The following is a 72,089-nucleotide window of genomic DNA, read 5'->3' as shown; positions in this document are numbered from 1 at the left end:
AAGGTTTATTGAGCACTTAGTACATACTGTGCAGTTTCCATGTGCTTCACTCTGGACCTCATTTTTGGTCTCATCATCAAGGTCCATAAGTAACATGAGAGGGTGTGACAACAACTTAAAAAATATATCGAATACAAGAAATTTTATATGATTGTATTACTGAATTTGCATATATTTAAAGGATTAAAAATAAAATTTAAAAGAGCATTGGATAACTCCTAGATTTTTCTCTAAATATAAATGAAAGTTGTTTTACTAGCTCTACTTGTTGCTCCTATTGAGTAATCAATTCACCAACTATTAAGATTTAGTATTTATTATTATTAGAACCATGTTAAACTTTTTCTCACATAAATTTTATGGATACAAACAATATAATTCTATCCAGATATTTGTTATTCTAATCCTACTTTTTGATGGCAAACAAAAGATTCAGTTAAGCCAGAGAACCCTCTCAAGGTTGGCTTCCTATTATTTCCTGTGTTGAAATTCTTCTCAATGTTTAGCCATCCAAATTAAAGGAGATATGAGCAGCTAGGATAGGACACAAAGGAGGAAAATAGAAAAAATGTAAACGTGAAGAAAGATTGAGAGGAATAACTATTCATTCTATTAAACAGAAGTTTCGGGCAGGGGGAGAATAACATGGAGAGTAAATACTTGTAGCTGGAGAACCAAACTAAGCTTTCCCCTTGTTCCTGGGCTCAGAGCTGGACCATATTTCCCAGCCTTCCTTGAAGTCAGATGTGGCCATATGACTGAGGTCATTCCAGTGGAATGTGAGCAGAAGTAATATGTACTATCATGCTCCTTCTGCCTCCTGAAGACTGTAATGGAGAAGACCATGGCAATCTTGGAAGCCATACTTTGAAAATGGCAGTGTCAGACTTAGTCTATTTCCCTGAATGACTGTGCATGGAGAGAGACATTGCTGTATTAAAGCCACTGCCTAGGCCAGTTTCATAAGAAACAAGTAAACTTCTACTTTGTTACCTTTCTGATTCTTGAGGATTTAATGGTCTCAGGAGTTTAGCCTACTCTAATACACATAGTTTATGTCATTAGTCCAGTGCAAATGAGCATAAAAGGCAAAGGATAAAGATATGGTATTAGAAAGCAGAATATGGAAACACAATTCATAATAAAGCACAGAAAAATATTAGATGCTTTTAAATTCTTTAGGCATGTTTGAAGAAAAAGAAAACTAATGATGATGAATCTGAATTAAAATATACGGTGCAATGATGACACTTACATTCTAGATCTTCTCTTCTGACTAATGTAGATATAAGTCAAATGGTTACACTACTATCTTGGAAACTTCCAATGACTGCATAAAAATATGATAGAAATGTTTGGAAGGGAAATGTAGAGACAATACATTTTTCTAACTCTACATATTGGTGAATCTTTAACTTGCCAAACATCTCCAATTCTAATTTATTGAGAAAGATTCTACTTTGCGCCACTGCCTCCATCTAGGATGATAAACTACCTTTTCTTCCAAGCTATGGAATTCTTCTAGATTCTATCTGATAGCCTTTATATTCCTTCAAATTTTCAATAATTACTTTTTAAACTATCTTGTTTAGGGCTTGATATTGTAGACTGGTATTCTTTACATGTGGATATTCAAGATTCATTTTTGATAATCTTAGAGATAGTTCTCTCCACTTTAATTTTATACATATTTATATTTGATTGTTACTGATTCTTTGGTTTTACAAACGTGGCTTCACTACTTAATCCATGTAAATGACTTATGCTGAATTGGCACCTAGAAAATTCAGTCCTAGTCATGCATATAAACATAAATCCATCCTTAAGAAAAGGGTCACTCTAATGTTAGTCAGACTTCTGTGGCGTGTTTCACATCAGTTCACCCAATCTGGTATCTTATATGTGTTTAAAAGCTGATGAATGTAAGGAAGAAATATGGTTTCTTCACTGATGGATCGAAACAAGTGCAGTGTTAAAGGGCCAAAAGTATTGTCTTTCTTCTGGGAATTATTCTACTAAAGAAAACATGTTTGGACACTTCTAAACATAGAATAAAAACAGCCCCTAATTCACTGGAGGGAAGAGAAATCCCAATCTAGTGATATAGGTACCAAAACGCAAGGATCCACTACTTGCCAACCGAAGCCGTGGAAGCAGTTGATAGGAAATGTACACAATCGACATTAAGTTCTGCCACTCAGATGTGGTAAATCATCCACCATGAATAACAGAACAGATTCCCACTGGATGTGTCTTCCCTTGTTAAAAAATGATGAAAGCTAATCATTTCTACCCTCTGTGAACACACACGAGACAAAACATTAGAAAAACACACATGCTTGGAGAAAAAGAATCAAATTCCATAAAACTGACGCATACGAAGTCTGCAAAAACTTCAGAACGACTTGCTACCTCATTCCCCAATCTTTTCAAGGGACCAAGTAAGATCTGGAGAAGAGTGGAGGTGCTGACTTTTCCACACAGAATGTCAGTGAAGCTACTGAATTAAAATCAGATTGTAAAAGCCAGTGTGAAGACAGGAAGGGGTAGTAAGGAACTTTAGAATAATGCCACCAGTACAAACAAAATATCTGAACGAAACTACTAATGGGATGCCTTATTGAATATAGTAGTAATGGTGACTAATATCAAAGGCTCAACCTGATTGACCTTTACTTCTACCTGTGTCAGTAACTAATATTGACTAAGCACAATCAAATTCCAAAAATGGGATATAGGAGGAATTGTATTCATATATCCATTTTAGCTCTAGCTGTATTGAAATCTTTGAAACATTGATAACAGAGCTTAAAGGGATATTAGACAACAGATCTAACCTGTTTATGATTAAGGATAAATAATATGAAGCTCAAATAAGGAAACTGATTGGTCCAAGGTTACCACACCAAGTTCCAGAAAATTGACTGACTGAACATTCACCCCTAGTCCAGTGTTCTTTCCTCCATGTCTCATCTGCATCTCTTGAGTCCACCTCTAATAGTAGATCAAGGGATTTAAGAATATTTGGATTTTTCTTTTTGTTCATGGTATTGTCATTTTTAATAAGAATAAAGGAATAAAGGCTACTATTAGTTTTTGAGCATATACCATATAATCTGATAGTCATATAACAACTCCAACCTGTTGTATAATCTTATGATAACTCCATTTTGCAGATAGCAAAACTATGGCTCAGAAGATCAAATAGCTTGTGCAATGTCACAGGGCAGAGCTAGGGTTCAGATGCAAGTTTATCTTAATTCAAAGTCCATATTCTTTCTACTATACATCATTACTTCTTTTAATTTCTCGGTGTTTTTTGAGGCATGTCAAGAAATCCAAAGCAGAGCTGATAATTGAAAGCTTGGCTAATCAGTCTAAAATCTACTGTTTAGCCATTTGAATATTATCAAAAACTGATTCTTCCGATCAAGATTATTAGAGACCCTGCTTCTAAAATAGCCATCACAACAAGAACCATTAGCAACTTCATATATAAAGAAGTGATTAATTGATTTGATTTTTAAAATAATGACAAAACAGTAGTCACTGAGAGACAGGCTGGTGAGAATCTTTTGATCTGGTAAAAGTCTCTGCAGGCTGGTGATTGTGCTATCCTAGCTGACATAGATTATGTCAGCCTTGCAGATGGTGTTAAAAAAAATAACCCTATGTCTATATAAGATCAAAACACCAAGACAGAATTTAACCCAGATGCTTGGCACTGTGTAGACACAACCTATGTCAGATCTTCCATTTTCTGTTGGAGGCAGCAGAGGAAGGGTGTGACTACACACAGTTGTTAAACGAATAATATTCCAGGCAAGCTTGCATTAATGCTATAGGTGTTTTTTTCTCCCTCCTCTGTTTAAATTCCTAAAATGCATCAGACCTTATGAGTTTCAGGCAGACATACTCTGTTAGGAGTTGAAGGAAGATTTGCACATTTCTTCTCTGACATGTGGACAAGCAGACGCTCAATTGCAGGGCTTTGACTGCTCACTGGCTTTCTTTGTCTTCATTCACACATAAGCCCTTGCCAATTTCCCACTGAAAATGCCACTGCAGATCCTGAAAAGTTTTTGGAAAGAGTCTCATGGCTTTCAACCTCCTCGACAGAAAGCGAAAACTTAGACAGTCTTACTTAAAAAAAAAAAAAAGATTGAAGGCAGGGTTCGTCATCAGTACAAGCATCATGAAAGCACTTAGGGATAATGGGTTAAGTGTAACTGAATCAGAAACATACCTATTTGGCAGTCATCTCATTCACAAAATGTTGGAATGGTTGTAGGTGATGCCAAGTTAAACAGGATGATGGACTCAACACAATACATGTTTGTAACATTAATGGGTTGTCAGTTCAAGGCCACCCACTTCCAGGTGACGGGAAGCAGGGGCAGCTGCCCCATCTCTGAAGAGTCAGAGGGTCTTCCTGCTCACATGGTCAGGTATCTGAGGCCATGAAAAAGAGAAAGAGGATTTGCTTATCCTTGGTGTTTCACGATCCATGAGCAAAGTAACATTTACCCCTGCACTGGAGAGCTGACATATCTCTCTCATGACCTGTAATTCATTTGTGATTCTTGGTGTAAGCCAAGGGATAGACATATAGTAGAAGTATCTTGAACTTCTAATTAGCATGGTAACTAATAGCTGTGGTCTTAAATGGCAGAATGTTGGGAGGAATATTAAAGAGGGAGCCAGACATTTCAAAGCCATTTGACATGTATGGTGGCTTCGTCCAGAACCCAGATATTTTCTAGCTCCTTTCACCCTACAACTTCGTACACTATACAAATCAGCACATTTGCTGCTTTATCCCAAGATCAGACAGCACCCAGTGTGACTTGAAGACTTTTCAACTCACGGTGTCTTCACACTGATGGTCCCCTTGCTTTAGGATGCTAGGGCAGACCTAGTGGCACAGGTAGTAAGCAACAGCCCCATGGAGACAGAATTATTTGAATGTCCTCCACTATTTCAGTTGAAAAAGATCACATTTGTAGAAAGTGACCTTTTAAAATGTGATTTCAATTTGGAGGTAAAATGGTGGTTATAATTTTAAAAGAATAGTGAAATATAATAATAGTTAATACTAATTAGTTAATTCTAATTGAGTAACCAGTACTGATAGTGAATACTATGTGTCAGACATGCTTCTAAGCACTTCACATGTATTAACTTGTTTTATCTTCACAGAAACCCATACCATTTTAGAGGTGAGCAAATTGAAACACAGAGAGGTTAAGTTACCTGTCCAAGGTCATTCAGTTGGAAAGCCGCAAAGGTGTACTTCAAGCCCGGGCAATTTTCTGTTTATAACCCACTATTTGGCACCGAGCTAGGTACAGATACAGAAGAACTAGGACATGTGTGTATGAAGCAATGAGACCAAATTTTTTTTTAACTGAATGACCAGGAATTATATGCAAAGTTAGAACCATCTCCTTCAAATTAGTCTCCTTCCAAATTTCTTTGGAAGAAATACGCTTAGAATAATGAAGTGTCACTTTTTAAAACATGTGTCACCACACCTCCAGCATTACCATCACAGCTGGTTCATAAATAACGCAAAAAAGTCAGTGCCCATATTTTGGAGTCTTACTTTATTCCTCACTAGAAACTGTAACGCCCTTCTTAATCACCGAGCGATTCATAAGTCCAAGCTCCAGATGACTCTTGGCCATTTCCAAAACCTAAATCCATCTGCAAAAGTCAAAGATTTGTCATCTTAGGGAATATTCCAAAGAATCTGCTGGGCCATAGACTCTTAGGACAGGCTCCCAGATATTTTTGAGGGGTGGCAACTTCCTTGCAATGCGAGTATCTGTAGCACGGTCGCTGCCTGGAAGGTGAGGGTTGTCTCTCACTTGGGTGTCTAAGTTCAGGCTTCTTTATGAGACAAATCATTTCTATAGTTTTATAGTCAAATGTCATCTATAGAAATCTCCCAGGAACTTTAGACTCTCACTGGGGAGGAAATCTTAGACATAAAAAAGTAATCAAGGAACAATATGTGGCAGATTAAAGTCAAAGACCAATGTATATGGCATAAACAAAAAGTGCTATGGAATTTCATGATGGTGAAAAAGAATGTAGAAAGCAACCAATAAGTCAGGAAGGCTTCCTGGAAGAGGCGACTCTTGATGTGAGCCTTAAATGAGAAGGAGAATGTGGACATCATTTTAATCATTGTGCTAAGAACTATTAACATGGTAGATGAATGATAAATATTTGATGACTAACTCAATTCCTGACCCTCCCATGTTTGCTGAAACATTAAAAACCAGGGATGTTTAACTTTCATCCTAACCAGGCTGAAAACTATGTTAAGTTTCTCTTCTCTGAAATAGGCAAAGCAGAATAAAAAGCCAACTGATCCCAAGAAAGAGGGAAAACGAAGTTCTTAGAAAGTGATTAGGGAAAGTTTTGTGTATTTGTTATTTAGAATGTGAGCCATACAAAGGAGAGACAGGACTCACAAGTGTTCTTTACAATCTGTGTTATGCTTGGAAATATTTGGTTGAGTTGTTACTCTAAAAGGTGCTGTGGGCTGCCAAAGACAACTCTTTAAATACCCAATACTGAAAACAGTTAAAATGTGCAAGGAAGAGAATGACTGCTTCCTTCCAGAAACAGACCTTATTTATTCATGTCCTACAAGATACAAGTCAATTCATAGCAATCGTGGCATAATTCTGTTACCTATTAACTTCCAAGTTGACACCAATATCAAAATTCAGAGAAATCTGACAATGATTCAGTCATGCACCAGTAGATTGAATACTGATGACCAAATTGCTCACTCTAATGTGTAAACATCCTTTAGGTTAAGTTGGTCAAATGGTCTGTAGAATTAATTGACTAAGTTTTGAGGACCTTTAAGTTTCTCTTCATTTCTCCAGTTATGCCTGTCTGTATATAATTAGATTTGGTTATAAAATACAACAGGACTATTAATCACAAAGTGTTTCTCTCTCACTCTTTCTTTCCTTCATCTCTTTTTCTTTCTGTTTTTTTCTCTCTCTCTTCTCCCTTTCCCTCCCCCCATCCCTCCTTTCCTTTTTCCTTCCTTCCTTTTTATCAGAACACTTCTAAGACATAAATGATAAAAGATCATCAATTAGGATATGGGATATAACTAATCCACTGGCACTAAAACAAGTTTCGTACTAATACAGTTCTACTGGTTGGATCAAGTTGAAAGTAGTCTCAAGATTTGTAAATAACCATTTAATATGATGAGTTGCCACGAGGTGACCACAAAAATGGGTGGATGAAAGAGCTGCTTGAAGAAACACTGTGTCAGTATGGCATCTTTCATACTGTTGGCACACAAGACCACAGGCACCAGCTCCAATTAAAACAGTCAAGTATAAAACACTCTGAAATAAGGAGAATTTGGGGGAATTAGACTATGACTAGAATTGTAACTAAAAAACCATTCATTAGGTTCCTACTCTGTATAGAGCTAGTGATGAGGGGATATGAGGACTGCAGGGGTGTCCTTCAAGTTGTTTGTAGTGCAGCTGGATGAATAATGTATGAAGTCATCCTTAACGTAAGGCTAGTTAATATACAACAGTTAAAATCTGACTAGACTGAACTAGGACTAGAGTATGCTCGGGGACACTTGTAATGGGAGACGCGGTGCAACCATACATGAAAAAGACTTTTGTTAGCTTTTTGCCAGGAATATATTATTTTCCCCTTCTAATCTCATTGGAGGCACCAACAGCTTCCCTCCAACTGTCACAAAAGGTAATCCAGTATATGTGTGTGTGCGTGTGTGTGTGTGTATATTATGAGGGAGACACACAGGGGACACACATTACCTGCAGATCCTGGACTGCAGCCACATTTTTTGTGTGGAAAGGTATAGGTGATGTTAATTAAAGACAGTCCTCTCAGAATTGAGAGAACTAGGCAAGGATCACTCATTAAATGTCATCCTGAGTGGACACAATAAAGACATAGGAAGAAGCAATTGTGTCAACAAGTGTTTATTGAGCACCGCTTTTACTTTAGGGCACCAGACCAACCACATTGTCAGTGACAGTGTACCTTGTTAGCCTTATACGGAGATAAAAGCTTCCTGCAGGATTGGGGATAAATGCTTAGATGGGCCAGGTGTGTTTTTTTAGCTCATCCTTGCTGCCTTTCCTCAGCTCAGGCATTTTAAAAGCTGCTGAAGGTTGATCGTTTCCCCTCTGTAGTTATTTCTGGGCGGCTTTGCTATCCTCCGGCACAGAAATCAAGAGCGTAGAGTTGATGGAGCAGCTCGACTTGCTTCACACTGATGTCCTTTAGTGTGCTTGTCTCACGCTTTTCCCTAGTGAGGCTTGTCTGCAATCATTTCAAACCACTGTCACTTCCCTGTCAACTCTTGCTGTACTCTGAAGCCTGGGCTAAGAACCAGTGCAGTGGCCAAAGGCCACTGTATGGAAAACATGGATCCTGAATTAGAGTTGGGATGTGTGTACTCTTTGGGTGCCTAACGCAGCTCCCCTTTTATAGGGATAGAATCTCCAGGCCAACATTGGAAACCTGGGTGCCTGGGAGCTGGGTTAGTTCAACATATTAATCTGGCATGAAGACAGTTACCCAGACCAGGACTGGAAGTTTTAGAGAGGCCAAAATGCTGAGATATCCAGATGTAACACCTACCATTTCCCCCCCTCTTACTCCTGTAACGATTGCTGAGAGCAATTGTAGTTAGCACAATGGAAACACTCCAAGTTTAAAAATTGAGAAAGAGGGCGAGCCTCAGTGGCTTAGTGGTTAAATTTGGCATGCTCCACTTCGGCAGCCCGCATTCAGTTCCTGGGCACAGACCTACACCGCTCATCTGTGGCCATGCTGTGGTGACAGCTCACATACAAAAAGAGGAAGATTGGCAGCAGATGTTAGCTCAAAGCAAATCTTTCTCAGCAAAAAAAAAAAAAAAAAAATTTGAGAAAGAGATTGAGAATAGCAAAGTGGGCAATTTGGAAATTCTAATATTGCCTTTGAAACTAAGAAATGCTTGGGAGAGTGCAGATCCCTATGACGTGCACAAGTAAATATTTGAAGTTGGCAATTAAAAAATCAAAGTGATAGATGAAATGAAGAGAGAATTTGAACCCAATGACTTCTGGCTAAAGACTTCACCAGTGCCCAACTTAAATTGTAATTTCAAAGAGCTTGCATGTTGTTATAATTCACTAAACATTTTGTAAGTGTCTATAGGATTGTTAACAGAGAGTAAATGGAAATCATACATTACGTGTAAATCGGATTGCTGATAATCTTGCACAAAGTCTCATTATGTGGTTTACTTTCTTCTCTTTTTTTTTTAATTTTTTTTTTTTGGTGAGGAAGATCAGCCCTGAGCTAACATCCATGCCAATCCTCCTCTTTTTGCTGAGGAAGATTGGCCCTGAGCTAACATCTCTTGCCAATCCTCTTCCTTTTTTTCCCTTTTTCTCCCCAAAGCCCCAGTAGATAGTTGTATGTCATAATTGCACATCCTTCTAGTTGCTGTATGTGGGACGCCGCCTCAGCATGGCTGGACAAGCGGTGCATCAGTGTGCTCCCGGGATCCGAATCCGGGCCGCCAGTAGCGGACTGCGCGCACTTAACGGCTAAGCCACGAGGCCGGCCCCTACTTTCTTCTCAATTGTTCTTTTGGTTATATAAAACTGTAAGTTAAAAACCTCCTTTCAGAGTACATCCAACTAACATTTGCTATTTTTCTCTTAAAGAGAGCCCTGATGGAATTGACTAGACAACACATCCTTGACATTTCGACTGTGCTTGGTTATTGTGGATATTCAATAAATGCTGGTTTAGTAAGATAAATAAGCCATAAACACACATGTCATGGGAGTTAGAGGACGTGCAAATGCTATAGGTGTTGAGAGTAATTAAATTGGATGTCCAAGAAGTCTTCCTGAAGGTAGTGATAGTATTTGACCTGAGCCATGCAGGATAGGTAGCATTTGGACATGCAAAGGCGGAAAAAATTATTCCATATGGTGGTACTGCAGGAGCATGGGTGCAGAGTTGGAGTTGTGAGTAAACCGGGTCAGAGACCTGATCGTGAATGACAGAGAGAATGGAGAATGAAGGGGAAAAGCTCTAAGCCTAAAAGAATGCTCAAGTGTCTGGATTTTAATATGTAGACCATAAGCAGTCAATGAAGATTTCTAAGCAGATAAGGAAGAAGATCAATGTTATGATTGATGAAAACTTATATGGAAGTAAAGTATGATGTATTTCACAGAAAAAAAATAAATCCTAACTTGTCCTGGTAGCTGGCAATCCAAGTTTGGTTTTCATACATGCACATTGTTGAAACATCACATTGCCTTTGCCATATTTTCATATGTTAGTAAAAAATGAATATAAATGATCAATATATGTGTGTGTGTACATGTATGTGCTCCACATAAATTGTTATCCTTCATCTGAATGCTGCTATCATACAAGCATACACACGTCTGTATATACACATCCCTACCAGGAAAAATTAAATGCAAACTAATATTTATTTAACCTAAGTGTCTACTGTGTACTGGTACTATTCTAGAAGCTGGAGACAAAGATGCATAAGGTCTCTGCCTTTTAAATTTACAACCTATCTGGAGAAAGACAAACAAATCTAATAATATGTGAAGAAAGCAATTGTAGTCAAGTAAACAAAGTACAACGAAAACACATAGAAGATAAACAATAAATACTTCTTTGGGGGCAATAAAGCAGGGACTTTTTGCTAATTGGATGTCCTAACTCTTAATTCCTAATCTGGAACTGACAGAAGCATACCGTTCTGAAGAGACCTGTTGGTGAAAATGCCCCACAGGGAGGAAGTTAGCCGAAGGAAATTAATAAGGCCTAGAAGATACGTGTTTTCTCTTGCTTTTATTCATTTTATGTTATACTAATTATTTGATGCACATCGGTGCTTTGGTGTTTTTCTAACAATAACAATGGGGAGTGAGTGAAATGTGGAGCCAGATTAATGACTGTGAAAGGCTGAGTGGAGGTTCTATGATCAAAACAAAGCTTTTACAGGAGGAATGACTGCAATAAATATGTGTGATTGGAAAGGTATTGATAGAAATAGAGATACATGGAGTTGAAACAGTAAAATTTCTTTTCAATAAATTATAATTTCAACTTTAGGAAGCAAAGGACAAAATAACATCTAATTCTCATTTCCTGCTTTCTTTCAATTTTGTTCCTTTCACGGAGCATGAAGCTCGTTATGAAGGTATTTGAAGTGAGAGGAGAGCTAGGATTCATAGAAAGTGAGGGAAAGAGTAGGGGAATATCTCCTAAAATCCAGGTACATCGAGATTATAGAAAACTTGCTTTCACAAGAATGCTTCTCCAGGGGTTTGCATTGTGAAAAACTATACCTAGAGTCACCAAAACAAAGGCAGGTACAATCTGTAGAAGCAAAAAGACCAGTGGAATTCAGGGCTATTTTGAAATTAGTTAATTAAGGAATCCAGCAAACTCATTCTGCTTCTACTTACTAAGCGAATCAAAGACGCAAGGACTCACTGTCGTGCAAGACAGGCTCGAAAGTAGAAAAAATATCCATCGAGTTGACATTTACTCACATCCTTTTGGATTAGCACCCACGCCATATTTGCTTTTTCAGCTTTCTTTTATATTTGCTGGCTCATGGGGTTTTTCTCTGCAAAACAGTTTTGTTATGCTTGCTTTTTTTTTACAGAGCTGTCCAGGTCATGTCTTAAGCAGATGAAGAAGATTTGCAAATCAATTACATTGTAGCACTATTTATATTGCCAAAACACAAAAATCTGCAAACCGTGGAAGAGAGTCTCTATTGAATTTGTGCCACAGAATCAGGCACTAATATGATGATGCAGGAGCTATACTGTCAGTATGTACTTAGACTTGGCTAATATTTTTTAAAACACATGGAAAATGACCTTATTTTAATATTGTCCAAAATGATATTTTTGCTGAGATTTTATTCGTAAACTTTGATTCCTTTCTGCTGAGAGAGATTGGATACTTTCAAACATCTTCTCTTGGGTTAAGGTTGATTTACAGCAATAAGCAATGTCCAAATAATCTGTATTGTTATAAAAATTTAAATTATTACCCCTTTAATCTACAACTTATATTGTGAATATTAATTTTATCAATGAGTGTAAACCTTATAACTTAGCTTTCTCTATGTACCACTTAGTTTTGAAGACATAATCCATGATATATTTTAAAGTGCTCAAATATATTATTAATCTGAATACCGCTGTCATCTTGAATAAGCCTTTAGTCTGGGGTTTGAAGAGCACTATTATAAACAGGAATCTTCGTGTTAGTGGCATTAATGTGAGCAGCAAAGGATTTTTTCCTTTCCTTTCTTTTTGTTTTTTTTAGCATTAACACTCAATATAGCTGACGATCCTCGAGCAAGAACAAATCCCCAGGTGAGAAGACATCAAGAGAGAGAAAAATCCAGAAATCTGTATAGAGTTAATTTCATTTTAAAATTCTCTACTCAGATTGCAGAGTATACGTTTCAGGGTGTAAAATTCTAAGGGGAACTGCGGATGTTTTTTAGAGGGGAGATATTAGGCAGCTATTTGTTTTCATCGACATGCTCTTCAAGGAGGCTGCCGTGGATAATAAGAGCCCTTGGAGTCCAATGATTCCATCAGAGCTAAGTCAACGGAAGAAGAAAAGAAAGGAAAAGTGAAGAAAAGAAAAGAAAGTAAAAGAAGTAAAGAAAGAAAGAGAAAAGAAGAGGAGACGAGTTTTCTTTGTTAAAAGAAAACAAAAGAAAAGAAACTTGAGGGAGTAAGAAAGGACCCTGATTCTGCTCCACGGAGTGAGGCAAAGCATTTCTGTGTCAGGATCTTCAAGCCCCCCTCCAGGCTCCCTCCCAACACCAGTGCCGGGTCAGTGATCTGAGAACATATGGCTTGCTTAGAAACTATGTTTCTATTTTTCTTAAGAAATTTTAAGTCTCCGTCAGCTGAGTAGATTAAGAATGTTGGTGCTCACGTGCACAGAGAAATCCAACTAGGAATCCAACTTGGCAAGCTGGGCTCAGCAAATTTTATGAAATAAGAGAACTCCATGTCACAGGATTATTGGAGATGATGCCAGGATAGATCACTTGACAGTCTTGATTTCAGATAATCAGCAATCTATCTTAGAAAAAGCGGTGTGTAGCTGGTCAGTATCCTCAGAAATGACATTTGAGAAGTAATAGCTTACTCCACGTTCTCTGCTGAGCTGCCCTGATTCATACCTGCCAACTTGATTTCCCTAAAATCATGAAGCATAAGTCCCGACTAGGTGGACCCCGGTCAGTTTGTTCTAATTTGGAACTGTCCTAATTGTCTGCCACGATCCTAGGTGAGCAAATGACTATAGAGTCTTGGCTTGAGCAAAATTCTTCAAGAAGTGCTTCATGGAACCTGAGTTCTGTGGAAAGTTAATAGATGTCTTGTAAACAGAGGTTATGTGTTCAAGTTAATTTGGAAGCACTTGGGTTAATCAACAACAAGCAAAGGTCTTTACTAGTCTTTACTACGGGATTTCTCGGAACCCTTCATGGGCATTGCTGTTTTCTCAGAGGGGGATAAAGGATGGAGTACTTTTTTTGGCGGGGGGAAGGAGGAAGATTAGCCATAAGCTAACATCTGTGCCCATCTTCCTTTATTTTTTATGTAGGACACCGCCACAGTGTGGCTTGATGAGCAGTGTCTATGTCCAGGACCGAGATCCGAACCTGTGAACCGTAGGCCGCCAAAACGGAGCGTGCGAACTCAACAGCTGCGCCACTGGGCCAGCCCCTAGAGAATGGAGTATTTTTTAAAGTGATTTGTTTCTCACGGAGCATCAAGTTTTCCACTTAGTATTAACTGGAGAGCATCATTTCACATGGTTCCACACTGGTGGTGTTCCTTTTATACCTACCCATGAAAATCTGAGAAATTCACAAGCCTTGTGAATATTCTAGAACAGTGCTGTCTGATAGAATTTTCTGTTATGATGGAAATGTTCTGGGTTGTCCAATATGATAGCCAGAGCCACATGTAACTATTGAACACCTGAATGTGGTTAGTGTGTCTGAGGAACTGAATTTTTAATTTATTTACTTTTAATTAATCTAAATTTAAATAGCTATGTGTGGCTGGTGGCTACTGTATTGGACAGCACAGGTGTAGAATATGATACATATCAGCCAGAGAGGTGTTAGCAGCACATGCATGTTTCCATGCATCCCTGAGCCTTGCAGTGATATGTGGGGTGGGGAAGCGGACTTTTGAGTTGGCACAGAGAATGCAAATGCAAACATTTTCAAGCACAGGGTCATTTTCCCATCCAATGTTGCTCTAAATTGTCATTTTTTTTTTTCCCTTCAAGTAGCAGATCCCAGCATGGGTATTTGTTCCTGCCTGCTTTTTTTCTCTCTTTTCCAGTTATTTTGATCCAGAAATTACAGGGAATTACATGGACATTTAAACCTTTCCATGCAAATCCTGAGCCAGGGACAGCCAGCATGTCCCTTGTCTTTTACTACAAAGGGCTCCACCCGAGACAAATGTCCTCTGTGGCTGAGCTCAGCCGCATTCTCTGCATACCTCGCCCATTCATCAAATAGGGCTGTTTCAACATTTATTGCAGCATTCTTCTGTCCCCAAGGCTTCGTACCACTTGGCCCACTACCTTTTCCTGTTGGAGCCTGGGATCACACTGTTTCTGCCGGTTGGCACCAGATGAAGCTGTTACTTGCAATCAAATGAAAGGAAAACTTGAACACTTTGGAGAGCTTTTCCCAGTAAAGAGGACAACACTTCTGTTCCATTTATAAGGGGAAAAAAAGGAGTAGGGGCGGTGTTACACTTGGGTTCCAAGACCCGTAAATGCGGAAGGTGTGAGGAAGAAGACTTTCAAGGAGAATATTTTCCCTCCTCAGCTCAGACTGTGGTCAAACAGCTTAGAAGCTTCACAACTGTTCTTTCTCTTGTTGGCTGATCGGGTTCCAGGACATTGCAAAAGATTTATTATGATCACCCAAAGAGCCAGAATAGCCTCACCTTCATCTAGGAAATAATAGCTGTTTTGTGCTATTTTGTTCAACAACAGTGATTCATTATGTAGCACTAGGCCTTCCCTGACACTTGTAACTGTCAGGCAGATTTCCTATGGCTTGTTCTCACACAATAGACCTATTTTGTCAAATTAAACCTAGAGATGTATAATTATCTGCGTGTGTAGATATGAGTGTACTAGCTTATACATATATAAGGACGCAAATGTATTTGTTAATACGTGCTTCTACAATGACATCATTCTATAGGCATTGTAGGAGTGCTCACCTGAGGATCCATCCCCTTGGTCGTCTACACATGACTGGCAGACAGAGCTCAAAGGGAGTGATGGCTTCTAGTTGAAACGTACAAAATTATTCCTCTTCAGGGCATGGAGGTGAGTTGCACTGCTGTATTGTCAGGGGACAGAGAGACATCTGGGGTTTTTAAATCTCACAGCCAGGTTAACCAAAGGAATGATTTTGCATACAACCCTTATTGTGGAGGTGTTAACAAAAATACATGGAGGGTTGTCGTGTTCAGTTGTGAGAATTCATTCTATGCTCTTTGCTCTGTATGTCTCTTTTTTATCCTCTGGATCCAAATATGTGTCCTGTGAAATGCAGGGGAAGGGGGAATATCAACCCTCCTCCACATATTCAGGGGTCTATAGATTTCTCTTAACTAATTATAGGGATAAGTCTTGGACTTGGTATTTTTAGTCATTTTATTTTAGAATACATTTCACTTAAGCTACAAACGATAAAGTAGACCACATCTTGCTTCCTCAACCTTCTTTTGATCTAAAATAAACAATGTAAGGTACTGATTTCCTCCTCATCATTTATCAAGAAATTTGCTTCGAAGTTCAAGATAAGGAAATATTTTTTTTGAAGCAACACAACTGGTTTTAAAGCAAAAGTCTATCAGAAAATTCCAAATCACTTTTAAACCACTTGCCTTATACTAATTTGATTCAAACTTTATATGACATTCAAGGAAAACAACCAAATTTCTAATGACTCATAGATTCTCAGTGGTGCCTAAAAACTCTTAAAACCATTCCACAAATGGGGAATATACCTTGGAAAGACACATTGTGGTCTGAATAACATCACATTACTAGTTGAAGATAGTGACTTATCTAAAATAATTACCTAAATGAGGTCAGGTATAAATTAAAACTCAGAGCCACTATAGATGCAACAAATAAAATGTGAACCAAATAATTTCTTTGATGAACTTGAAACTCAATATTAGCCTAGACTTATGTTTTCAAAAAATCAGCTTCAACTATAAAAATGATCTTTTATTTTATTCCTGCTTGAATGCCATCTAATAGCTAACCTGCTATCAGTAGGAAAGGCATATATCATTTTCAAGATCTTTGCATTTTTGCTTGTTTTCATTCATTTGTTCACTTGTTAAAGCCGATAGACTAGAGCAACTGTAGTTACCCAGAAAAATATATTAAAAACAATACCCCAAGATTTGGCTTGATTGGAAACCCAGTGAGTTGAGTGTAATGCATAGCCAGAAGAATCAATGGAATCATAAGTTGCATCAAAGACAGTGTCCGGAAGGAAAGTGAATAAAATTCCCTGCATGGATTAGGTTAGGCCTGGAAAATAGAGCTTACTTCTGGGTGGCACATTTTCAGAAGGATGCTGACAAACTGAATATAATCAAAGAGAGTAACCAGAATATTGAGAGACGTGAAAATCATGACACATGGAAACTTGGGTTTTATAATACAGAGAAGAAATGATTCAGAGTTGGGGATTTGTGTTTGTCTAATTGGGTAAATGTCTTCAAATATTTTAAGTATTTGCTTATATAAAAATGTTATTCTTACAGAGCGTAGAACTAGCATCAAAGATGATAAACTCCAGGGAGTCAAATTTCCTTGGATCACAAGAACTTTCTAACAGCACATGGAATGAGGTACAGTGAATTGCCATTTTCCTGGAGGAATTCTAGGGGAAACTGTACATGAATCCCCTCTGAATTGCAATTACAACATTTTGTAAAAGGAAACGAGCTCTTAGATGGGACAAGCAATTGGTTTGGCTGTCTGGAGAGTGTCTTCTTGTCTTACACTCTTTGAAATATTCGCTGAGCATCTATTGCACACTCTCTTCCTTTTTTATTTTTAGAAATTATTTTAGCAAACTGGTTCAAGAAGGGTGAGAAAATACTTTTGTAAATGCTTCTTGTGACTGACACTGTGAACTCATAGTATGCTAAGACCCCTTAAAGTTCAGTGACAAAAATCAAAGATGTGTGATCACTGCTTAAGCAAACAGAGAGAAATTATGCAGAAGAAAATGCATTTTATGTATTCCAAAATTCATTGTGCAAGAGAAAGGAATCGAAGGAAAGAAGGGGGAGATGGACTCGGAAGCCCTACATCGGTCACTTCCATTTCAGATGAGTGGCAGGGTATTACCAGTGTTCTGGGAATTTATAGATAGTTGGAAAAATGTGTATCAATTTGCAAGGAACATGTTAGCCTCTGCTGACTCTAGTTTCACAATAGCTTTCCATTTCCTGGGTCAAAAGCGGCCCAGCGAAGGGAGTTGCCATATTTCAGATGACTTTGAGGCTCCGGGCCCTGTATTATTTCCTCCTTTCGTCAACACGCATGCCTGCTGCAGCAGGAATATCATAAATGGCTTCCTGTCTGATTCAGGTATTAGCTAGTTCAAGGTTGCTATGTTTCAGGAACTGCAAGTCTTCATCTGTTTTCTTGACTGAGCACCTTGCTTTCATTCACTGCATGGCCCCATTTATTTTTTTGAATGGCTTTATTGAGGTATAATTCACATGCAAAAACCTGCACATATTTAATGTATACAATTTGACATGTGATTTTGGTGCCATCCCTGTCTCTGACCAGTTGCCTGCTTTGCTTTTCTTTGCTCTCTTTCAACCTGGGGATCTTGATTTTTCCCTAGTTTTTGGCAGCTTAACTTTTAGCTTTGACTTCCTCAGCCTCTCTCTCCCCTTTATCAATCTTAGCCCTCGTTCTACCCATCTTTTACTACATCCCAGTTTCTCTAATCCACTGCTGTTCTAAGCCTGGTTGTGGCACTTCCTAGAAACGATCAGATGTTGTAAGTTTTAATTTACTGGTTTTAAGTAAACAGCATATCAACCAAAACGCACTGTCGTCTCTTAGTATCTGGAAGAGTTGAGGCTCATCTCTAAGGACAACTTAACAATGAAGATGTGCATTAGGATTTCGGGAAAATATGTACTTATTTATTCAACAAGCATTTCGTGAATGGACAATGCACTAAACTCTATGTTAATCACTAGAATGGCGCATTGGATATGGACAGCTCTCTGTTCTTAAGGAACCGCTCACATTAGGCTCTTTATAGTGTATCAGTGCTTCATTTCCCTCAGTCCGATTTACTAAAATTCTTGTGATATTGTATTACTTTACCTCTACTTGTCCTATACCACCCTCGTTTTCTTTTTCCTTTCATACAAAACTGAGAACTCTGTCACCCCTTCTCATGTATTGAAGAATGCCTCACCTCTGACCTTCCTAGTCATTCCTGAAAATGCATTCGAGATTAAGAAAAGCATCTTAAACTAGGATTTAAATACGGGGGTGTGCGGGTGGTAAATCACACACAAAAAGCATTTGACAAAGCAATTTATCACTTAATTTTTAAAGACATATATATTTCAAGTGAATTTAATTTGCATATTTTCTGACTCATTTCCATCCCATTATCATAAGCTCTTTTTAAAGAGTTGCTACATTTTTACATTTTCAAAGGAGACATTTGTGTCCTCTATGACTTCCTAACCTTTGCTTTCTGGAATTTGACTACCAGAAAATTATTCCTTTGTCTAACCTCAATGCCTCTTAGCTGAGATGGAACTTTCAGCCATCTTCTGGAACCCTAAGGAAGGAGAGAAAGTCAAATCCAGTTGGGTTTCTCATCTGTATGAAAAGCCACACTAGGACCTTTGGTCCTAGAGTTTTCATTAAAATTCTTTCATCATTTCAGCACCATCTCTGTGCACTTCACATTTCTCAAAGTGTGCATATAAAAACTGACCTAGATGGGGGCTGGCTTGGTGCTGTAGTGGTTAAGTTCATGCGCTCTGCTTCAGTGGCCTAGGGTTTGCAGGTTCGAATCCTGGGCGTGGACTGATGCACCACTCATCAAGCCACACTGTGGCAGCATCCCACACACAAAATAGAGGAAGATGGGCACAGATGTTAGCTCAGAGCCAATCTTTCTCAGCAAAAAGAGAAAGATTGGCAACAGATGTTAGCTCAGGGCCAATCTTCCAAACCAAAAACCAAAAAAAACTGACCTAGATGCTTGGTGGTGAGGATATAATAAATGGGTTGTCTACTGGCAACATTGGGGTACCCCTCCTATATCATTTTATAGCATATCTATTGATTCATCCCAACATCATGCTCTTACTGATGAACACTGTTGCTGACTCAGGTTTTGCAAGTGGTCTGTTAAAACTTGTGTCCTATTGCACTTTACATAAACAATGTCCACGTTGAAATATTGAAGTGTCATAAGCTATACTTAATTCCAATATGGCATTTTAAAATAACCCCACTGAGTCTTTTGAGGAAGGATGTCGTGTTGTATTGATGTTTGTCTTTACAAAGCAATTGGTTTTCCAGAGTTATCACAGTGCCTGGCACAGAGATGGTATTTCATTTTTGACCTGAGTCAATGGGCAAATGATAGCAAGTGTTAACTTCATGAAATGTTTACTATGTATTAGATATTGTGCTAAGCTCTGTATATGGACTATCTCATTTAATGCTTCCCAAACTTCCATGGTAAAATTATTATCTTCAGTTTGCCAATGGAGAAACCGAAGTGCAGGGAATGTTGCTCCACATGCAGCTATGAAGTAGTCAAGCCAGGACTCAATTCTAGAAAGTCTGACACCAGAGACTGAGCTCAAAGTTGCTATTGTGGTCTCAGAACCAGTTATATGTATACATGCGTATGTATACATATGTACCAGTTAAATATATGTATGTATATTAGGATAACACGTTTACTGGGATCTGGGAAAAACAAGAGACTAGGAGTCAGGAGGTTTGGGAATTTCATTTCTTCTCTGTCTTTTTAACAACAAACTGTCCTTAAGTAAAATCATCTTACTGCTTCATGCCTCGTTCTTCATCAGCAAACTAAGTATTGAATCAGAAAGAAAAGTCCTTTGGCCTGTAACCTTCCCCGATTCACTGGTTCTATAAATGAGTGCACAGCCGAAGGTGTTTGGGGGCGGGCAGGCCTCTGAGTTGGGTGCTGAGCCATGACTGAGCACGGAACGTGGAGCTGGTGTCTGTTCTTCCTGTTGGTCGTAATGCTGGGTATGGCTTGTCAGCTGCTGCGTGTTTTCCCCGCTCAATCTTTTCTTATCAGAGGCAGAAGGCATAAAGGATGCCATCTGGGATTGCTTGTTTAGATACAGCATGGTGTTAACAAGTTTTTCTCTCTCCTTACTCTTTCTTGTTTATTGCCGCTTGCAAGGAGCGGGGATACACATGTCCAAATGCAGGCATTGCCCAGGCTCTGTTCTTCATCGTGAACTTGGGGGCCAAAGGGAAGTGGGAGGCACAAGCTGTGAGTGAGCCAGAGAGAAGGCGAATAGTATCGGGGCCAGGTGTGGGCACTATATTCTGCAGCACCTAGAAGAACTCTGAGATCAAGTTATTTTGAACAGTGAAAAAAAATGTAGGAGATTTTATTGACACCTTCTCTCGGAGTAACAACAGGAGATTGCATGCTCCTTGGAATCTGGAGCCTGATAAAAACATGGCACTTCCTAACCCTGTTAAGAAATTTTGTGTTTACAATATAGCACAGAATTAAGAGCCTGGGTTTTAGAGTCACGCAGGATTTGACGTCAAGTTCCTACTTGTTAACTGGCAGAGGATGTTGTGACCACCCCACCAAGATTCCCTTTACCTAGCCTTTGCACCCACCCTACGTGCCGTGAATATTGGCTGCAAACTGTGGTCCCAACTGTCCCATGCTTCAGAGAATTACCCTCGGCAAAAATGCAGAGACCTCTCCTGGAAGCCAAGGAGTGACTGTCAGCCTGGAACAAAACCCCTCCCCTTGCCTCAAGGGGGGACCACATCTAGGGTGTACTTTGTGCTTCAATGTGGGATCAGAGTGATGGTGGACATCAACAGAGGCCCCGGTCTTTCCCTAAGTGACTACTTCTGGCTCTGCTTCTAGGGAAACTGACCTGAGATGTTAGGTGAATTTGGGGAGTAACCGCCTCGCTCTGCTTCTGGCCTCTCATCTATTAAAATGAGATTGATATTATTACCTACCTTATAATTTTGCTACAGTATTAAGCATCCACAAAGTGGTTAGCACAATACTTGGCACATAGTGTAGCTATATGATCAGCTACCTTATTTGCTATATTATTTGCTGTATGAATTGGGGATTCTGATAAAGTGATGCCTCCTCAAACATGTGGAAACACGAGAAAGAAGTTCACTCCCCCACTCCAGAATAAGAATAATCACTATTACTTGAACATCCTGGGTCCTAATCGGATTAAAAAACGAACAAACAAACAAAGAAACAGTCTAAACCAATCGCAGGGAAGATGTTGAGCTCCCAGTGCCCAGCCTCATGCCACAAAGCGATGCATCTGTGGGCTGTGTGTTGCTCTGTGTGCATACTAGCTGCTGGCAGTCATCTGTATTCGTGCAATGGAAAACATTGCTCTCCTCAGACAAAAAAAAAAAAATGTATATATATATATGTGTGTGTGTGTATATATATATATATTTATATAAAATGTCTCCATACTGCTAGAGTCTAAATTAAGAAATGTAAAAGCCAATTCATGTAAGCCAGCAGGCAAAACCAAAGCAGTGCTGGCTGTGAAAAGAGCAGACTTCCCAGACGCAGAGCCTCTAGTGGTGCCACCCTCATCGTGCTCGTGGGTCCCTTCCAAATCGAACGTTGGAAACTGCATGGCACCTTGGAGCAGATGTTCATTCAGAATGCAAGTAATTGAGTGAGGGTCAAAGAAATAAGGGGAGTTTTAAAGTGTTGATAGAGGAGTTGAGGAGCCACAAAGTCAAAAACAGCACTGAGGGTGCCAATCAAGAGACCCATGAAGAGGGATTCTGGGGCTGCCTGCAAAACTTCCTCTGTACTTTGTGGCATTGACCTACTATTTACCATCTGCTGTTGATATCTTACCTGAGGCCCTTATCTTCTGAGCAAGAGAAGTTTCATTCATTTATTCATTTGTCCAATTAATACATTTTTTCTCCCAGAAAACTCCAGCCACTCTGTAGGGTGCTCAGGATAGAACCACAAGAAAATAGACACCATCTCTTGGCTCATCAATGTTGAAAAACAGAGCTTGTAATTCCCAAAGTGCTACTATCCTTCAAAGATGAGTTTCCATCCCCCAGGGAATTTTGCTGACCTGTAAACACTTTTTGTGTATAGATGGACTATCAACTTCCTAAGGACAAGGGGGCTGTTTTATTAAATGACCTCCTAGCATGGTGCTTGGCACACAGTAAGTGCTCAATTGTCACATGACTTGAGTAGATTTCCCGGTCCATTTGTGACTTATGGAGGAATTCAGATAGACGTATATTTTAGTTTACCTAAAAGATATCCGTTTTGCTTTTTGGCTCTGTCTTATCTTCAGCACAGCCAGTACTGCAGTGTTGTACTTGAAGAGGGTCTGTCTTAGTTTTTGAGGGCTGCCATGGCAAATTACCACAAACTAGGTGGCTTGAAACAACAGAAATATATTCTCTCACAGTTCTGGTGGCCAGAAGTCTGAAATCAAGGTGTCAGCAGGGTTGGTTTGAGCTGGAAGCTCTGAGGAGAATCATTTCTGCTTCTCTCCTAGCTTCTGGCAGCTGCTGGCAATCCTTAGCATTCCTTGGCCTATAGTTGTATAACTCCAAATCTCTGCCTCGGTCTTCACATGGCCTTCCCCTCTGTGTGCCTCCTCCCCTTTTCTTCTCTCATAGGGACACTTGTCATTGGATTTAGGGCCCATCCTACCCCAGGATGATCACTTCTCAACATCCTTCACAATTACATCTGCAAAGACCTTTTTCCAAAGAAGGTCATATTCACAGGTTGTGGGTTTTAAGGGGCCACCATACAACCCAGTACAGGATCCTGAAATTTCCAAGTCAATTACTGGGAGTGGCAGTTGCCTAGTAAACCACAAATATCCAGAATCAGGCAAGGACTACTGTGGGGTCAAATGGGGCTTGGAATAAATGAGTCACATAAACCATGTGAATAAGTATTGAAATCCAGCCAATTGATCCTCCCCTTCTCACCTGGGGCTATAACCAATCCAGTTTTTTAGCCAGATCCTCCAGTCTTCCATCCTTATTTTGTCTCTTCTCTTGGCTTTCTTATTTCAACGGCAAGATGGTGGGCACTTGGGAAGATGCCACTCGACGCTTTCTTCTACTCTCTGAAGTAGAGGATTCCTAATTCTACTGTTTATGCTCCTCCCTCACACCATTCTCTGATATTCTGATCCTATCTTTCTTTTCATATCTTTTTCCTGTTGAAGCAGTTCATAATCTTTTAGATTTAAGCAGAACATCAGCTCCGTACCTCTAATTTGTCTTTTCTTAATCTCAGTTTATTTTAAGCCCTCGCTAGAAGGCCTGTTAAGGAGATCCTAGTTCCTTCTTATGTAGAAACAGAATTTCAAAAGAGAGCCCCTGTTAGAAAACAGCAGCACTTCTCTCCTCCATTTCTTTGCATATGCCTCTTATCAAGAATATATACTCCACAATAAAAAATAATGTGTCTGAGAAAGCCCATTAAGTTTCTTTTGAGGATTCAGTTTGAGTAAGCTTATGTGTGAATTGGATCTCAGAGAAAAATGACTCTTCTTTAATGAAACTTATCTCCTTATTTATCCAGCAGCCATTGTCAGGCAAAACAATAAATGAAACAGCAAATCCAAGCCTTAGACCTGGTATGAGCCTCTGAGGGTGAGTGTCTCCTGTTTTGCTGATCAATTTGATGTGTTTCGTTGGGAAAATTCTGGAGACTGAGTCTTTTCCCAGAGGATAGCTGTCACCACTTGCTCAAGGTTTTATCACCTTAGAAACTCTGCCCAAATCAGACACACCCAGGCCTGAGCTGATGGGCTGTACTTGCCTTATAGCTTGTCATGAGCAAACTTGATCATTCCAGTGACCTTAACCCTAAGCTTCCTTCTCACTTACTACTTCAAGTCTGGTGGATAAAAGACACAAACTTGATTTTCTTCTCTGTCTAACCAGACTGATCACTGCATCATCTCGGAGACACCCTCTTCCCTTGGGACGTTAAGGAGAGAATACCTTGATCTTTGCTTTAAAATGCTGATTTAGTCAAATCTTCTCACACTCTTCCTGTGATATCTCCTCTCCAGCACTCTTTTCAAGCTCATCTTTGTTTTTTTCAGCCAACATGCATTTTGTATCTTATGTTCTATCTGCCTATAAATTTCTGTCTTTGAACTGAGCAATATACTCTAGCAAATGCTTCGCAAAGTAAGATAGAGCTTGCTTAAGATCTACTTTTAGCTGAGCATCAATTTTCTCCTTCAAAAACTGTCCAGAGCCAAGGAGAGTGGCATAATAGAGTGTTTCATAAATAAAGTTCCCCCGTATCGTGTTATTTTCTTGATAAATTGGATTCAGTGTAGCTTCTGAGATTATCACTTCCACGTATATTCAGACAATAAGCCCCTGCCCCCTGTTATAAAGACACCACAGGAAAAAGCAAAAAGCAAAAAGCAAAAAAAAAAAAAAAGTTCATACACTAAGTGATTCTGTTTCTTTACATCAGTGTGTTGGATCACAGATGAAATCTGGACGGCCGATTAGTTCACATTTCCTCAGGGCACCTGGGAGTAAGCGAGAGAGAGCATTTATTTTCTGGTTTCCCTAATCCTCCTGTGCTTGTTTCCATTCGATTCGAAGGCCATTAAACATGATGGAGCCCAAGCAGATTTTAGACTCACAGAGACGGGCTTCCTTTGGCCCATCAAGAAAGCTCTTTCAGAAATGTGTTTTGAGCCCTTTGACAAACTCTGGGCATCATAAACTCCTGCTGCTTTTCCTCTCTTCCCTCCCCCTCAGTAATCTCTCCCCTTTACGCCCTCTCTCTTACAGCGAGTTGCCTGTTTTTAGCTGAGTCATAGCAGCTGGCTGGCACCTCCAGGGTCATACTGTACGTAACACAGAATCCTCTCTGTTGGCTACCATGGAGCTTCAAAAGAGGGGCTGTGGCAGCCGCTGCAAAGCATGCTGGGTACTCCAGCAGATCCCTTCTTTGAAGCCCTGAAGCCAGCAGCTGGCAGGAGCCTGGGACAGCTCAGGGATCCAAAGCTCCTGGCTAACATGGCTTCGCTGAATCCCAGGGCTCCTGCTGCCGCTGAGATGCTGCTCAGAAGCAAGCCCTTAAGAAATTCAGAACAAAATCCAGACGGACAGAAGCAGAGTCATATGGCCTCTCCAAGCCAATGGCTGCCAGGAAACAGTCTTAAAACTGCCAGAGCCTTGGCAAGAGGCCTTGAGCTCTGCCAGCGGGTGAATAGTCGGGTAGGAGTGTTGGTCACATTCTCCTTTTCCAGTCAACCGGGTTGTGCCTGGGCACGGAAGAGCACATATGGAAGCGTGAAGCAACAATATATCACTTTCTTTCCTGAAAATAACTGCTGGCCTGTTCACGTGAAAATATACCCGAACCAGGTGGAACAATACAGATTTTCATGGTTAAAAACACAATCTTCTGGCTTTCAGATACTTAAAACTGGACTGCTCTTCACTTCCAAAAAGCTGTCTGGAGGCTGAATACTTTACAAACCATAGATCCTACAGCCCTCGGGTTGATTTATTTGTTCCTTCTTCCCACTCCTCCCCACATTATTGATCCCTATCGGATTCTTGTTTTACGAAACAGTTTTCTTCTACAAATAATTTATAAACCTAATATTATGCTGCTGCTCCTGCTGATGATATCTAAGCCATACAGTGTTCTTCCTGCAGCTTGGTGGGAGAAATTTTGTAGGTGATTATTAACATTTCTTTCTTTTTTTTTTTTGAGGAAGATTGGCCCTGCGCTAACATCTGTCGCCAATCTTCCTCTTTTTCCTTTTTTCTCCCCAAAGCACCAGTACATAGTTGTGTATCATAATTGTAGAGTCGTAGCTCTTCTATGTGGGACGCTGCCTCAGCATGGCTTGATGAACGGTTCGGATCCTGCACCTAGGATCTGAACAGGGCAACCCCAGGCCACCGAAGCAGATCGTCCAAACTTAACACCTACACCACGGGGCCTGCCCGTAACATTTCTTAAATATATGTTTTTTTTTTACATACACTCTTTAGCCTCATAGTAAATATAAATGAAGAAATAATCGATCCTAAATGGCAAATTTTAAATCACTAAGAAGGCCTGTGTCACATTCAAGGCATGGCTTGCAAGGAAAATTAAAACGGTTTGCTCTTTGCAGCTCTACCCTCCACACAAACCCTAAGTGGCAGAAGAATTTAAAAAGATAAAATGATATGAGGGTAGCAGCTGCTTTTTGTAGCTTTATGGAGACATTAATATAAACTTATAAAGCCAGATTATTTACTATCATGACCATGGTATATACAGACACAAATTAAAGCAAATACTAAAAACACAGAAATAAAGCACATCGTCTCAAAATATTTACATTTTTCAATTAAAGAGGCTCAATGAAATACAAGAGACAGGAGATTTCACCTCAAAAGCCAGACTTTTTAATCAGGATGGTTTTCTTCAGCTGTCAACGCCAAAGCAAGCCAAAGTTAAGCAAAAAGATCACTTAGAAGACAAAGAATAGCAAAGGAAAAAGTGACATTTGAAATGAACCCCTGAGGAGTTATCAGTAATTGCTTTTCTGAGAAGTTAACACCTACAATATGTGACAGAACAGGTTCATCTGGGACTCAGTGTTTTAAAATGTACTTATTCCTGGTTAAGCCATTTTTAGTAAACAACATAAATTATAATTGATTTGCTAGAAGCCAGGAAGTTCATCAGCGCAACAAGTGTAAATATTTTAGAACACGTGATCAGCCTGTACTTATTGTAAAATTCTGAACAGTTTTTCATTCCTTATAACAAAATATGTATCTTCTTTCAATCATAAAGAAACTGATGGTTTAGATGCAGGATTGAAATGAGAAAAAAACCACAATTCTCCTATGAAGAATAGCATCTGTTGAGAAACAAAATGGAAAACTACATACAGAGGAATAAAAAATTGTATGCTAGATCAACAACTGTAACATAATCCACAATTAAAGAAGATGACCTAGAAAAACAATAGTTGTTGATGGAAGGAGACAAAGAGAAATGAGGAATGAACTGTTTGACTATGATGCAATGAATTGCTTAACCTGAGATTATGGTGTAGGTGAGAAATCTAAATTATTAATCTAGATATATCAGAAGAGTAGAGATCACCAAGAACTCCTGGTAGAGTGTTAGGTACATAGTAGTTACTCAATTAAAGCTTAATTGCTTAAAAACAGCCCTGCTTCTGACATTTGTATAGTCTGGAACAAGAGTATAAATGGTGGCCCACTTGCCATGGATCTAAACATTTAAAGGTTTTAAGTTAAGAAATGGTTAAAATAAAATATATTCTATCCACGTTCCTTGACAAATATATTTCTCAACATACAGAAAGCCAGGTTTGAATGTAGAATTCTCGGAAGCCTTGGAGATCTGTGACCCAACATGAAGAGCTGTTCCCTGGCACATGCTGCTGGCTCTCATTCTCTTTCCACCCTCTCTCTTCTCACTCTTGGCTTCCTCCTACACCATGAAGGGGCTTGTGTCTATGCAAGTAGACACTCTAGCCTGTGGGTCCAATATGTGAACAGCCTACAGCAAAGAGCAGCCCATGGCCAATCCATTGGCCTTGGAGTAGTCATACCAGGGTGTGGTCCACCCTTAGAAAGACAGACCCAGGGAAGAGGCCCACTCAGTGACCATTTGGGACAGGAGTTCTGAGATCATGAGTACTCAGAGTGTGGTCTAGAAGCAGGAGAAAGGGCTCCGAGAGGGCATATCCTCTTTGCTCCACACTGTGGGAAGAGGTACAACTGGAGATAGGGGTCCAGGGAAGACGTCTCTCTTACTCAGATCTGGGGCAGTATTAAAATCACCTAAACTACAAAATTCTCATTATAAAATACATAAGTCATGGGGATATAAAAATAAAATAAAATAAAATCACTAATCTGATTCAGACATATAATAAGTACATAAAACATAGTGCATATAAAATATGACTTCAAGTGGGATGAATTCCAGTATCAGAGTCTGTGATTTAATTGCTTTATAGAGACTGTTTTACTGTAAGAACAATAGAAATATAATTGATTTTGGATATCAACCTTGTATCCTGCAAAGTTGCTAAACTTACTTGCTAGTACTAGCAACCTTTTTTTGCTATATTTCTTAGGGTTTTCTATATAGACAATCAAGTCTTCTGAGAATAAAGACAATTTTACTTCTTTTCTACTTTTATGACACTGGCTAGAGCTTCTGATACAATGTTGAACTGAAATGGTAAGATTGGATAGCCTCTGGTTTTCCTGATATTTGGGAGGGAAAGCATTTAATCTTTCACCATTTAGTATGATGTTGGCTGTAGGATTTTTGATGATACCCTTTGTCAGGTTGAGAAAGTTCTCTTTTACTCCTAGTTTGCTTATAGTGTGTATTACGGATATTATGGGAGGAAACTGAATTCTATCAAATGTTTTTTTCTGTATCTATTGAAATAATCATATGTTTCTTTCTTCTCTTTTTAGTCTGTTAATACACCATAATTTGAATTTTTGAATGTTAAACCAACCTTGCATTCTTTAGGGGAACCTCCATTTATGTATTACTCTTACTAGAATCAATTTGGTAAACTGTTAGGAATTTTTGCATTTATGTTCATGAGGGATATTGGTCTGTAGTTTTCTTTTCTGTAATATCTTTAGTTTTGATAGCAGAATGCTGACCTCCTAGATTGCATTCAGAAATATTCCCTATTCCTTACTCTTCAATGTTTGCAAGAGTTTATGTAGAATTAGCATTATTTATTTCTTAAATAGTTGGTAGAATCTATCTAGGAAGCCACCTGGGCCTGGGATTTTCTTTGTGGGTAGGTTTTGGACAAGAAATTCAACTTATTTAGTTTATGTAGATTGTGTCTTTTGAGCAGTTTTTTCATTTCATTTAAGTTGTCAATTTTATTGGTGTAAAATTATTCACTATATTTTCTCATTATCTTTCTTATGTCTGTAGTATTTATAATAATGCCCTCTTCTCTCATTCTTGATTTATGTATTCTCTATTTTTGATCAGTATGGCTAGAACTTTATCAATTTGATTAATCTTCTCAAAGAATAGCTTTTGGTCTCATTGATTTTTTCCTATTGGTTTTATGTTTTCTATTTCTTTGCTTTCTGATTTGACTTTATTATTTCCCTTTACTGCTCACTTTCCCTTTTCTGCTTACTTTAATTTCCTCTTAATTTTCTAGTTTCTTGAGGTAGAATATTAGGTCATAGATTAGAAACATTTTTTCTTTTCTATTATAGATGTTTAGTGCTGTAAATTTCTCTTTAAGTACAACATCTTGTGAATTTTAATGTGTCATGTTTTAATTTTCATTTCATTCAGTACAAAATGCTTTCTAATTTCTCTTTTGATTTTTTTCTTTGACCCATGGGTCATGTTTCCTTTTATAGATTGTACTTTTGGTGTCGTAGCTAAAAAGATTGGCCCTGAGATAACATCTGTTGCCAATCTTCCTCTTTTTGCTTGAGGAAGATTGTCCCTGAGCTAACATCTGTCCAATCCTCCTCTATTTTGTATGTGGGATGCTGCCTCAGTATGGCTTGATGAGCGGTCCATAGGACCATGCCCGGGATCCGAACCCTCAAACCCTGGGCCGCCGAAGTGGAATGTGTGAACTTAACCATTATGCCACTGGGCCAGCCCCTAAAAAGTTTTATAGTTTTATGTTTTACATTTAGCTTCATGATACATTTTGAGTTAAATTTTGTATAATGTTTAAGGCTGGTATTGATGCTATTTTTTCTATAAATGGATGCTCAATGATTCCAGCACTATTTGTTGAAAATACACACTTTCTACATTATAATTGCCTTTGAACTTTCATAAAATTTCAGTTGGACTATACTTTGGGTCTATTTCTGGGCCCTCTATTCTGTTCCATGGACCTATGTGTCTATCCTTTCATCAATGTCACACTGTCATATTGTAGATTTATAATGTCTTGAAATCAAGGAACGTGAGCTTCAACTTTTCCTTCCTTTTCAGGATTTTTTTTGGCCCTTCTAGTTCCTTCTCCTATAAATTTTAAAATTATCCTATTGATATGAAGATAAAATTTTTCTGGGATTTTGGTTCAGATGGTATTAAATAAATAGATCAAGCTGGCATCTTAGCAACATTGAGTCTTATAGTCCATGAGACAGCTATAGCTCTCCACTTATTTAGATCTTTTAAAAATTTCTTTCATCAGTATTTTTTGTAGTTTACAGCATAGAGATGCTAAATATATTCCTTTAGATTTATATATAAGTGCTTCAATTTTTTGTACTATTTTAAATGGTATTCCTGGCTCTGTATGACCTTTCAGTATGGCTCAGCGTGGTCCTTTCTGCTGCTTCTTTCTTGGCCTTAGGTAGTTTCTTCAGATTTTTGTACACTTGCAAATTACCTCTCTGTGTGGCTCCCCTCTTTCTGTGCATCTCTCTTTTCTTCACTACTCTGCCCTCCCCAATTTCTCAACTCTTGTCTCTTCAACTCAGAGATGCCGCAGGCCCTGTTTTGGGTCTCCCTCCCTGCCTTGTAGCCTGGAAACTCTCTCCAGGCAGTAAGCTGGGGCACACAGCACGCGCCTATCTTGTTTCCCTTCCTGAAGTGATTCCTGTAGTCATTGCCCCTTGACCAATGTCTGAAAAATCACTGTTTTATATATTTTCACCCTTTTATTATTGTTTGTGGCAGGAAGATCAATCTAGTCCCTGTTACTCCGTTGTGGATAGAAACAGAATTTTCCACTACAGCTTTTGACATGAATTATATGTAATATAATTGCACAGTATAACCCATCCCCTCTTCCTCTATTTCGGGCACATTGAACTTCATTTGGTCTTTCATATACACCAAGGTAACTCCCAAGGAGCCCTTGTACATAGTCTTTCCTTTGCTCAAAATGCTTTCTCGTCCTATTATCTTCTTAATTCCTGCTCATCCTTCAGATTATAATGCAGTCATCACTCTTTTCAGTGGAAGCGTTCTCTGACTTCCCTCAGTTGTCAAATCCCCTGTTATATACTCTCATAACACATCTTCATAACATTTACCTCATTTCTAATTTTACATTTATTTGTATAACTATTTGAGCATGTCTGTTTCCTCTTCTAAACTGTGATGAGTGTTGGGACTATGTCTGTCTTTGCCTATCATTTTATCCAAAGTGCCTATATTTCCTTTTCTATGTAATGCACCAATAAGTAATTATAGCTTTTCTCCCATAAACTTAAAATATTCCATATCTTACCAAAGCACAATTAACAAAAGGACAACTGTTCTATCAAATTGTAACAACATCCACCATTTGGAGACAACTAATTTAAATCTTATTGTTAAATGAACTACTGATAGGAGAATTCTGCAACCAATTAGTGCTCTTAAATTGCCATTTGCTCATCACAGCTGCAATAAAGCACAACTTGGCACAATCAGGCAAACAGAAACTGACTCATGAGGGATATCAGATTTCCTTGCTTCCATTTTGTTTTCATCTTTCTAGTTTGTTTGAAAACTCATAAAAACCATATGATGAGTTTTTGAATAAAGCTAGTGGTAGTTCCATGCTGACTTTTTGTCCCCTATAGTTTGAGTTTTTATTTCAGGGCTGTGGTCCTGGTATCACAAACAAACATTCCAAGGAAATATTCTTGTATTGCATCTTACATGTAAGGTAGATGAGGAACCTGGTGGCTAATTTTTTTTTTATATGGTAGTTCTATCACTCGCATTTCAAGTCAATTTAAATGTAATGCCAAAAAACTACTTATTTGATAAGAGCAATTGTTACTTTTATTAAAATAGTTGCCAAAGTACCACTGGATATTTTCTGTAGTTGTGGAAAGAATACACAAATTGATTTACTTCTTCTCAATTTTTGTTATAACTCAGAGTATCCCTCTAATGTTAGTCATTACTATTTTTCCACTTAAAATAGAGCCATATTTTATTATAATCATCCTTAAATACAGCAAATGTTCCCAAAGTTAAAAATAAAATCTATCTATTGAGAGATAGATATAAAAGATTTTCCTTCCCTTTGCTTTTGTTTCACTATCTGAAAAATCTGAGAAATAATTGCTACTTACTCTCCTAGCAGAAAAATTATGAGGATTATTAAAATAATATATGTAAATTACCTTGCTGTCAGAAGCCCTGCATACCTGTGTAATATATTACACTGCTAAAAACTCAGATTAGCAGACTTTAAATTTTATCTTAGTGCTCAACTAGGTAATTCCCATATATAGCCCAATGTAGTGGCCTTGATTTTTCTTTTTAAGAAGACAGGTACTGCTTTAACTAATTTGAGTGGACACGGATTTAAAATTGCCCCTGTAAGAAAGCATTGTGGTTTTAATGTTACTAATATTAAATATAGTCAGAAGCTTGTTCTTATTTCCACAAGACTTCTACCTGTTTTGAATGAGGTACTCTTATTTAATAATTCTGATCTCCTGATAGAGATGTAACGTTCTTGGTGATGTAATAAGGTAATGTGCCTGGGTTTCGGAGTCAAACATTTCTGGACTCAACTTCCACCTTTGCCCTATGTTAACTCTACGACCTAGAGGAAGTTCACTTTTTCCTCTGTGGCCCATGTTCTCTCTGTGACAAATGGGTGATAATCCCGTAGGGTTTCCTGAGGATTAGTGACCTTCACGTAAAACACTGAGTACAAATGGGATGCTCATTGAGTGGCAGTTATCATTATTATTGAAAACTGCATTATGCATACAATAGTGTGATGTGGCATTAATATTTAAGAAAAAAAAAACAATACTTATAGATGATTTGCTGTGTTTGGCCACCATAGGATTTATAGGCATCATTTTATGTAATTCTCACAAAACTGTCATGTTGTCATTTTATTCTCCATTTTGCAGATATGGAAACTGAGGTTAAATGAATGAAAGTAATTTGCTCCAGGTAGAATCAGGCTTTGAATTTAGATCTGTTGGATTTCAAAGTCTGAGCAACAAGCCTTAATTCTGAAATCGAACTGCTTCATCTTTTGTTTAAGTTTCTTCTGGAATAAATGACACAGGTGACTCTCTGTGCTTAGGTATATCTGTTTTTCTGTACCCAGGTATTTTTGTCTCCTTTTGCATCATTTTAACAGCTTTTCAGTTAGGAAGCAATCTAGTGGGTTTGGTTAACTGGGAAATAGCAGGATGACTCTCAAATCCATGTACTACATATGTATTTTTTCTATAATTTTGAACATTTATTCATTACCATAAGTTATCACCAAAGTTATAGCAAGGGACAGTGGGGCTGTAGCTTATATTCCAAAAATATATGAAATACGAGTGATTTACAATTTATGTAGGTAGAGTTGGAGAGAGAATTACTGCTCTATTTTCCTTCTCAATGTCTCCTTTCTAGTATTAGGACATACACATATTTAGATCACCTCTAACATTTATGATTTTCTGCATGTCATCTCTCCTTCTAAAACGCTAATTTAGAATTGCCAACCACTTGACAGATAAGAAGGCCACTGAAATCTTATAGCCTTGCTCCTTGTTGTATTATAAATGACTGAATTGATAAAGAGCATGAGATACAGAAGAAGGTAAATATCACTTGGAATATTCTGTAAAGAGCTCATAAATTGTATTCTACATCTCTGCTCAACACTAATAAGTTTATAGACTCCATCATGCTTTAGAGAAAAGAGCATATGAAAGAGGTCTAAGGAAGATTGCATAGTTTTAATATTATTTTAATTTTAATCAAAGCGATACATGAGCATGTTGAAAAAGTCAATTTGTTCCCAAAGATTTATTAATAAAACTGATATCCCCTGCCTTCTCTCTATTTATTCCTGTTTCCAAGACACAATAAAACATTTAACTCTTTAGATGTTGGTTTTTGGAATTTATCTCCATGTTTTTAGACAGTATACTTATCGTTTCTTGATTTATAAATTTTGATATTTTTTTACTTCCTTTTTGAGAGATGCGTTTTAGATAACGTACACCAACTCTCATCTTTATTCTCATTCTTCTTATGATGCTTATAGCAATGTTTAAATTAAATTAATAATCAGCGTTTATGTTCTCCTGGCCACCTGCATGTCATTTTCTTCACAGTCGTGTAGGTATTAAGTTTATACGTCTTTTTGTACAGCTCTTTGTTTTGCCAATAAGTTTTTAATCACTTTTATTATTTTCTAGATCTATTTGTCATTACATATTTAATAATTTTTCATATATACTATTATACTAGGATTTTTTTTCTCCTGTTCGTCCCCCTCTCCCACATATACTTCTAATTTCCTGAAACCATCCCTTCTAGATCCAAGAGGAGAGTATTTGATCAGTTAAAATAATTAATCACGTGTTTTCAAGCTATGGAAGGATGGGGACAATGTCTATGTGGGTTCACCTTTATATTCCCAATGCCTCTTATTGTGCTTGGCACGTAGTAGATTATACACTCAGTACATACTTGGGGAATAAATGGATAGATAGTGTGGTTTAAATACATTTACTTTAAAGAAAGAGGGAGCTAAATACTGCACGAGTCATCACAAGTCTTTAAATGATCTCAGTATTGAACAATTAAGCAGAAAGTGTAAAAAAAAAGAGTATTTACAGTTTCTCTCTAGTCTCTCTTATTATCAAGAGGTTAACAGTTCTTTACAGGATGCTTTTATCCCACAATACTAGTTAAATCCAACTCTCTCTTAGTTTTTCTCTTTATCTAATTAAAATACTTTAAGGACTGATTCAAAATAGTCTCTGAGTAGCAAACTGGCCTGTGCAGTACTTTCTATCTTAAACCACGAGTTCCAGCCCCCTGGCAGTCAGGCATCTCATTTCCAGGCTGAAGGACCACGGGAAGTAGACAGAGTAGCAGAGAGTGTAGAACAGAGCAGACTGTCTCTCTTTGGCTCATCCATCATTTGTGCTCTTCTGCTCCTCGTCAGTGAGAACTTGGGTTCTTCAAACTCTGCTATTTCCAAAGCAAATATGTTAAACTATCAGTGGCTATAACTCTCTTATGACAATGTAAACTCAACCAACTCATAAAACATAAATATAGATTTGTCTACATACTATTGATAAAGTGCTTGCAGCATTATACAGAATTAAGGTGCTGAGACTAGATTTATAGCTTGCCCTTGGAGTGAGAATAGAGGAGGAAGGAGTTTGGCTGAACCAACATAAATTTACATGAAACATTGACACACAAGAGTTGACATGCCACGGCTGCTGCCTTGTCCACTCGTTGTGAATTAGTTTCTAACACGCCAGGTTCTAACACACCAGGTTCTATTCATTTTTTTTTGTTGTTTACCTGTGATAGTATAAGGAAGCAGGGATACATCTTTCCCTGCTTTGAGTGTATGAAGAGGCCATGGGAATTCTGGGCACTGCTTTACTCTAGAAAAGGAAAGCATTTTCTCTCAATCTTAAGTTTTAAATTCTTCTCTTAAGACATACTGTAATTAAGCAGCTTATGTGCTGCTTCATAAAACATATGGGAAACCATCACTTGTTTTATTTAGGCTAGGGTGCTGCTGTGGGGAGGATCTGTCAAGTCTTTGTCTAAGGCTTTAGTTATGAACAGAAATTCATTGGCAAATGTCAGGTGACAGAAGAGAAGGTTAGTCATAAAATCAAATGCAGCACACATTTGAGGACATTTAACATGGCAAATATTGGCCCCTGCACATGAATTTCAAAACAACAAAGAATCTTTCAGGATGAAGAAAGGAAGTGTCCTTGTTGTGAAAGAAAGTTCTGAGAAGGTAGCAAGTGAAACTCTTTTCTGACACTGAAAATTGGGGGTGAGCCTGGGAAACTAAAGATACGTCCTTTGGGAACTCATCTTGTTCCCTGATGTCCTTTAAGTCAATCTAGTTGTCTTTGTCATGTCTCCAGAGGTGCATGAGCATAATTTGAAGCTAAATCCAATTTGGAGCACAGAGGCAGACTTTAACTTGCTGTCAGAAGTAACCCTTCAAAACCTCCATCTCCTAATAATGCTCTGTATTTTAGCAGCTAGACTCAGCCACAAATGCTTAGAGCAGTAAGTGGAGCAGCGCTTTTTCATACGAAAAGCAAAAGACTGTGAAACTCAAGAACCTAATGAACTTGGAGGTGCCATTATTAACCCTATCAAAGTTCCTGCTGCAATTGTTCTCATCAACAATTTCAATGAGAGCCTAAAGTTCCCAAATCAAAGTGGATAACACTCTCTCAGAATGTCCGTCAACATTTACACAACCATATATAACATGATCTTTCAGTAGATCCCAGTGTAAACTTTACAATCTAAAAATGTAGATAAATGTTCAATATTTAAATTAGTCTTTCTAAAAATTCCCATAGCCCAGAGTCTTCATTCTAGATGGGAGGCAACGATGGCATAAAAAAGAGTTTAGAGTTAACAATTTAAAAGAATTTTAATTCTGTTATGTAAAGCTTTTTTTTACCCAATAAAAAAGAATATATTTCAATTCATCCTCTTGTTAATGACAGGGCTCTCTGAAGAGGTGGGATGGTGCCGTATCCTTCATGGCTCATCCTATATGAATTTCAGTGACAGTTTCTTATCATCTAAGAAATTCATTCCTCAAAGTCTCTGAACTTGTTCTTCCTTCTGCTCAGGATACTCTTCACTCAGATCCTTTACAAGGCTCACTGCCCCTCTTCAAGTTGACTAACTGATCCCTGTTTTAAATGTTACCTTTCTTAGAGTAACTTCCCTGTCCACCATTCCCATTGTACATCACTTTCTTTCTCCTTACAGTATTTTAATTTTCTTTATAACACAATACCTAAAATCATACTACATAATATAAATATATTAATATTATTATTTTTTAGTTACATTGATTGTCTACTTGATTTGTTACTGTCTTCAGCCATAAAATATAAATGCTCTAACGACAGGGATTTTTGTTTTATTCACTGTTGTGCCTCCAGTGTTTAGCATACTGCCAGGCACATAGTAGATACTCAATAAATATTTGTTAAAGGATTTTTTTTTGGATAAATACATATATTATTGAACCGACAAGATAAAGCCCAAATGCTTAACGGTATATAATACTCAACTCTAGGCTTCATTATAACATTTTGGTCCCAACTCCCAACCTTCCATATGCATGCCCTGTATTTCAGGCTTATTGAATGACTTCTCATCAACTGTACTGTTTCAGAACCCTGTACTTTTGCATATGAGGCTTACTTCTTCTTGTGGCGTGCTACCACTCAATTTCAAATGCCGCTTACTCTGTGAAACTATTTCCAACGCTCCTGGACTGAGGTCTCGCCTCACGTTCTCATAGCACATTATATAAACTTCTACTATAGCATATATCAGATTCTAGAATAACTATTTCCTATACAACTGTCTTATGATTTTTTACACCTAGAGCATTGCGATGTGCCTGGTACATAGTAAACTCTCTGTACATGTTTGCCGAATAAGTAAATCCTATAAACTCAGCAACGGTCTGGTTTGTACCAATAAATAATTAATTTCATGAAGTATATGTTTTTCAAATTCAATATTATACTATAAGGATGTTTCAGTCTTTTCCGGACTCTCAGTAAGTGAGAATGGCAACACGAGCAAAAAAGAATGTTGGTCATGTAACATGGAGAAGGCTGGTAGCAGACATTTAATAATATTCAAATAATTGCAAGGAACAAAGCTAAGCAACGTTAGTATTTCCTTTCAAAACAGCCAAATGAGAACAGGCCGGAATTTTTTAAGTGCTTTCTTTAGGTAAGCCTCTTAATAAAACTTGCTGATTAGAGACTTATGATTTGTATTTCTAAGAAAGGGTGTGGAATCTCATTCTCTGCCAATTGTTAAAAATATATTTGACAGGTATCTTTTTGAGAAGTACACATGAACTAAAGGATGTTTTTATGAAATTGACTTTCCTAAGACCAACAAACAGTTCCACAAGAGAAATCACTTCAGTTAAGAACACACTCACCAACATACATACCCATAACAATCAGGAAAATCTCATCCTATCAATTTTTTTTTAGTATGTGTACTATTTAAGATGGGTAAAAATTCACATTTAATGAGTATGGTTTGCATTTGGGAATCTTTGAAAAAAAGCCAAAACAAGTGTTGAAATCATTTTCCTGAGAAGGAGGAAAACCAAAATGAAAGTAACATTTCCATTATGGATTTGGAAGTCAAGTATGGCATGTAGGATTAAGACGATCAAGAAACCTCAAATAATTTTTACTAATACTCTCTTAAAAGTGATTTACGTACTCTGGTTGCTGGCAAACCTGAGTAAGGAGAACATCTTAAAAATAAAGTTGAAGCTTACTGTATTTGACAGTGTTATTATATTATTATTTAATACCTTTAAATATTAAAGATTATTGAATCCAATTTGCCTCTGTGAATGTGAGAGAGCAAACAAAATCCCACAGATGGAAAGTTTAAGGATAAGGATTCTCCTAACTCCTGCCTTCTGCTAATACATCATGTAGTGTCCATGTGGTGCCAAGTGCCTGGCCTCTCCAAATGCTCAGAGACTGTTAGTCACTCTGATTACTACTGGTGACCATCATAGAGAATGGCTGAGAAGGAAAACCCAAAGTCTGTTTCTTTGACATTCCTTCCACTCAGCTGCCTGGCTTCCCTAAGATGTTGTTGGAATTCCTTCCCTCATCTCCAGTGCATGGACAAGAGTTCTCTCAACCTGAATGGAATTGGCAGCGAGAGAGTTCTTAAGGGCATTGCCTGTGGGACTTCAGAGAACCTGGGAAGGGGTAGAGGGAAACACTTCTCTGTTCCATGGCTCTAAAAGACCCACACTTGCCTTCAGCCATGGCTCCAGGTGAAAAAGAAAAGACTTGGAGAGAAACGCTCACTCTGGAATGGAGATCAAACAGGAAATCTAAACCACTGAAGATTTTCTCATGCGCAGGATATAGATTTTTCCCAATTCAGAAACTGGATTGGAGTTTATTTCCATTCCAAAAACAATGTTTTGGCTTTCTGAAAAAATGACTATGAAGAGTCTATTTTCAGGGAGAAGAACATGAACATATAGTGAGGAAAGGACATGATCATTGGATCCATGTTTGCTTTTTTCTTTTTTTTTTTTTGTGAGGAAGCTTGGCCATGATCTAACATCTGTTGCTAACCTTCCTCTTTTTGCTTGAGGAAGATTGTCCCTGAGCTAACATCTGTGCCAATCTTCCCCTATTTTGTATGTGGGACACTGCCACAACATGGCTTGATGAGTGCTGTGTAGGTCTGTGCCCGGGATCTGAACTCATGAACACTGGGCCACTGAAGTGGAACACACAAACTTAACCACCATGCCACCAGGCTGGCCCCAGATCCACGTTTGCTTTTGAGAATAATTCAGTTTTTTCAACTCTTTTCAAAGTCACAGATTACACTGTAGTCCACGTCGTGTTTAAAAATTTACACTCTGCTACCTAAGTTTTCATATTTCCTTATATTTACTTGTTTAGTTTGAAAATCAACCCCTACATTGCTCTTTATGTCTTTATTGTATTTACTTCTTAATGTGCAGTTACACTTGCAAAATAGATTGTAATTGGCCATGAACTGTGCTCTGATATTTTCAAAGGAAAAACAAACAAATAGCAGAATAAGAGACAACCCTGACAGGACTTCCCTTCTCCATTTTGAACCCACACTTAGGATTTTTGTGTACACCCATTTCATGTTTTGGTACATTATGCGGCAAATATCTTGAAAAGTTTGTAGTGGTTTAGGAAATGATGCTTTTCCTCCTCTAACAGAGAGGAAGAAAGAAAGGGAAAGAGTTAGATAGGATGGAGGAAGGGAGGGAGGGAGGAAGTAAAGAAAAACAAAAAGCAGGAAAGAAAAGAAAAGAATTGCATCAAGAATATCCCTTCCTGAAAAATATGGGAGCTCTTCTCACAAATAATTCGCTTATCAAAAACCACCAGAAAGTCAGAGGAAATGCTCATAGCTTCATAATTAAATTTCTATGCATTTATATGAAAGCTTTAAGTGGACTAGTGAGAGGGTACCCCCGGGTAATTAGCCCGACATTCTAAATAAGTTTTGTTCATTTGCTCAGCTCACTGAAAGAATGGGATTTCACTGCATAAAATATTTTTAGAGGCTTTTTTATATTAGTCATGGAAAAATAATAAGATTGTGACTATATCTATATAACCAAAACATTTCGATAAAAACTGAAAATTTTAGAAAGTAAACTGAATGTCCTATTTTCTTGCACCAAAACCCTGCATGTAGGAGTTTAACAGAAACTGTCATTAGGTAACTCCTTCCGGACCACAGACCACACCACCTCACATAGGGCAACACACATCAGCTACATCGCCCTTCTTAATGTTTCCAATTACATTGTTTCAGACTGTTTACCCTTCTCTTGGTATTCAGTCTTATTTCTCCTATTTATCTTTTCTTTGGTTTTAACTTGTTTGATTAGCAATGCAGCCCTCATCCTATTCTGATAGTATTAAGCTACCTTTGAATAATAGTGAGGTAGTAAGATGAGGTGTCTAATGCCTGTGAGCCTACTGCGGAGATTTGTGGCAACTGTTTTCATCAACAGAGATTTTGTCAAGTGATTTGAGCTCTTTGGTTCAGCCTTCTTTCTGAGGAAATAGAGAGTAATAATGATGATAATAATAATTACACATCTTTAGGCATAATGCTTGCAGAGCCATTTCTTTTATATACCCACGAAATTAGTTCTTATAGGGATAGGAAAGTCCCAGCCTCCCACTCACTAATGTTGTATTCACATAAGAGATTCCATTCCTGTCTCCTTGTTATCCTAACTCATCTCTCTTCACACCAAATTACTGAAGATGATTAACAAACACAGTCATGAAAACTGGACCAACAGCTCTTTAGTCCATATTTTGGAATGGTACTAGAGACGCTATGTTGCATATGCAGTACTGGAAACTTGGAATTCTATGGGGAAGGAAAGAGGCAGAAAGTAGAGAAACTTGCATTTTCCATTTCATAAAATGTGAAGTACAGTAAAATAAAAATTCCCTTTTCGTCTGCCAAGCAAGATAAACAATTTCAAATTCTCTCGATGGATCAAGGTACTGTGTGTCGATTTCACTGCAAAACCATGACGTTATCAAATTTGCATAGAATGTGAGGGGGCCAAGATAAATGGAGGTGAATGTTTAATTTAGAAACTAGACTTTCATCTGTAAAATTGGATGAAAAACAAACTTACCCAAGGGACATTTGGAAGATATTACTAAATACCATAGAACCCACCCTCACATACATTTGGAGAAAAATGAAGAATTTAAAAAAATACATGTGACTTTTAAAATCATCTATCGTATAACCTACAAAGGTAGAAAAGTAAGTGAAATCAAGATTCCCTATGTCCCTCCTTTGTCACTTGGGCAAGTGATAATTTGTAATAATTAAGCTATTATTTACATGTCCTCTCTGAAATAAACTTTATCTTAAGAACTCAGTATGTTGCTCTGGCTCCATGAAAAGCTTTTTAAAATAGAAAACAATGAACATATTGTCAACACTAGAATGCTATTTTAAAATATATAGAAGTATTGGAAAGAGTTCAGAGAACATCAGAAAGAAGGGTTTGACTTACTGCATGAAAAAAGATTAAAAGAGTATGTATAGCTTGGCTAAGCAACCACTAAGTGGGAACATGATAACTGCCTGCAAATCTTTCAAGGGTGTGAACACAAAGAAGGGGGGGGTTTGGTGGCTGTAAAGAGAAGACTCAGATTCATGAGTCCAGTTTATCTCTTTCTTTTTGATTCTATTGGGAATTTGATAGTGTTATAGTGTTTAGAGAGGAATTTCCTAACAGAGAAGGTTACCGATTTTTTTTCCGGAAGGGGGAGCATACTATTCGGGGACATGTTAAAACTAGATCTGAAAGTAGGAGAAACTGTATACATAATTGTCAGTCACATCTGCATCTAATTAGAGCTGTAATTGTGTCATACTAATGGCATAATAAACGTAACTTACACAAATCGTAAGGACCCAGAGAGGGAACCATCCCTGGCTTAGCACGCTTTGGAAATTACATTACAGTTGTTGTGATTTAAGGAATATTACCAATATATTTAAAACAAAATACTTGGAAAGCAGATGAATGAAAATGAAAGTTTAAAGAGTTGTCATTAAATCTTAGTTGGGCTAACCCAAAACCCTTGAGAAGGTTATGATGACCTTAGGAAGAAGTTCACTGCTATCAAAGTATACTAATTTAAAAGAAATAGGTTTCTATGTCCTATCATATAGAGCAATATATTTTTATATTACCTGAGTTCATATACTTTAACTGAAAACATAGTCATTGTGCTACTGAACGAATGTCCTAACCTGACAACCAGAGTTTGAGAAATGTTTTATTCAATACTAAAAAAAATGATCACTTAACTTAATTAAGCAATTTTGCATAAAAGGTGTAGTTGAATACACAGTTGCAACACAGACATTTTTTTCCTTAAGATACAATGAACACAACAGAAGAAAAGGGTAACACAATGCAGGAAAAATGCAATGTTCAATAATTATTCTGTTGCCCATCTATTTTCAATGTAAACAAGGTAAATTTCCTTACCTAGAAACTCCATTATAAATTCAACGGATTTTTCTCTTACTCTCACTTGATAGGTTCTGACTTTTACTTTATGTTTGAAAGTTGAATAAAGCATTTAACTTGAACTTCTTGTACTTCTGTTCTTCAAATAGTTTATATGTATGTCGATTCAAATCCTTCTTTGAAAAGACAATTTTAACTGGCAAAGAATAACTAACTTACATTGGATATAATTACTTGTAGCCTTAAGATCTTGGCATGCCGTCTACTAGAAAATCCATGCCAGGGAATGCCAACCACACCTACCTATGAAATGGCCTTAAGAAACACACTCATTTATTTTCCCCCCTGATATGTGATAAGTCAAAATAAGTGATGACTGCATCAAGATATTTTGGTGTCAGTCTAGAAAGGTAGGGAGTAGCCATTGTTAATGAAATTTTGAAAAATATAGCCGACATTTCAATACCCTAAAAAGTACCATACAGAAAGTTTCTTTTCATCAGAATAGTTTAGATTTAAATTTATACTGAATTAACTATGAAAAACTTGTCTTGCGACTGACAAGAATATGTGTACTTGTAGACATGGGTTATAAAGTGATATGCAAAAATAAAATTTGGTTGGTGGATTTTGGCTGATGGCTATTTTCCCAATATCCAAATTTTTGTCATATTTTATTTTTAATAAAATTAAATTTTAATGTATATATTATTCATTCAATAATAAATTTGTTATATGAATTTTCTTGTGGTAAATACTTCCAAGTTAAGAGAAGTAAATCAACTTCCTTTTCCTTAGAAAAGAAAACTCTTTTGCTTACACATCCCGTTTTAAGGATGTGGTATTACCATTTGTTCCTATTTACATGTTAAAATTTCCTAAGCCTCGCCCACATTCTGCATTCTATCTGTGCCCTTTATTTTTGTTCTAAATTTCAGAAGATGAAAACTTTAAAAAACAAAACTATGCATAACCCTGCCAAATACTGGCGCTTCCTCTTGAATACAGATTTTCTTTCCATCAGTATTTCTAGGTGGCTGATAGTTCCCTGCTGACTATTTTACATAAGTAAATACCTATCAACTAATGCCAATAATACGAGTCTAAATGATTTTTGAGTGACCATCAAGCTCCCATTGTTTAATAAGTATTGATACGTCTGTCTTTTACCAATAGAAAGACATCTGCTCCTGGGAACAAAAGTGATTCAGACAGAATTGTGCTCAAGTGGAGTGCACTGTGGGTTCTTCAGGTCTGGCAGAGTCCACCCACCCACAAACTGTCAGGACAGTCTTCACTTTTATTATTGCTAGCATAGCAAGTAAAGAGTTGGAGCTGAGCTGCCGTGCCACTCCAAAAGAGATTTGTGACAAGTAGACGTACAATCTGGTTCCGAAATGACATCTCCATCTCATGCTTTCTCTCCGCTCTCCTGGCCTCCTCCATTAGACAGATTCAGGTTGCCTTTACCTGTAAGCAAGCAGAGGCAGGCAACATCATGCCTTTGGCTTCAAGTACAGAAAGAACAAAACAAATTAGAATGCTTTACAATGTTTTTGAAGTTCAGTGAAGATTTTAAAAAGTTTGCTTGAAAGACGTAATTTTTAAAGTCCTTTGTTCACTAATATATATATATGTTTTTTTATAGGAGATTGAAATGAAGGAATCATTCAAGGGAGAAAAATAGTCATTTGCTAAACAATTGAGTGTCTTCCACGAGCCCCAGGCAATATAGGCGTTATAAATACTGAAGATACAATGACTAAAATATCCTTTTCACTGGGAGGAATATTTCAAGTGCCCTTGGTGTGGTTGGTAAAGGGCTTACCTTGTATTTCTGTATGATTCTGTGGTTAAAAGTATACCTGGAGATACAGTCTATAGTTTAACAGAAAGGGATCTTATGCCTTTCTTTTATATGTTGAGAAAAACCATATTTAGATTTGATATTGACTTCTGGGCAGCACCAATCTATAGTCCCTTGGAGGGTGGTAAAGTAGTATTTAAGCATCTATTTTCAATATATACATATACATATGCCCACATAGATGCATATGCATACATACGTTATATATTTATATTGCAGCTAAAATCCACTGCAACTTTGTGTAAGTTTTAAATCTTAACTATCTGTTGTTATATAAAATGTGGGTAATATAGGATATATTTTTCCTGTCCATTTCATTCTCTAGAATCTAAAGAAGCAAAAAATCTAAACAAGACAAAAAAACTCAAATCTGATGAGAAGATATAAAAAAGGAAAAATTTTAAAAATGAAACCAGACCAAACAACAAGTGTGTTTCAAGCCAAATGTCTGTGAAGATACATTTATTCTTATGAGTTGGATGGGAGGTTGAATAGGGTTGAGTAAATATTTTACAGTCCGAAGTCAGGCAATGGAGAGAGGGAATGAAAGGAAGATCTAGGGACTACAGTGCAAATTGTGTTGAAAGAGGAAATACAGGATGTGGATTGTTTTACATGTACGCCACAAAATAATTAGTGAAATCTTGCCCAATCCGTCTAATCTCTCTGCCTTGGTTTCCTCTTGTGTAAAATGAGGGGGTCTAGACAACTATATGCATGCAACAAATATATATTGAGTGCCTACTAGTGGTAGGCACTGGAGTTTAGAAAACATTTTCACATACACTATTTATTTCATCTTGGCCTTATATTACTCTGGTAAAAACTTATTACAATCTTATTTTGCATGAGTGAAATAAGAACTCAGCAGGATTTGGGGGGTTTATTAGAAGTCTAAATGATCTCTAGATTCTCTTCCAGATGCTAAAAATTATCTTTAAATTTATAATTTTAAATGAGGCACAGGATCAAAGAGTAATATGTATAGCAACCATGTGGACACAATTCCCTTCATACTCCCTCTTCCCGCTCTTTCAATGGGGACCAAAAAGACAACTTGGACTGCTCATTGCCCACCATTTCCTGCCCGTTCCCTAATCTCTTCCTTCTACCACCACATACACATAAGTTAGGGCTTGACAATTTTTTTCTGTTAAGCGTCACGTAGTAAATATTTCAAGCTTTGTAGGCCACACGGCTTCTGCAACTCTGCTGTTGCAGCACGAAGTCATCCAAAGACACATAAACGGGAGTGACTATGTTCCAATATGACTTTATTTGCAAAGACAGAGAGGGTACTATATTTGGCCTGTGAGCCCTGGTTTGCCAACTTGATAAAAGTTGATATTAAAAAAAGTATCTGGTAATAATTTCAAAGTTGGTGTAAAATATAAAGATCAAAATGTTTTAATAACACTCTAAAATCTTGCATTTTAAATTTGATGTGGATATAATGGTTATCCAATATATATCCAATTTATAATATGATCCTTTATAACAAACAAAAGACCTATAATATGTTAGCTAGTGTTACCTCTGTATTCGTGTGCATGATTGAAACTGTTCATATTTGTTCATATTTATCGTACAAAACTTGTGAAGCCTCTTGAAAAAGGCCTGAAGGAAATTTTTTTTATGTATGGACATGATGGAGCTGGGGTCTTCTATTTGGATATTAGAAATTTGATTTTTTCTTGATTATATTAAGTCTAGTATCTGGAGATACAATAAGCTACTAAGGCAGAAAATAAAATTAATTAATTATTTAGCTCAGTCATTATCAGGCAATCAAGGATACTTGTCTCATTTATTAGGTATGATGATTGATATCTTGAAGTTTCTTCTTCTAGCATCATGTGAATGTAAAACTGACCTCCTAGCCAACCATGAAGATTCTTGGAGTTTGTGCTCTTTGTTAATGATCCCATAAGCTGAAGATATCAGTAAACTAGTTAATAAATATATCTGAGGAATCATCTTTCTGCTTTGCAATATGAAAGAGGTGTGATATTAGTGATCAAATATGGGGTCGGTACATAGTAGGATCTCACCAAACATCCTATATCCTCTTCAGTCATCACGTTTGCTTTACCTCTTGTCGTCTGCAGGAAATATCAGTTAAAAACTCTAAAGGGATAATGGAGTGACAGGGACTATATTTAACCTCCCATTCCAGTTTTTCCCATTTTGAAAAACTGGAAACTTGAACAAAACATGTGAAACAACTATTTTCAGTCTTTGAAACACAGGAAGTATAAGACTTTGATCTTTCGGAAAAAGGAAACAAATGAGGTAAAATTTGAGATCACACTAGACTTCTGACTGGGGACACTTTCTGAGCTGTGGAGCAGGAAGAGAAAATCCTAAGTAGGAAGTAGAGGTCTTACTGAGTTGAGAAGAAGTCTGGAAATTGAGAAGTCAGCAAGTCTGAGTCAGTGGGAAGTTGTGTGGCACAGTTCTGGGGAAAAGAAAATGATGAAAAACAGTCCATAAATTTCCTGAATGCAAACATGTCTATACGTATGGTAGAAATCCTTAAGATTGTGCAACGTAATAACTGGTATTCTGTGAGTTGAATTGTTCTTAGAGCTCACACAGGACTGAAAATCATTTATGTTCCCACCAATTAGAATAGAAATTTCTTGGTGGTCAAGTGGAAAATTTAGTGGAAACTAAAGAAGACTGGGTCTTGTAGTGAGACTAGAATATCCCAAGAGTAAAGGCTACTTGAGACCCACACAAACAAAGTTTAGAAATTAGCCTAGAAAGATCAAATCAAACTGTGAGTACTTAATTGTCTACCAGAACAAAGCCAGCAACCACTAAAGGAAGACAACAAAATCCAGAAAGATAACATTAAAAATTCATAGTGCTCAGCATCCGATGAAAGATTACCAAACACTTAGAGAAGCAGGATAATGTAACCCATAACTAGGTGACAAAAATCAGTTATTAAAAACAGATAAAGGGCCGGCCCGGTGGCGCAAGCAGTTAAGTGCGCGCGCTCCGCTGAGGCGGCCCGGGGTTCGCTGGTTCGGATCCTGGGCGTGCACCAACGCACTGCTTGGCAAGCCATGCTGTGGCGGCGTCCCATATAAAGTGGAGGAAGATGGGCACAGATGTTAGCCCAGGGCCGTCTTCCTCAGCAAAAAAAAAAAAAAGAGGTGGATCGGCGGATGTTAGCACAGGGCTGATCTCCTCACAAAAAAAAAAAAAAAAAAACAGATAAAAATAATAGCAAAAGAATTAGTAGACAAAACATGAAAAAGCTATTTGGAATCATATTGGAGGATTTAATGGAAAACAAGCCTAGTAAATAGAGAAATGGAGAACATAAAGAAACAAATGGAACTTATAAGAATAAAAATTATAATAGCACAAATGAGAAATTTACTGGATAGGTTTAATATCAGATCAGACACTGCAGAAGAAATAATGATGTTAAAGACATAAGAATGAAAACTATCCAAAATGAAACACAAACAGAAATAAAAACAACTGAAAAAGAGAACTGAGTATCAGTTATCGGTGAAATGACATAAAGAAGTCTAATATACACGTAATTAGAATCCTTTAAAAAGGAGGGGCAGAAAAAACATTGGAAAAATGAATGGTTGGATATTTTCAAGATTTGATTAAAATGTAAACCCACGGATTCAAGAAACTCAGTGATCTCAATCAAGGTAATTATAAAGAAAACCACGCCAATAATACCATAATCACATTGCTAAACCAGCGATAAAGAGAAAATTTTATAAGCAGTTAGGGGGAAAAACACATTACATATTTTGGAGGGCAGTAAAAACTTGGAAGAAGGGACTGGCACAGGGGAAATTCAGCATATTTGTTCTTTTGGCCTGAAGGTGTACTGCTATCTTAGTGTGTGGGTTATGCCTGGTGATCTGACAGAAGACCCTCTGTTCTACTGGTCTGAGAAGCCAAAAGACAAAATCCCAGTCTGGTCACAGCACCAGAAATGTAAAGGCAGAATTCTGGTAAGGAGAGATCCCTGGAAGGGATGTTAGCCCAGATAACATTTATCAGCTCTGTCCAAGTCTCTGTCTATACCCTGAATGACACCTGTACAAGGCAGACTCCACATACTTCAAAATAGGACAACAGTAATAACTGAAGATATGAGTTGCCTCACTGGAGGTGAGAACGAGAGTTTGTAGTTTAAGTGTAAGCAAATAAATTGTCTGCTCAGACAAAAATGTCAACTCTATTCAGGAGACTATAATAAAATACAAATTAAGTCTCTACAACATAACTTTTATGTCTGGGAAACAATACAAAATTATTCCGCACACCAAGAACCAGGTAAATGTGAAGTGTACTGAAAGGAAGAGATAATCAACAGAGGCCACATGTTGGAATTATTAGACAAGGACTTTAAAGTAGCTAATGTAGGGGCTGGCCTGATGGTGTAGTGGTTAAGTTCATGCGCTCCATTTCAGTGGCCCGGGGTTCGTGGGTTCTGATCCCAGATGCGGACATACACACAGCTCATTAAGCCGTGCTGTGGCGGCGTCCCACATACAAAAATAGAGGAAGATTGGCACAGGTGTTAGCTCAGGGACAATCTGCCTCAAACAAAAAGAGGAAGATTGGCAACAGACATTAGTTCAGGGCCAATCTTCCTCACCAAAAAAAAAAAAAAAAGGAAAAATATGTTTGTAATGAATGAAATACTAGAAATTCTGTGCAGAGAAATAGAAAATATGATAAATAGCCAAATGGAAAGTTTAGAAATGAAATACATTCTATCTTAAATAAAAAATTAATAGGATGGCCTTAATAAGATAACGGAAATGGCTGAGGAAGGGGTCCATGAACTTGACAAGAGATCAGTAGAAGTTATGTAATTTGAAATAAGAGGAGGAAAAATAATGAAAAAATAAACAGAGCCTCAAGTGCTAGTGGAACAATATCGAAAGTTATAACATGTATGTAATTGGAATCCTAGAAAGAGAAGAGAAAGTAGCAAGCAGAAAAACATAGTTAAATATATAATGACCAAAAACTTCCAAAATTAGGCGGCAGATATAAATTTGCAATATCAAGAAACTTAGCATACCCCAAACAGGATTAATAAACAAAAGAGATGAAACTTAAGCCCATCACACTCAATCTGATAAAAGCTAAAAATAAAGAGAAATCCTTGAAAGCATCCGGGAAAAAAAATAACATATATACAGGAGGAAAATGATTCAGGTTCTCCGGCTGAAGACTTCTCGTTGAAACTATGCAAGCTACAAGACAGTGGACCAGCATTGTTAAAGTGTTAAAAAAACAAATCTATCAACTCAGAAACGTTTAGCCTTCAAAAATATCCATCAATAATTACGGCAAAATAAATACATTTTTAGATAATAGAAAACAAAATAAGTTGTTGATAGTGGATTGACAGTATAAGAAATGATAAATATCTTTAGCCTGAAGAAAAATTTAACAAGAGGAAACATTTGATTTTCAAGGAAGAACAAAAAGCATTGAAAGTGGCAAATATCTGTGTAAATATAAAAGAACATGTTTACCTTAAATTTATTTAAATTTCATAGAATTACTTACAGCAAAATTTATATTTTCTTTTGGGAATTGTAATATATTAAATTTGTTACATATGACAACCATAAAATAAAAGATTTCAAATGGAGGAAACAAGTTTCCTGTATTTTATGTGACATGATATAATATTTACTACAGTTAGACTTTGAAAAGTTAAAGATATATATTATAATCCCTGGAGCAACCACTAAAAAGATAAAAAGAGATATAGCTAAATAGGCAATCAATAAACTAGAATGGAATTTTTAAAAATATTTAAATCATCTCAAATACAGCATAAGAAATAGCGTAGCAAAGCACAGAGGACCAAACAGAAAACTATTAATAAAACAGGTGGCCAAAATCTAACTATATCCAAAATTACATTAAATGTTAGTAGACTATAATTATCACATTTTAAGGCAGACATGATCGGAGTGGACAAAAAATCAGAATCAACTATTTGCCATCTGAGGTGTAGTTAAATAAAATGACACAGATAGGTTGAAGGTACGTGGGTGGAAAAAATGCACTAGGCAATCACTGAGCATTAGAAGGCTGGTGTGGCTATTTTAGCATCCAGAAAGATATATTTTAAGAAAAAGAGTGTTTCCAGAGATAAAGAAGGATAGGAATGTGTTTAAATACAAAGTTTATATACAGGCAGCAAAAATGGACAGAATTAAAGGAAAAAGAATAGTCCCAAAATCAGAGTAAGAGATATTTTACACTCCTCTCTTACCAATTGAACATCTAAATGAAAAGTTCATAGAAGATATGAAGAATAATATCCACCATCTTGATCTAATTGTATAGTTTATACTCCACTACCCATAACAACTACAGAAAACGAATTATATCAAGGGTACAGCATATGGTCAAGAGGATAAATCATATGATGGGTAATAAAACATTCTCAATAAATTGGAAGGGAAAGGTATCTTACAAAGGATGTTCTCTGATCACAAGAGAATTAAATTAGAAATCAAAACCAGTAAAATATTTAGGAAAATAAGAAAAATTTCCATTATTTGGAAATTAAAGAACACACTTCCAAAAGACCCATGGGTCAAAGGAGACATCAACTTACAAAAGTCTTCAGATTGAATGATAATAAAAGTACAACATGTCAAAAATAAAAAGGAAATACTTATTTTCAGATTCAAAAACTGATATAATTCAATGCTGACAGGTATGAAGTACAAATATTAAAGGAAATTCTACAAGCAGAAGGAAAATAGTACCAAATGGAAACTTAGAAGTACAGAAGAGAATGTAAAGTAGAATAGTAAAGATGACAAAAATATAAATATTTTTCCTCATTTTAATTTCTAATTTATTTAAAACAACTATTTAAAGCAAAATAATATGAATACATTGTGGGGTTAATAACTTGAAATTAAAATCTGCAACAATAACACACAGGATGGGAGGGCGGAAATATAAGTATATTGTAAGTTTCTTACATTACATGAAATTGTGTCTATTACTTAAAGATACACAATAATTTATTTTGCACTAACTGATTATTTTATACTTTACCATTCAAATTCTTTTAATGATTTCTTATTGTATTTTCCAAGTTATTTTCATAGTGATTGCTCTGGGGTTTTCAATATACATCTTATCAGAATCTACTTCAGATTTATACTAACAATTCCAGTGACATAGAGAAATGTTATTCCAATTTTCTCCTCCCCACTTTTTGTGCTATTATTGTGATACATACTACAAATCTAATGATACATTGGTATAATTGTCACTTTATATAATTTTATGCCTTATAAAAAAGCTGAGAGAAGAAAGGAGGACAAAGATATGTTTATAGAATTTGTTACAGTAACCTCTTATTTATGATTGCTGGTTCTCTTCATTTTTTCCCGTGGATTTGAATTACCATCTGGTGTTAACAACCTTCTCCAATACGGTTCCTCCCACTTCCTTTGTGCTACCATTATCAAATATGTTACATTTCTATATGTTATAGAACCACGATATAATTGCAAAGATATTGTTTTATGAAATTACTTTTTAAATCAGTTAATTAAAAAAGGAGAAGAAATATGTATTTCGTTGTCTTCTACAATTACATTATTCTCTTAACCAGTACTCTTTGTGTGTGTGTGTGTGTATTTCAATTACTGTTTGTGGTCACTTGCTTTCAGCCTGAAGACCTTCCTTTAGTATTTCTTGTAAGTTTGGTAGGCTATGAACAAATTCTCTCAATTTGTATTTACCTGGGAATTCCTATTTCATGATGTGTTTTGAAAGACAGTTTTTCTAGATATCAGGTTCTTGGTTAACAGGTGTTTTGTTCTTTCAGCACTTTGACTATGTTATCCACTGCCTTCTGGCCTCCATTGTTTTTTTTTGTTTTTTGTTTTTTTTCTCAGCAGTTTTATTTATTTATTTTTTTTGTGAGGAAGATCAGCCCTGAGCTAACATCCATGCTAATCCTCCTCTTTTTGCTGAGGAAGACCGGCTCTGAGCTAACATCTATTGCCAATCCTCCTCCTTTTTTTTCCCCCCAAAGTCCCAGTAGATAGTTGTGTGTCATAGTTGCACATCCTTCTAGTTGCTGTATGTGGGACGCGGCCTCAGCATGGCTGGAGAAGCAGTGTGTCGGTGCGCGCCCGGGATCCGAACCCGGGCCGCCAGTAGTGGAGCCCATGCACTTAACCGCTGAGCGATGGGGCTGGCCCTCCATTGTTTTTATTAAAAGTTAGCTGTTTATCTTATTGGGGCTTCTCATACATGACAAGTCATTTTTCTCTTGCTGCTTCAAGATTTTTTCTTTGTATGTAAGCAGTTTTACTATGATGTATATGAGTGTGAATCTCTTTCAAGTTAGACTATGTGGAGTTTGTTGCACTGCTTGGATTCATAGATTAATGTTTTTCAGCAAATGTAGGAAGTTTTTAACCATTATTTATTTAAAAATTTTTCTCTGTTCGCTCTCTCCCCTCTCCTTCTGGTACTCCCATTATACATATGTTGGTACTCTTAATTGTGTCCTTCATTTCTCTGAGACTGTTTGTTTCTCTTCATTCTGTTTTCTCATTGTTGTTTGGATTGCATCGTCTCTTTAGATCGATCTTCAAGATTGTTCTTTCCTTTTTCTGCTAGTTCAAACAAATCTACTGTTGAGTCCCTCTAGTGAATTTTCATTTCAATTATTGCAATTTACCACTACAGCACTTTCATTTGGTTCTATTTTATAAAATCTATCTCTTTATTAATATCCTCCATTTTGATGAGGCATTATCGTTAAGCCTTCCTTTACGTCTTTAAGCATAGTTTCCCTTAGTTCTTTGAAAATGGTCACAACGACTGCTTAGAGGTGTTTGTTAACTCCAACAATGAGGTTCTCACACAGGACCTTTTGCTTATATATATTTTTTCTATGTATAGGTGATACTTTCCTGTTTCTTTGTATGCCTCACAGATACACCCAGAAATAATGTTCTACCAGCTCTTTAGCTCTTTGAATATATTTAAGACAGTTGATTTAAAGTCTTTGTCTATACGTCTAGTGCTTGGGCTTCCTCACAGACGGTTTCTATTAATTTCTGTTTTCCTGTGAATAGGCCACTCTTTCTTGTTTTTTTGCATGCCTCATAACGTAATGAGACATTTATAATTTTCTGTAAAAATGAGACATTTTGCCTATTTTCATGTGGCAACTCTGGATATCAGATTTTCTCCCTCCTTGTGGCTTTTGTTGTTTTATTATTTGTTGAACTTTCTGAACCAGGTTTGTAAAGTCTGTATTCTTTGTGGTATGCGGCTTCCGAACTCTGTATTTTGTTAGCTGAGTAGTCAGCTAGTGTCTTGATAGTTTCCTTAAATTCCTGGAGTCAAAAAAAGAAAAAATGAAAAGAAAAGAAAAATACCCTTTATAGATTGGGGCTTGTTTTGGGTCAGTCCTTTAACACTTATCCAGCCATTTACAACTCTGTCTTAGCATTCACTTCCTACTTGCACAAAGCTAGAAGTCAGCCAGAGTTGAAAGTGTAGGATCTTCTTAGGCCATTTCTGGGCAGGCGTCTAGCCATGGGCATGTGTGTAGCCTTCTCAATTCCTTAGTATTTGTGGGAGATTTTAAAAGTCCTTATCCCCCCATACATCTCCTTTCCCAATGCCTTCCTTCCCAGGCTTTTCAACCTGCCTGTTCCTGTCCTGACTGTTATCTCTTGCCCCAGTCTGCTATAGCCAATACTTGTGCCTTTAAATGCTCCTAGGATACACCACTGGGAAGCCACTCCATCCCCAAGAATGGTCTGAGGCAGGCAAAACAAAGGAAAGCCCTTATGTTAATCCTTCATGGAAATATCAGAAAGGTTGAAACAGACAATGGCAATTCTTTGAGCACGAGGCTAATATTGCTCCCAATGACACTAGCAATCTGCACGAGGAGTGTGGGTTGCTGTCCTAATGGCTCCTGCTGATCTGGGGATTGGGGGTGCTAGGTGGCAAATTTTTTTTTTTTTTGTGAGGAAGACCAGCCCTGAGCTAACATCTGATGCCAATCCTCCTCTTTTTTGCTGAGGAAGACTGGCCCTGGGCTAACATCTGTGACCATCTTCCTCTACTTTATATGGGACGCCGCCACAGCACGGCTTAACAAGCAGTGTGTTGGTGCGTGCCCGGGATATGAACTGGTGAACCCCGGGCTGCTGTATCAGAGTGCACGCACCCAACCGCTTGCGCCACCGGGCCGGCCCCTAGGTGGCAAATTTAAAATGCCACAATGCTCTCTTACTGTTGGCGACAGCTTCTTTCTTCACTCGAACTTTCTCTGGTTGTTGTGAGGTTTTGACTAGATTCCAGAGTTCTGTAAAAGTTGATTCTGACAGTTTTTGCTAGCTTATTATTTGTTTTTGTGGAGGAATGGGGCCCTAGAATTCCCTACTCCACTATATTTGGTGATACCCTGCAATTCATTTTTGTATATTGACCTTGCATCCTGTGACATTCCTATATTTACTTATTAGTTCTGCTAGCTCTATAAGGATTTTTTATATAGATGATTGTATTGTCTACAAGTAAGATAATTTTACATCTTCCTTTACAGTCTATATTCTTTTATTTATTTTTCTTGCCTTATTTCCTTGTATAGGACCTCCAGCACAATGTTGAATGAGAATCCTGAGTATGGCTTCTCTTGTTCTAAATATTTTGATCTAAAGAGACAAGTAATCTGTTCTCTAAATATCCATTAATGAGCATGAATACTCTCATTTAATTTTGGGGATAAGGAACAGGTGTCAAAAAGCAGTCCCTGATCTAAGGCAATTCTGAAATTCAACTCTGCACAAACCACCATTCCTTAATCAATGCTCAGTTTTTCTCCTGGGAGTTGTTTTCTGTGGCACTTATCTAGACTCTCTGGGCTTTTGACTCTGTCCTCTGGATACTTGGCTCTATACTCTGAGTCATCCTTCCTTTTTGTTAGAAAAGGGAAAAGGAACTACATTTGCAGCTAAATAGCTTTTCAGTTGGCTTCCTGTCCATACAAGATTTAGTACCCAAAGGCTCTTTCCTTGTTGAACTGTCTCTTTCTCCCCACTAAAAAAAAAAATTCAAGCTGATTTTGCCTTCACCAATATAATTCTCTTCAAACTTTGTGGGTTTCTTATAAAATTTATTGTGGTTCATTCCACTGGACAAAAAGTACATATACAAAGTTTTTCAAGACAGGTCTTCTTTTAAATTTGGATTGGGACTGAGGGTGCTGTATAATTATGTCCTTAAGATTATTAGAAGACCTTTTGTCTAGTTTGGAGGGTTTATGAGCATAACTTTAAATCTCTCTGAAGTCTTAACAAAGGGTTTTACCTCCTCACCTTTGAGGCCATGTTTACCTTGAGGCTCTTTTTCACTTTGAGAGCCTTTGTCATCTGGAGAGGCTGGTGATTAGAAATAGCTTTATTTTTGAACACAGAAAGTCTTATATCCTTTACATTTCCTCTAAATTCTTTTTTTTTTAAACTTAATTTTTTCTTTCTATTCCTTATCATACATAGCTAAAGAAACCAGTTGGCATGTTCATCACTTTGCCTATAAATCTCCTTTGCTAGCCTATCAGTTCATTAGGTCCATTTTCTATTTTTCACATTGCTGCTGGCCATGCTTTCACTAAACTTTCTGCCACTACACATAACAAGGCTAATCTTTTCACCAAGCCCCAATAATATTTCTTCAGCATTCTTACAACCCCAAGCCCAACACACAGCATCAACCGGATCAGTATTACAAGATCTCACATGTCACCTGGTCCCAAAGCCAATACCACAAGTTTTACATTATAGTTATTATAGCTCCGTACTTCTGGTAATACATTCCATTCAGTTATCTGTTCTACATAACATACCACCCAAAACTTATTAGCTTAAAATAACAATTTAAAATTATAGATCAACTGGGAGCCACAGGGTCGTTCTCATGGAGTCTCTTATGTGTTTATAGTCAGACGTTGCCTGGACTTCAGTCATCTGAGGGCTGAACTGGGCTAGATGTGCATGATGGCTTACTTACATGACTGGAAGTTAATACTGGCTGTGATCTATGACAGCTCAGGTGGGACTGTCAAAATCTCTTGAGACATTTTATCATGACATCATACCTGAGTTCCAAAGAGGAGTGTCCCAGGGGCAAAACTTTTTAGGAGACCCAAATGGAAAACTGAAAGGCTCTGCCCTTAGCCTTGTAAGTCACGTAGCTTCATTTCCACTGAACTGTGTTGCTCAAAATGAGTCACAAGCCCAACTCAGGTTAGGGGAAATAGACTCCACCTCTCAATGGAGGAATAGCAAAATTCATGTTTTGTAATTTACCACATTTGAAATCTTGAGTTCTGGCTTCAAGTTTAGCTTTCCCACCTATTAGCTCCTTACCCTATACAAGTTTCCTCATGTGCTCTTGTTGAGAAAGAAAAGAGATAAATATATGAAACTACCTTACATACTGTAATAGGAAAAGCAAAAAGATATTATTCCTATAATCAAATTATCTCTTTGAAACTATTTTGAACAACACTTTCCATATGTGACAATCCTTTGCTTTTTACTTTTATGTGGGATTTTCCTGAGCTTCTAAATTAATTCAAAATCATTGAATTCACAGTTACTGAATGCCATTAAGAATCAGGTGCTGTTCTGGGCCCTAAAGATACAAAGTTGAGTAAGATATAATCCCTGTCCTTGCTGAAACAAAATGGAAGAAAATATCGATATAGGTAAGTCCAGCCATAGGATAATCTCACTTAATTTTGGCTTTAGGCGTTGCTTAAATTTTTGTCATCCATTACCCAACATGCGTTTGCTGAAAACCAATGATAAATAAGGCAAAGCCTCTAGAGAGATTGTTCAATGAGTGGTTGAAGACAAATTCCCAAGCCATGGAGAGACACTATAGGTAATCCAAGTACAGAATGAGTTGAAGAAAACATTTTGTACACTTGTATCCAACACTGCTGATTTCTTCACCTGTTGCCCTACTCAGGGACATTACTGCCCCTATGGAAAGTTCTAAATTTCAAGGAAGAGAGCCTGCCCTATGGACAAATACAGTGGAAAGTCTTAAATGGAATGACTTGAGGGGTGACTCAAGGATCTCACCTGTTCCCAGATATCTACTCCACTAAGTGTCACAACATTGACCTTTGTATTTCACTCAAAGTTTACAACGTTAGTCACTTTTTCCAGTTAGGTAACAAATGTAGAGACACTGTTTTCAGAATGCTTCAGTAAATAAAATGTACATTCAACACAGCTTTCTATCTCTAGCATGTTAGAACAAATTTATTTATCAGATTATCTAGCCGCACCTTGGAAGGTATAAAAGATTCTGTTATAGTGGAAATGTATATAGAACACTGAATTTTCAATACAAGGCATAGGCATAATAAAAGCGTAATACATAGATATATTCATTTATTCAAATTAGACAAATGTCTGATATTTTATTTCACTTAGACTGAGTTGAGCTCCAGGAAATTCATATTTTTAAAAAGTTTCCCAGATAATTCTGATGTGCATCCAGAGTTGGGAACACTTGTCTAGATATATACTTTCTGATAACATAAAAGGGTACAGGAGGTAGAAACTAGAGAATATATATGTAAATAGGTAAGAATGCCCTTTCTCTTGTACAAATCAACCAGACTTTTGATGCAGTTGTACAGCAGAAATATACCAAACATTTTATTGCTCTATTCTAATCTCCTGCCATTTGCCAACATGAACTTTTCCTCTGGAAATCTGGAACTCATTGTAGTTGCTTGAATGCATCACGCTCTTTCACGCCTCTGTGTTTTTGCATATGTTTTTCCTACCTCCTGGATACCTTTTTCCTTACCTTCTTTTCCTTGCTGACCTTTACCCATCCTTCAAAATTTCACTCAAGCATCACCTCTCCCAGGAAGCCTTCTCTGATTTGGATCATCCTCTGCTCTTCTTTTTTTCTCATTCTGTAATTCCCAAAATTTTACAAATCTAAGAAAAGTAAATATACACAAAACTTCTGAAAGATTTGGGGCAAAAAGTATCTTTTCTCAAAATAATGAAGGTAATTTCACACAAATCTAATGTCTAGCTACTCTGGCCATAGAAAGCTTTTCAAAAAGAACAATTTAAAAAAATCAAAGAAGCCTCTCTAATACTCTAGACGAGTACTATAGTATCCACAGAATAAACAGCTGCCCACAGGCACTTACAACATAAAGAGAACCAATACGGAAATGCAGGTTAAAAGCTGTTTTGTTCAAAGATCTTCGTTTCCTAGATTTGCTGTTTTCTCTGTGTTTTCCCTCATTCCATATCATAGGTTGCTGGGTGAGAGGAAGGAAAAAATACCTCAAGCTGGAGTAAGAAGTGAAAGCTTTTTACTGAAAACCTTCTGAGGGTAAGAATTCTTTTTTCTTAAAATCTTCCCCAACTCTCCATTCTGAATTAATCATATCTCTCCATGGCAAAGTAGTGCAGTGGTTAACTGTGTAAACTTTTGCATCCAGTGGCCCTTGGTTTGACTGACTTGGTTCATTTCACATGTGTTTACTCAGTACCTACTGGGTACTAGGGGTATAAAAGAAAACACTCTCTTTACTCATGACATCTTTGAGCCTCAATTTCCTACATATAAAATGAAGATTAAAATTGTATTTACTTCATAGAGATTTTGTGGGTATTAAATGAGATGATGCCTATGTAATTCTCTGACTCACCGTTCAATTTAGACCTCACTTATTCTGGAAAGCTCTACCTGACCCCAGTTCATCTGGATTGGAGGCCCCTGTCACACGCTCGCATAGTATCACGACTCATTTCTCTTTCTGTCATTGACCGTTACCTGCACGTATTCCCTACCAGACCACAAGATACGCAAAATGAGCTTTTCTGTTCCCTTGTTATTCTCTCTAACACATTTGTCACTTCTTTATATCACTTAATCAGAGTTTGCAATTAAATATTTTTTTGTATAATTATTTTTTATGTTCCTCCCACACATTATATTGTAAATCCATGATGGAAACACTATATTCTAAGTCCATGATGGAAAAACAATCATTTCACTTACCAGTGGTAAAATGAAAGATGACACCTAGCAGTCATTCGATATATGTTTTTTGAGTAAATAAGTACATTATAATATCAATAAATGGATTTCAACTGTCTGCTATTATATTTAAAGGGAACTCCTTGAAGGCAGGGAACTGGTCTGACTTTGGTCTGGATGCCTTAGCAACTGATACATAAACCTGTTCAATAAAAGTTTAAGAACGGAATTGAAAGTGGAGAAAAAGTCGTGAAGGAAAAATAGTAGAGGGTTGGGAATGGGGTGATTAATCTCATTTTGCAACTAAAATATTTTTAAAAGTCCGTTAATGAAGACTCACAAAACAAAACAGTATTTGAAGGGGAAATGTTAGGGAGGCAAGGAAGCGGGAGAGAAGCACAACAGGAGACTGGGCAATAGCAAAGGGCGCAGTTGTGTGGGGGAGGGCACCCAAGGGATAAACTCTACCTACTTCTCCAATTGTTTTCCTAGAATTATAGTACCAGATCCCACCAGCTACTAATGGAAGTAGAACGGATGTGAAGTGCTATGTGAACTACGATGGCTGAAAGGAATCACGCATGTCAGCAGCTATGGCTACTTCCAACCCAAACTTAGGAATTTGAGGACCAACACCCCTGAGTGACAGCACTTGTCTAGGATATGTGCTTTCATGTGAGACAACTTAACAATGCAGCAAACCTAAGCAGGATTTCCATCTCCACTTTCATTCTTGTGTAGTTAGAGTTTATATTTCACTTATCGCCAGTTCTCTAATTCTCAAGTCACTACCACAAATGCCACGTATTTCAAAACTGTTTAATGTGCCAGCTACTTTGGCCAGCATTATATCTCACAATCCCTATTAAATAGGAGCCCAGGAATCTAAATCATGCATTGTTTAAGATACGGCAGATAGAAAGTGAGGAACTGCAATTTGAACCTAGCCTAAGACTTCAAAATCTGCATCTTTTCCAAGGCACCTCTGTGCATCCAGTCAAGAAGTTGTGATATTATTTGTTTAAATGATGGACTTCCAGCTAGTTTTGTGGGCTTAGGGTGGGGCTTTGGGTCTATGGACGGGCTCTTTCCAGTGTAGACATTAAGTAAGACATAATCCCTTGGGTAAAAGAAGTTTAAAGCATCTATTCCTTTGCCTACACTGCAGAGAATTGCTGTATAGCTGTGGAGGAGGGGATCTCTGATCTCACAGAGAGAAAGAGAAGCAAGCACTCATCAAATGGCTTGCTTTCAACATGCTTTGCAGAATGCTGATGATGGCTAAACTTTCCACTGACATCAATTGATGGAGACTTCTTATTTAAAGACTTTTTTTAAGCAAGTGCATATGTTAAAACCAAAATTTACACCTGAAGCACTTGAAGCAAGAAGCAGTCATTGTAACAGACCAAGCAGTATGGACCAAGAGCTAAGTAGGACACACACAAGAGTACCCTGGTGGGGCTAAAAGATGCTTGGCCATACTCGCTGAATGTTGTCAGGGCCCCTTTGTGGAAGAGCTGATGGTAACGCCAGAATCTTGCTGTAGTTCGATGCCTCTTCTTATTCAAGCACAGTTGACTCCAAAATGTTTCTTCATGGGTAAAAACCAACAGAAGTGATCATTAATATCCATGCATACAAATAGACCCAAACTGGTAATACTCACAGTATTTGTTCATAATTACACAGTGGAGATCACTGAAAATGTTATTGACATACTAATAAATTAACAACAAAATCCTGAAGAAACTAGCTTTTAGAACTTTAACCAGTTTCTTGGGAGTTGTGTAAATTGGCACAAATCGATACAAACATTCACTCGTCTGTCACAAATAAGGATAATTTTAAAATACAAAACGGTGTTTCAATGTAAGAAAATGAGATCTATCAGTTTATTAAGGATAGATCTTTACGAAAGTGTCCAAAGGATAAGTTGCTTGATGCCACATCACCATATGCTTCCAAGATGCAAAAAGCAGGCTAAGAAAAAACAAAACCAAACCAGAAACAACACCTCACTTACACATTATTGGAACTAGGCTCATTAATGCTTGGGTGTGCTGTGCGTTACACAAGCATGCTGGCTGTAATGTTTTCTAGTCTGGTGGATTTGTTTTTGTTGTTCAGAAGATTTGTCTTTTCTCTAGAATATAAAGCAGAGCTGCTTAGATGGCCAGTGTGGTTTCTTTGAAATGTAGCCAAGCGAAGGTTGAGACACGTCCATGCCCTAGTCAGGTGGCTCTTTTAAATCGTTATGCTATATACTTTAAAGATCGAGGCTGACAAAATTGCCTCCAGGACTGAGGGTACTTTGTACGTAATGTGTCAGATGTCTGGGAGAGGCAGCTGATTGTTTACTTTTGAATTGCTTTCCCTCTGAGGGAAGTGTGAGTTAACATTACAGCATTCCATGGGGAGGGGTACCAAGATGCAGACATCCTTTAGGGCAGCCTTTCCCACCCAGCGAACAGCATCTCTTTTATGCAGCTAGTAAATCTGAGGGTTAAGTCTGGAAAGATCATAGTACCACGGCTTTAACAAATCCAGCAAATGGATTATTCTAGAACAAGTCAAATCGTATGCAAAGCTGGTATCCCCAGCTCATTCTGCTGTCAGAAAAAGTGGTTCACACTAATGAAAAATAATTAAATATCCAGATAATGTAAGTAGCGTAGATGAAGAGAGAGGGAAAAATCAATTAACCAAATATGTTAAATCACATCAGGACCTGTGACAGAGTGAAAGGAAGAGTGAAGAATAATAAAAATTTGCTTTATGAGCATTCTATTTTCCTAGGGTAACTAAAATAAATTTCCCTAGCGTTTTCCCAATATGAAAGTTCTCAGTCTCACTAAAGTTCATATTACTAGCTAACAACTAAGAAATGTTTTTTCCCTCTCAGGGTGAAGGTTTTATATATATTCTGTAATATTTAATTGGATTTGATTTCCTGGATTTTTAGGTCACTGAGACCAGTAATGTGAAAATCATCTTTTTTAGTTTGTTGTGTGTATAAACGTATTAATCCAATATTCTCACATTAATATATTTGCATAATTAAGGTGATTGGCTCTATGTCTACTATTATCTCATAATCGATAATTTTCCTATCATGTTCAAACATTGAATCTATTTAAATATATCTAATCCAAAATCACATCAGTTTCATCACATTGGCAATATTCCTCACTCTGCTTATGAAATTCTAAAATTCATTTTAAGCATTTGTAGAATGAAGCGTAGTATAAATACACAAAAGTATGAACATGAATGCGCTAAGTATAATACCTAGTCTCTATTTACTCCACATTATAAATTTAATTACATGAAAGTAAGACTTTCATTCCTGCCCAAGTTCATCATTTATTATTTTCTTATCTTAGTATGTATGACTCTTTAGAAAAAATTTCAGACATTGCTTACTACATTTTATAAGTCATTGAGTGTAACAATCTCTGTAAATAATCCCACTTGAGTGTTGAAGGGACTGGCAAGAATGAGAATAATGAAGGAAAATTTTTCTAGTAGGTTCACCTGTTAAATTTACCCATCCTCTTTCTTTTCAGTTTTACTTTTTTTTTTTTCAGCCTCAAGTGGAAATGAAAAGCCCAATTAATGGCTGAACATCATTGCCACTCAACATGCAATGACATACATTACGGTCTTCTTGAGTCTAGAAGTAGTTTCCAAAGAAAAGGGCTAGATGTAGCTCCTTTTGAGGACCATCTGTCCCCTGTACTTAGAGCCATCATAGCACTTACAACACTGTGTTGTCTATGTTCTTTCTCTTTGCTTGTTTTGCTTTCTTATTTTTCCTACTAGACCTTGAAGCAAGAACTATGTTCTATGAACTCTTGTCAGTGGCTATTGACTATATTAGCAGTGCCAGCTCATAAATGTATACTGAATGACTATTTAAGCTCTTAAAGAATGTGGTCAAAGAATATGACAAAACTTAAAGTACTGACTTGTGCTTTGTAAAAAAATTTGCTCAAGGGAATTAACAGAAGCACTTTATAGATATCTGGCATTGTTGGAGTACACCCATTAAGTTAACTGGGATAAGCAATTATAAATATGTCTGAAGTGACTTTTTTTAAAACAAATATTCTTTGTTGTTTTTAAATTCCAATTTAAGAAATGTTAAATTTCCATAAGCCTTGAATAGACTTAGTGAGATGAAGCCAACTAAGAGCCAGAAGGGTTTGGAAATGCTCAGTGGACAGAAAGGAAATGGTTCTTGGGGCAATTGTAACACAACCAAAGAAGCTGATTACATATCAGAAGGTAGAGGGGATTCAGGATGAGGATACTTGAAATCTCCTCAGTGTCTTCTCATTAGAAAGAAAATTATCTGTATATTATTGTGTTAGGAAAACATGGTGATTTTATAAGGGCGGAGTACTAGACTCATTAGTAGACTTATTAGATATGCATTACAGGAATGATTTTATTATTCCTTAAATTTCTCTTTATTATGCTAATTCTAGACCAAGACCCTGAAATTTCACTCTTGAAGGAAAATGTTGTTGAGAAGGATTGTCTTAAATAATCAATCCTTTAATATTCTGAGGTTTTGTTTTAGCCCTTCAGGACCCCCACCCCCATACCACTGTAGAAGCCTTCAGAATTTTTATTATGGTAGCAACATGCTCATGTGGGTGTTTCTCTAGCTCTTCCCTTACTCTTCTTGTAAGACTCATTATACAACACATTCTTCTTCCCATAATTCCAAAATTGTGGGCTCACACCATGCTCCCTTGCTCACACATTTTCTTTTTCCCGGTCCATGGAGACCACTCTTCATCCTTTCATAACATTTATACCATTGTAGTGTCATATTCTTCTCTTTGCTTATTTTCTCTATTTTTCCCACTAGACCATATGTCCTTGAAGCAAGAACTGTGTTCTATGAATCCTTGTACTTCAGTGTCTATTGACTATATTAGCAGTGCCTGCTAATTAAATATATAATGAATAGCTATTTAAACTCTTAAAGAATGTGGTCACAGAATATGAGAAAACTTATAGTACTGACTTATGCAGAGTAAAAAAATTGTGCATGTAAACAGAAGATCTCTCCTGGGCTCCTAAGGACCATAGAGCCCTTCCTTGGTACCTCTTACTATGAGATGCCTCAAAACCTTTGATATGACAAACATTCCTGTAACTTGTAACTACACTAGATATTTTTTTCCATATGTCTGTTTTCTTTCCATTCTAGACATTTGTTATCTAAATAGTGGCAAGATACCTTGATAATGGGTGTATACACATGGGTATGTTGTCAAGAGTCTGGATTCCTGCTCTCAAATATAAAGCATATGAAATTTTAAAAAAGCCAAGAACATACAAACAAACAAATTTAAAAAATTGTGTGTTTTTTTTAGGGAGTAATGGTTTAATGAAAAGAACCACAAGAGTGAAAAACAACTGGTTATATTTGACAATAGTCATGTAAATAAGACCCTAATTAGTCATTTATTCTTTATTATTGACATTATTATTCACATTTTCACCACATGGATAATTTAGCATAGAGATGTTCTTCCAGAAAGAACAGAAATACATATGAAAAGTTGTTTTTTTGGAAATCAAATATTATATCTTGGTACTAAGTTTGTGTATCTGACTGAGAAAGAGATTCTTGTTATTATAATTACTGGTCATTAAAAAGTAATAATATACAAGTACCATTCATAAAAACCAAATACAATCTTTTAGATAATAAAGCAGATAAATTCAGTCATGAATATTTGCATTACAAAAGGATACAGCTTCACAGGCAAAAAGATTAGTTGCTGAGTTCCCTTAAATAGTCCACTTCCCAGAGTTTTAAAAATAGGATTGGATTTATTTTAAAACCGATTAACTTTTCAGGAACGCATTTTTCTGTAAAGTGAGGCAAGTCTGTATATTCCTACATTTTACAATTTACCAAGCCACTCACTTTTACTCTGCTGGCCTGTTTAGGTTTAGAAGGAGTAAAGTGATAAATGCTATTGCAGATTTTTTCAGAGGTTTGAAAGAATGTGTTTTTGTCAGGCAGAGTTCAATAAATGCAAAAGTCATCGGATCTTTAAAGAGAACTTCAAAACCATGTCAAGACTTCATGAAATTCCATGAAATCAAACATGAAAGTACATTACCTAGAAATATATTATTTCTTGGTTACTTGTGTACGACAGTGCAAGAAATCAGCGAACAGCAAAGATATTTTTTCCCTTTCCGACAGATAGGGAGACAGTAAAGAAAAACGAAACAGGGTTGCCTGAAGCAGCATCCACAGCAATAACTTTTATGTCTTCCTTCATGTCATCCTGGTAGCCAGATTAACTTATCTCGTTAAACACACTGCTGAATAAAAAACCCATTGTAGCAATTAAGAAATAATATTGGCTGATTACTAGGAGAATGAGTATGAATTTAATTGATTATTATTTTCTGTATTTTGTTCCTTTGGAGAAGAGAAGGATGAGGAAGAAGCAGGGGAGATACCATGATATTCTAGTGCTATGTCCAGGGCCTCATAAAAATTGAATTGGGAAAAAAACTTCAGAGCATAAAAGGAAGCATATTGAATTAATACTAGCAATTGTGCCCTTCGGTCAAACAAATGGTAGAATGTTAGAGCTGGAGAAGCTGATGATTTATGGCCTATAAATCTTTCTACAAAATATTTCAAGTCCATATACTTCTCCCCATCTCCACTGCCACCACTTGGTTCAAGCCTTTGTCATCTGTCACCTGGATTATTTAGAGCTTGGTGTTCCTGTCTCTCCCTACTCTCCTCTATGCCAATTACATCACTCACCCTTTCCCAAAGCTTGACAAATTCCTACTATACCAACAACATAATCCTAAACACTTAATGTGGCCTGGGAGGCCCTGCAAACTTGCCTTCAGTTTGGCCTCTCCATGTTGCTTGCTACTGGAGGCTGTGGGTGTGTGCTGAGGAAGATCAAAATTTCCCACGTTTCTTTTATTGGTTATGAATATTTAAGTTACAAGTGACAGAAAGCCCTATGCAAAATGGTTTAAGCAAGTAGTAATAATGGTAATGATGGTTAGAAAAAGGAATTTGTTTTTCTACCATAACAGAAAAGTACCCACACAGTCTTCAAGAGGGATGTTGCATGTTTGAATGTGCCTCCCCAAAATTCATATGTTGAAATTCTGATGCTCAAAGTGATAGCAGTAGGAAGTGGGACCTTTGGGAGGTGCTGAAGTCGTGAGGGTAGAGCCCTCTTGAATGGGATTAGTGCTCTCATAAAAGAGACCCCAGAGAGCCCCTTTCCTCTGAAAGAGGGCACTTACCTGACCATGCTGGCATCCTGGTCTTGGACGTTCAGCCTCCAGAATGGTGAAAATTAAATTTCTGTTGTTTATAAGCTACCCAGTCTGTGGTAATGTGTTATAGCAGCCCAAATGGACTAAGATAGGTGCAGTTCAAAGAATCAAATGATATCATCATAACCTGGTCTCTCTCTATCTCCTAGATCTCTCTAACTTCACGTTGGCTCCATTATCAGGTTCCATGTGGTGGGCAAGATGGCACTAGCAGTTTCAAGCCAACATCCTCACAGCTCCAAGCCAAAAGAAAAAGAAAGATATCGTCCCAGGAGACTTCACACAGGTTCTAAGATGAACTCTTTATTGAACCAACCATATAACTACCCCAATTCCAGTCAATATTTACAGGGGCCTTCAGAGCGCTGATTGACAGGACAGAGTCACATGCTCCGTGACTGAGAGCAGTACAAGAGACTTGTCCAAATTCATAGACTAGAATGTGGGTAAGGTTCAAAGGAGACATTGAACAATCTTAAAAAAATAAAAGTTAAATTCTAGGAAGGCAAAAACCAAGAGAAAGCATTCTGTGATAGGAAGGAGAGAAGCCAAGCCATAGAAACTAAATATGGAGTTTGAAGATATCTAGCTAAAGAAGAATCTCTGGGAAAGGATAAAAAGATCCAGGAGAACCCAGAGGGAAAAAGGGGAGATATCCTAGACGTGGGAAAGAGCTTATCTGCCATAAGCCTTAGCAAAATAGTTTACATCATCACCAACAATTAATTGCTTACTTTTAAGATTTTTATAAAAATTCATCAAATGTCGGTGAGGATGAAAGGAACAGGAACTCTCATTCATTGCTGGTGGGCATGCAAAGTGGTACAGCCGCCTGGGAAGACAGTTTGGCTGTTTCTTACAAAACTTACCATAAAATCCAGCAATCATGCTTCTTGGTATTTACCCAAAGGAGCTGAAAACTTATGGCCACACAAAAACCTGTACATGGCTGTTTATAGCAGCTTTATTCATAACTGCAAATACTTGGAAGCAACTAAGATGTTCTTCAGTAGGTGAATGGATAAATAAATGAATAAAAAATTGTCTGAATGGTACGTTCAGACCATGGAATATTATTCAGCCCTAAAAAGAAATGAGCTATTAAGCCATGAAAAAACATGGAGGAAATGGGTACTTACTAAGTGAAAGAAGCCAATTTCGAAAGTCTACATACTGTATGATTTCAACTATATGACATTCTGGAAAAGGCAAAACTATGGAGACAGTAAAAAGATCAGTGGTTGCTGTGGGGATGGAGGGGTGGCGAGGAGGAGGGGACAGATGAATATACGGAGCACAGAGGATTCTTAGGCCAATGAAAATAAATACTCTGTATGATACTAATGGTGGATACATGTCATTGTACATTCATCCAAACCCGTAGAATGTACAGCACCACGAGTGAACCCTACTGTAAACTATGGACTCTGGGTGACTATGATGTGTCAATGTAGGTTCATCAATTGTAACAAATGTACCTCTCTGATAGGGGATGTCGATAATGGGGAAGGCAGGGGTTTATGGGAAATCTCTGTACCTTCCTCACAATTTTGCTGTGAGCCTAAAACTGCTCTAAAAAAATAAAAGTCTTTAAAAAAGATTCAATGGACTTATAGATTTCACGAAGCAACATATTTTCCTTTTTTGCATAAAATTCAAAGGGTAAAGAAGTTTCACTTTAAAATCAATTTTTCAGGAATGCATTTATTCTATAAATTGAGAAGTATCTCTGTAGAAACTCATTTGTATAAACATTGGTTCTAGAAGGTGCCAGAGGCTGAGCCTTTCATTGCAAAATGTGTTTTTATTTTTGTTACTGCTTCTCACTGCAATGAATACACAAATAAAGTAAATAAATTTAGCTAAATAAGACAAATGGAAATTATTCACAGGGAGAGGATAATAGTATACCATTTCTTAGGGCACTAGGAGATCAGTGAATGATCACAGTTCACAGATGAATCATCATTCCCATTCGTAGTTAATTCAGTAAAACATACTTTCATTAACATCAGTGCAAGTGCTTCCTTCAGAGTGGCAGGCCTACTGCCCCTGGTCAAGGCTTTGACCCTCTGCTTGTTTCATATATGACAGTGGCAGGGAAACTTGGCAGATCACTGATCCAGGTTAGACGCTTGCTGAAAGGCAATACTTTCAGTCAGTCATTTATTTGCCCCGAGTTGGTTCTTTATTGGTCTTTGCTTAGATACTTGATTGACTCTTGTAATCAGGATTTGCTCTGATGCTTCTAAATCTTCAGGAATAATGGTGACCAGCATGGTAATATTAAACATACCCTTTCATAGAGCATATCTCATAGTGGAACGCTATGCAGCCTTAAATGAATGAGGTATGCAGATGTAAGCATATTGTTAGAGAAAGTTATCCATGATCTTATTAAACTGAAGGGGAAAAAAAGCAAGTATAGGATAATGTGCATGATATTGTTGCATTTTTGGTTCTAGATTTAATATTTCTGGAAAAATGCAAAAGAAATTGTTAATAATAGTTACTTCGAGGGGGTATATCTAAGGGTGAATTGGAATGAAAGAGGCATTTACATTTCAACTTACAACCTTCCATGCTTCTTGAATTTTTTTAACCATAACTATGAATATTTTATAATAAAATGGTAATTTTTTTTTTTTGGTGAGAGAGATTGGCCACGAGCTAATGTCCATTGCCAATCTTCCTCTTTCTTTGCTGAGGAAGGTTGGCCCTAAGCTAACATCTGTGCCCATCTTCCTCTATTTTGTATGTGGGACACCACCACAGCATGGTTTGATGAACGGTGTGTAGGTCCACACCTGGGATCTGAACCTGCAAACCCTAGGCCGCTGAAGTGGAGCGCATGAACTTAACCAATATGCCACTGGGCCAGCACCATAAAATGATAATTTTAAACAGATTAATAAGCGCTGTTTACAGTGAACTCATTCAACATGAATCTAAAGATCTCAAACTGAATTTCTAGTGAAAAGTGAAAAGAAAGTGTCTCTACATGCTTCATTCTGCTTCAATTCTTAATCTCCAGAGTGGCAGGCCCCCTGAAATACTTCATTGCCTTAGTGTTTTAGGCTGATGCCATTAATCTTATCTTCTGTGCCTTGTCGTGCTGTGGACACTCATCCCCATACTACTCTGTAGGCTGTTAATTGGAATCCTCTTCCCCATCAGCACTCTTCCACTTGGCCCTCTGGAAGCCATGGTCCATCAACAACAAACTGCTTTAGTCTTCCATTTATTTTATGAACATTCCCTTCATCCTGTTGCATTAACTGAAACATAGTTGTGCACTGAAGATGCTATTTTCACCACTTCCCTCTTAAGTAGACTTTAATGATTGTCTCATATCTTGTGTCCATCAAGGTCTCATGTGCATGGGGGTCCTCCTTCCTCCATCTCACTGCTCACAAATTCTCCTTTCTTCCTTCAAAACTGTTTTGAAGTGTGTCACCATTTACCCCTCCTGTATCATCCTCATTCATTGATAAGTTTCATTGGTATCTAGATCACTGACTCCCTCAGCACCACTGCCACTATTACTATAATTGGTGATTTGAACATACACAGTCTCTGACCCACCCATCTCCCTGACCTCTTTAATTAATGACCTTTTAATTCCAATGATCTCAGCCACCCCCTCAAGTTGCCCTGCCCTTTTCCTAACAACACCAAAAATTGGAGCAAATCCAAAATCTAGGTCAAACATCCTACCCTTTGGCCTTCGTTACTACTCTTTCCATCTCACTTTCTCTAGCCTTCCTCCTCCAGCAAGTCTTGGACCTCATTGGTAACTCCAATCCATGAGCGGTACTATTTTTTCACTTGACATCATTCTCCTCATGTCCTCATTCCCCACATTACCCAGCCTAAATTCTGTGATCCAGCGTATAACATCTCTTTGCAAATAACCTTGATTTCCTTTAAACACTCTCCTCTCATCTTGTCTGGAAAACATCCAAGCCTAACTATTTATGTGCTAAGTCTAACTATCCATGTTCTCATTCCTATAACAGAGAAGCTAAATACTGAGGGGAAAAAAAATATCTGTACTGAGTGTGCTCGCTTTGCACATTACTGCTCTGTCCAGATACCTTACTATATTTAACTCATTTTACTTGATTTCATATTTCCAATCTGGAGTGATGATTTCATCCTTTTCTTTTTCGTTGAAGTCTCCAATCTCCCATTCCTGATTCATTCTCAGGTGATAACTTCATTACATATTTCATGAAGAAAATAGAACTACCTTATCTTTCCACCATTGATTCCACTATCATTTTTGCATCAGAATCCATATACTGTACATTCTTCTTATTAAAATAAATGTCTACTCTTGTATTAAAATTTTGACTTCCACCTTGCCTTCCTGAGAAATTAGTTCCTACAATGGTGCACTTTCTCTCCAGCATTATCAATTTCTCTTTCTGAACTGGCTCATTCTAATTGGCATACAAACATGCCTTAATATTACATATCTTAAAAAACAAAAACAAAAGCAAACAAAGACCAAAAAACCTCTTTTGACCCGATGTCTCCTTTGGCTGCTACCCAACTTTTCTGTAACTCTTCACAGCAGGAGTCCTCCAAATAGTTGTCTACATTTATCTCTCTTTTTCTCCCTTTCCATGTTCTCTTTAGCCAACATTAACCTGGTGTTTTTTTTCATCACTTCAATGACCTTATCGTGGTCACCTATGACCTATATT

The sequence above is a fragment of the Ceratotherium simum genome, chromosome 23 (assembly GCF_057802395.1).
Source record: "Ceratotherium simum simum isolate JZ-2026a chromosome 23, ASM5780239v1, whole genome shotgun sequence".
Classification (NCBI taxonomy): Eukaryota; Metazoa; Chordata; class Mammalia; order Perissodactyla; family Rhinocerotidae; genus Ceratotherium; species Ceratotherium simum.
This window is presented reverse-complemented; position numbering follows the sequence as displayed.